Source organism: Spea bombifrons, chromosome 4 (assembly GCF_027358695.1).
Source record: "Spea bombifrons isolate aSpeBom1 chromosome 4, aSpeBom1.2.pri, whole genome shotgun sequence".
Classification (NCBI taxonomy): domain Eukaryota; kingdom Metazoa; phylum Chordata; class Amphibia; order Anura; family Pelobatidae; genus Spea; species Spea bombifrons.
In genome coordinates, this window is record NC_071090.1 from 71,994,088 (window position 1) to 72,047,643 (window position 53,556).

Sequence of the window (53,556 nt, forward strand, 5' to 3'; positions counted from 1 at the left end):
TCTGAGAATGAAAGAAATGCCTGGCGTGTCCCACTCGTGTACATAGCTTATTTTTTTAAATTATCACGAAGACAGTGTGTTCTACCACACGTCATCCAAATATATGCATGTTGATTGGTAGCCGTTTCCATGCCCTAAACACGTTACGCAGCACGTTACGAGAACTCACTTTGACATATGACTGGGGAATGGTATCAAAGTCAGACTCCATCCGTCCACACCACACCAACCTTTATAATGAAATGCCCCTCCGTGGTTACTCACCTCCGATTCTTTCCTACGGAAGCGTTCCCGCCAACCAGATCTAACGACGCGGTCTCCAACCAATCCCAGCTATCCATGCGTTTCAACGGTCACCTATCGCACACGTTCTTGCGTTCCAAAGTTTACCAACCGCGTATCGCTATACATTCTGTCTCCCTCCAATCACGCCTAAGTAGGCGTCGGCATGTACGTGTGATTGGGTTTGGTGTGAGCCGCAGTAGTGTATGGGGCGTGGTTTCGCTGTGCTTCTATTGGCAGGATGAGTCAGAGGGGATTCTGGTTCCATGGAGGCAGTGAGCCGGTGGGTCAGTTCTGTCAGTCCAAAGGGACGTACAGGGACCGGCAGTACATGAGACAACCTGAACCGAGGGAGTGCACTGTGATTAATGCCGTTCCTTATATAGACTGTCACTAGATCCATCCGTCCTTAAATCAGTAGCCTCCCCGATCCGGCCTTCAGCTCCCCGCAAACAGCATGACTACCAAAGAGCAGCAGACAGCGTCCCATCAGAGCTCGGTCCCCCTTTCCCCTGGAGGCCGACGCCTAGAGGCAACCCGCCAGCTGCATATGAGAGCGTACACTTTATGCAGAGAATACCTGAGGGGAGTATGGAGAGACATCGAACCAGACCAAATGAGAGTGTCTGTGGTCAGGTAAACTGAGACACGTCACGTGAATTGCTCGCCCGATCTGTGCACACAGTTGCCAAACTGTGGCTTTTTCAATGATGCAAAGTGTATTCTATAGCTTCCAGGGAAAGGTCGATTTACCGTAGACCATTTCTGAGACTCTGCCATTTATTTGTGGTTACTAGACTGCTCAATGCGGATGGAAACCTCCGTTTAACTGTTAGCACCGTGTCTACGGGATATGGGCTACATTGATTGACCTCTTAAACATTAAACTACAGGTGCCACAAATCAGAAATTTACATAGGAGAGGACATGATGTATGTAATAAGGGATAACAACTATACATTGGGTGAAAAAAAAAGCAACTCTTTTGTATTTGTATATATAATGAATTTTATAATTAATTTTTGAAGATGATCTAATTGAACTAATAACCAGCATACCAATCTATTATTCAGTATTCCTTTGGTGCTGATACAATGTGACATTATAGGAAATAAAGAGTAACAGTTACTCTTCTTTAGTCTGCAGAGGTTCTGTTTTCTATGCGTATTAAGGTTCTGATTTATTTTATGAATCTTGTCTACATTTTTGTTTAGTAACGTAAACAATACATTACTCTCAACCTGAATGCAACTAAGGACATTGGCTGTAAGCCTCCCTGCATAGAAAAAGGATATGGAATGGGATGTATACTGTCTGCCTCCCCCCACTGGGGATTTTCAGTTCTTGTTGCTTCTGAGCCTTAATACAGTAAGACATTTAGTGAATACTTTACTATTTGTCTTCTTACTCTCAGCGAAAGTACTGAGTGCAACCATTATTGTGTATTTGTTTTTTGTTTTTTGTTTTTTTAAATTTTGTATTAATATAGATAGGGGAGAGAACAATGCAAGAAATCCATGCACACTCATTAAATACTATTTTAAAACGCGTATAAGGCATGAATATTGGAAATTCGTCACATTATATGGCCATATATTGCTTTTCCTGCTGCTAAGCCAATGTACCCCAAGTTTGGTGAGTCCTGTCTAAATTGTTATGGCTGGACAAAAAATCAGCGGGAGTGGGATTAAAAAAGCAGTCCTGTGCAGGGCTCTACTCCTGAAGCTCATTCCACCTGCTTCCTATCCAATATGTCGGCCAGCAGGATGGGGTCCCCCTTCATCTGAAGAGATGCCAGCAAAAAGTCAAGTCTTCATTAGTGCGTCCCAATGGCAATCATCTATACATTGTAGTTTTGGTTTTTTTCTTCTTCCAGATGTAAACAATCACAACATTATATGTATATATAATATATGTGTGTGTGCAAAACCAAATCGTGAGGTAATGCGGGGATTTCTTTTTTGCAATATAACAGTGGCGTATTGGTTGTTAAACTATAACCTTTAGGGAATTACATTTAATTAAAAAAAAAGTTAAGTGTCCCTAACATTACAAAGTTAATGGGGTAAGAGGTATATCTGTCGTTGGCTGATGCTAATAAAAAAAACAAAAAAACAAAAAAAAAAAACTGAAGGACTCAATATTGGCTAATAGATGGTGAGGAAAAATACAGTGTTTGATCAACAATTAACAGTCTCTTGGCATGCATCCCACATTAAAAGCTGGTTTTCTCTTGCGTCATTCATTCTCACTCGCTACTCTAAATGCCACCCTCATCTAAGTTATTTCCTATATTTACACAAGCTGAGTTTTTGTTTTCCTGTGAATTGTGTAGTTTCACCAAAGTTTGGGTGGGCTTCACCAAACTGCCTTTTGTTTAAACCATATGATAACTACTGAATAAAGGCCTTTTATGAGAACAGAGTAGATGTTTTTTTTTTAGATCTGACTATTAATCACACAAACTGCTGGGTAAGGACTTTGACCTTGACTTCACCGTTGTGCTCAATGACTGTTAACGCTTTAGAAGATAAAGAATAGTTAGATGTTCATATTTATTGACCAATGTTTTGTTTCTTTCCTCACTGCATACACTGGGACTTTATCTGTCTAATGTGTCACGTGGGGATTTTCCAAGGACCTAGCGTGATAATATGATGCCAGATTAACTAAACAAAGTTTGTTATTGTTTTCATGAATATAATATATGCAGTTGATGTGTTTATCCTATGTGTAAAAGAGATCTCCTCACAGTGTGGTTAAATGGCCTCCATCATGCAACTGTAGGGTTTTGTGAGCTGTGGGTAGGTGTAATATTTCAACTTATTTCACAATGTGATGAAGAGCCATCCTCTAATTGCCTTTAATTAGACATAGTTACAATAAGTGACACTTAAAGGAACAGTCATGCTGTTTTTATGAAATCTCTTCTCTTGACCTGTTCTTTAAAGTCCTTGCTCTATTGAGTATGTTGATTTAGTTGATTCCTGGAAAAATGACAGGACATGGCTGCCTTACTATATATATATATATATATATATATATATATTATATATATATATATTATATATATATATATATATATATATATATATATATATATATACCAGGGCTTGACAAATTTGTTTTGAATCTATTAGCCAGCTAAAAAAGCTAACAAACGACAACGACAAAAATTAATGATGTCTCCAAGGAATCCCCCCCCTTAAATATAGGTCACTTTCCTCGAACCCCTATATATATATAATATAATATAATACAGGGCCAGTTTGGCCTTCCTTACCTGAAAAACCTGCTGGGGCTGGCCCTTCATAACATACAATTACTGATTACAGATGGCACCATAGCACAATTAGAATATGTATACTCTACAAAATGAACCATGATACTTAACACCAGCACTGTCACGTAGTAGTAGTAGTATGAACGTTCCTATAAGCTTCTAATTTGAAAAGCGTGCAAAAGGCGTCCACTAAATATTGTATAACATTGTGGTCATTCCCTTTTAAAGGAGCAGTAATTTGGAGACAGAAACCTTCAGAGCTGTACGGCAGGGAGGTACTCTCTAACACGTGCGTTGATTCACTGCTTTGGTAATAAAGTGTGTGTCTATAATCTGCTTTTTTGAATTCAATTTTAATCAAGCTCTCAGTGGTGGTTTCAGTACATCCTGGTGGAAGTACAAGCCCTCTATAGTTAATGGCACTCGTCCTTATTGGTGTTATGCATCTGGGAATCAGAAGTCTTGTTTTTGCACTGGTGCACTCTGCTTTTATCTAAGGATGTGACCGTTTAAGTACAATGTATGATGAGTGATACATCTTCTCTCTTTTAGTGGTGGCCTGAGCAACCTTCTGTATAAGTGCAGTCTTGTAGACTCCGTGAGAACACAATCCACTGAGCCTCGGCAGGTTCTGCTACGGCTGTATGGAGCTATTCTGCAGGTAAAGTAGACTATCCCATGGGTTATATATATATAACCATTGTTAGATTTCTGAGAATGTATCCACCACTGCAATCTTATTATGTTGTCTTGCAGGGTGTGGATTCTCTGGTACAGGAAAGTGTCATGTTTGCAATTCTTGCCGAGCGCTCCCTTGGACCACGATTATATGGTGTATTTCCGCAAGGACGGCTTGAAGAATATATCCCTGTAAGATGCGTTTAGCAGTGATTTGTACACATGTTTATAGATTGACTTTTGTTTCCTGAATTATATGCTCTGATTTAATTGGGCTACATTGCAACAATGGGGTAGTATGTATAAATGGGGAAGTATGTCTTTTTTTTTTTTTTTTTTTTTTTTCTTCATAGTGAATTTGGCACAGTTAGATTGCACCATTAGGTTTAAATTTATTTGTTGATGAATATCTCACTTCAGAGTAGACGGTTGGTGACATCTGAGCTTGCTGACCCTGAAGTGTCCAGTGAGATTGCACAGAAAATGGCCAGATTCCATGGGATGGAGATGCCGTTCAACAAAATGCCGGTGTGGCTGTTCAGTACCATGGACAAGTGAGTAGAAGAAGGCATAGTATAACAGAGCTTCTAGTACATGTTATGGATGAGAAGCAAAAAAAAAACTGTAGAAGACGCTCTCATATTAATATAAACACAATTAATGGAGAGTGCATGCCAAAATTCATATCCATCATCCTCCTGATCCCCTTTGCTCTGTCCTGTGTTAACTCTGTACATGGCTAGCCTTTTTCTCTCAACGTCTTGCAGGTATATGTCTGAGATTTCCACTCTTTCATTTACGGAAGATTCTCTGATGGAAAAATTTAACCAGCTAAAGAGTCTCCATTTAGAGGAAGAGATGCAAAGTCTGAGGTAAGAATTGTTTGGGTTCGAGTTACTTGCCCCCCTGGCCTTATTTATCCAGTATTTTTATATCTGACTTTCTGAAGCGACTAGTCTATGAATACACTTTATGGCTCGGCTACCTGGAGCCCTCCCTTGTGGGATGTGGGCAGGAAGTCCCGCTGATGTTGATGGGTGGTCCAGCGGACATCACGGGACACATGGCTGTTTAATGGGGAAATGGGCAGGGTTTGTCACAAACCTGCTCCCGCAACCCGGAGTTTTTCGGTAGTGATCTGGTATGCGCATGACTGATAATTTCTCTAGTTCTCTGTGTGGTGACTATAGCTCTGAACGTACACATTTTTGTTTTTATAGCAAATAACTGCAAATGTGACCATTTTGTTTAGGAAGCAGGTGCGTCTTTGGTTTTGTAGATGTTACATCTGTCAATTTGTCCTATCTTTTTATAGATTGCTTTTGGAATCCACAGCATCTCCTGTTGTCTTCTGTCACAATGATGTTCAGGAGGGTAAGAGACACTCAACATGCCCTGATATTCTCCTTTGCAAGATTAGTTAGGCCATATTGTTGGGCAGTTTTACATTGGGCCACCTAAACACTTGCATAACTGGTGCTTTAGTTCATACTACACCAACATTCTTACGGCATCAAGTTTTTTTTTGTTTTTTTTTTTGTTTTTTTTAATGATATTTGTAATCTATGTAATATCACATAATACTAAATAAACTAATACTAAAAGTTAGAACACTTACAGTATTTAAAACGACTAGACTGTCCTATGAATCAAATGTTTACAGTTCACCAATACTTTGTTGGGATCCCTAGGTCATCACGAGCTTGTGGCCAGTTTTATGATTGTGTGTGCCCCATTCCAAGGCCTTAACTGACATTATTTTTTCCCCATCAGGTAATATCCTGCTTCTTTCATCTCACAGTTCACCTTCAGAAAGACTCATGCTCATCGACTTTGAGTACAGCAGCTACAATTACAGGTCAGTCCATTGTCTAAAGTGAACTGTCTGTTTACCTGCTCTCAGATGCTCTGATGTACTGCTTTTTAGTGAAAGCGATTGCGCCATCAACGTCATGCTTGGCATTATATGAGCAAGACCTTCTGTGCTTCTGAAATGCATTTTGTTGCGTTGATTTGTATGGATATTAAATGCTTTTAGTCTGTCATACGCTTCCCATGTGATGTTACACATGTGAGTGCTAATGGATGGTGCAGTTAGTGCCTCTGTTCATGTTCATATCCTTAGTCTTAGACTGAGCAGCTAGTTTGAGTTAATGCCCGTGTTATATGTAGGTTGGTAAAAGGTGCTCTTGATAAGAAGCCAATCATAATTAGTACACTTGTAGTTTATTATCCGCAAATTGTTAATGTCGTTTCTGTACATCTGCTAACATGAGCTCTATGTTGGTAGAGGTGCAAGGTATGAATGTCTAAAGGAAACACAGAGGTTAACACAGAGATTCTAAAAGGGCTTGGCAAGTACTTTCATATAATAAGAGGCAAGCAAAGATTATTTGACAAATCAATTGTTTAATAAAAAGATTGTTTTAATGATTTTGAAAAAAAGAATTAGTGACTGTTGTGTTTTCTTTAACATAACAGAAATCATACTTATAACTACAATCAACTGCAGATCAATATTGCTTGAATACTCAGTCTCAATAGAAGTGACCAAAAAACAAAAGGAACAGCAAATAGCTTCAAGCAATTATTTGTGAGACTAAATTAGTAGTAGTGCCTCTCGCCTCTATTACTTAGCTACCCAAAGACTCAAAGTAAGGGGATAGTGGTATGCTGTCATGTTGGGGAGGGTGCAGTAAATGGACGTTAATGTCCCCAAAGGGCAGCATGATATGGCCAATTTATATAAGCAACTCATGATTTCATTTTTAATGGTACTGTATCTTGGGACAAAAAAAGATTAGATGCTGTTGAGGCCCCTGCTTGTGAGAGTTTTAATGCTGAGTTACATTTCAGGGCTGAAGGTCACTTACTATCGCTGACGTTAATACCACTGATAGTGACTGAAGAAAAACACAATTGCATTACTGTTTTTATGTTGTTCACATTGTGTGTTCAATAGTCACGTGGTCCTGAGTTCTCAGTTTTTCCTCCAAGCTGCATATTTAAATAATTCTTTCTGAGGCTAATTTAATCTGCTGTTAAAACATGAATCCTCCAAAAACTGCTTTAGGGGATGAATCAGGGTGGTGCATGGATTATCTGTAGAAAGTCTATCCATCACATACCAGAGTGTCACAGTCACTTGGTGTTACCAGATAAAGTGTTCACCAACCAGGGATGAGGCTGATGCTCGTATCTTGGATAGAGGTGACGTTCTATTCTCATACATATAAAGAGGGCTAGACAGGACTTGCTTATTAGGTCATAGTGGGGGAAACAACAACAACAACAGCAACAACAATTTCTTTAATAGTATCAGATTACAATTGTGATTTCACAAAGATATGTGCTGTTTTCTTTTTGCATAATAGATTTTTAGGCTGCCTTTAGTAAACAATAGAATGTCTCGGTCTTGATTACCCATCCTGAACCTCTTACTGAAGAAAGGATTTTATCATATAGGCAAGACTTATAATTGCCATAAATAATCGGCCCCGTGTGGTATTTGAGCAAGGAAGTGATTCAAAATATCACTTGACAACTATAGCAATCATGTCTTCAGATAAAGGAAGTTTTATTGAAGCTACATTAGCTAATGTGTTCTGCCAGCAACAGGAGGCTCAGTTCTTTAACCCCAAATAGTATTCAGCACAGGATTATCTTTTATCTCAAATTACATGTCATGATGGGATATGGGATCCGAGGTGGTTTGTTTCAATGGAGGGGAAATGTTAGAATAGAAGGTCATAATATAAAATTAAAGCTATAGAGGCTTAGATGCAATGTAAGGAAGTTTCTTTACTGAGAGGGTGGTAGGTAAATGGAGCAGTTCCCAGCAGAAGTGATAGCAGGTAATACAGTGAGAGAATATAAACATGAATGTGGTAGGCTTACGGCTGTCTCAAATCTAAGATAAGACCAAGGACTTTAGGTCTGAGTCTTTGCATCAGGAAAAACACGCAGACTAGATGAGCTGAATTGTTCTTATCTGCCGTCAAATGATTAAACAATAAAATCCAGGGCAAATTGTATGAGCTTGGGTCATTGCAGATAACTCAAATAGCATATGTTTATTTCTAGTACTGTTATTTGTAAAATGTCCCCTATTTTCTGGTTCAATTATTTGTTTGTATAGGTATACTATGGTAACTCTTAATTTATTTTTATCACTTGTTCTAATAAAATTATTGGGACTTATTTATAAAGCACAAATGCTCTGCAAATGTTTGAACATTCTGTAACAAACTAAGCGCACATACATCAGGTGAAAGATTCTGGAGCCTTGGTTTAATAAAAGCTAGTACTGTACTGCTGAGGCTCTGTCCAAGCCAATGTTGAACAACAAAACCATCCTTAGTAATTTACTGCTTGGTTTATAACCTGGAGTTATAGGTAGGGCTGCTGTTGACCAACTTGTTGATTACCCTTGGCCTAAAAAGAGTGATTTATTAGCTTTGAGCACTGCCCTAGGCCTGACCCAGTGCAGTGCCTTCAGCCGCTCTGTCCCTCATGCTGGAATATATCATCTCCATGTACCCTGTGTCATAAACGTGCACAGCGCCTTTTACTGAATGCTTAGCACTGGTCCTACTGTGTAGATCGGCATTGTCTCTTGTAACTGGTCCGTTGAGCAGTGAAACATGGTGGCTTATTTGCCCAGGAGAGCATCTTCCACCTGGCTTTGCAGAAAATGCTCCCCTGTCGACCTAGGCCAGAACACCTTCGTGCCTAAGTGCTGTATTGCTTGACATTGCTGTATTGCTGATGTATGTATTTCTACTCTTAGCATGTCCCTGATATTGTCAGTGTTTTGTTTCTTGTCGCCAGAGGGTTTGATATCGGAAATCACTTCTGCGAATGGGTATATAATTATCATCACAATGAATGGCCTTTCTTTAAATCACAGCTGGATGACTATCCAACGAAAGAGCAACAGGTGAGCAAATAAACTGTTAATTTCCCGACTTGACGAATGTACGCTCATCAAACTAATAGGCCTATATCGGCAATGGAAATGGGCTTTCGGAAGGGATTGCAACATAGGAGCCTCATCTCATACCAAGAACGGTGCTGAAGTAGCCTGCCCTATAAGAAGATATATACTACGGAGGGTCACCGTGTTTTTTGGGGGTTTTTTTGCTCACTTGCACCATTACAGAGGAGACCTCTTCATTAGCAAGCCTCCCCTGCTTGAAGAATACAACAGACATACATTTCAGCCGCTCATAGGCCTTGTCAGTGTGGTACGGCTGGAATCCGTCCTAGATGCAGTGAGTCAGGAACCCACGCCTAGGCATACCCTGAATTAATTACAGTTAGACTGGAAAAACAACATGGAATCCTCCTCTTTTTGTAATCACCATCTTGTAATGGTCCAAGTGAGCAAAAAATGGTGATGCCGCTCCCGAGTAGGTATCGTCCTACAGGGCAGGCTATTTTCAGCATTGTCCGTTCCCATGTTGGTTTTCTCTCTGAAGGAATTATCCATGCTTTTTGAAATATCTGTTCTGGGGCATATCTCTCTCCTGGCTGTTATTAACAGCAAGTCCTTAGGGTGACTGCTTCTTTGTAGGCCACTGGAGAAAAATCACAGGAATTACATGCTTACTATTTAATGAAAAGGATGAGAAGATGACTCGGTGAATGGAGATACATTTATAAAATCAAACATACATGAAAGGAAGCATATTAATGTATCCCTTCTCTATCAAGTGATAGCTGGGCATCTGATTACTGTACCCAAAATGTGGTTCTTATGTAGGAGCAACGTGTGATTCTGTCCTGTCTCTTAATCAGTGTTTGTCTTAACAGCTGCCTTTTTTACGTTCCTACCTGGCTGAGATGTTTCCTGAGCTCAATGAGGATGAACGTCGTGCTCAGGAAGAAGCAATGGTTATTGAGGTGAACAGGTAATATGAAAATCCTGTGCGATTTATCCTTTATCAATACTTTTGAAGAGTGTAATCACTAAAAGATAATATTTGAGATAAGAATCCCAGCTGTTGGTGGCACCATTTTGTACTCCTAAAGGGGAAATTGATTTACAACTACTGCTTACCAACAGTGTTCCACTTTGAGCCCAATTATTGGTAGTTGGAACAAAATAGGTAATCTGTCTTAGTGGTATGTTACACGGTTAATCACATATATAACGGTATCACAATTGCCTTAGGAAACTGGTTGAATATCACTTCATTTAACACACTGCCATTTTCCCTACCTTGTTTTATGTTTTAATAAACCACCCCAATGTAAGAAACATTACTTTATTAAGCTTGATTAAACTTTTGACCCAGCACTGTAGATCTTTTTTTCCTTTAACAAACTGTGTAGCTCTGATAGGTTGGTATCAGATATGTGTTGTGTACCAAACGGTTTCTTATTTTTTACTTACCATGCTTCTACCATTTGTTGTTTGTTTTTTTTATTATTTATATGTAGGTTTGCTTTGGCCTCACACTTCTTCTGGGGTCTATGGTCCATTTTACAAGCAAAAATCTCCACTATTCAATTTGGGTATCTGGTAAGTATTGAGTGTGGGACTTCCTTTTGTTTTTACCTACTGCTACAGGCTTATTAGATCCTGTTATTTGAATTACATGTAAAAGAGATTTCTGTCGCCACCTAAAGGTGGTTGATAATCCGGCGGTGCACTGGAGATCAGGGTCTCATTCCACAGCCTGGGGTCTCCCCTGTCAGCAGGAGACAGCATTACTAGCTTCCTGCTGACTGATACCCAATGTAACTGCAGTTACACCAGAATAACTCTGCTGGCTTGGTCATAAAGTTAAATAAAATAAAAACTCCTGTGAGCCCAGCTGTCAGGGAAGGAACACAGAGTGATTTAGACATGAGAGGAAGGGTCTGGCAGACAAGGAGTCTCCCCATGAATTTGTCCTTTCCAAACTCAAACTTACCTCCATGTGTCCTCAGTCTTGGGGGGGTTATCGTAACAAGCCTTTTTTGATCACTCCCTCATTAGCATCCATGAGGTAGATGTGCCTCAGCGTCGCGTGACCCAATGCTACTAAACTGTTTTGGATGTTTAGATCAACAGGAGAGCGGCATATTTTAAAGGCATGATCTCATGTGACTTTTTTTCTTTAATAACTTAAGTATGTGCTATTATGTACTAAAATAAATTTGCCTGCTAGGATGTAATGTACTATGTATGCCAGCCAGGAGTCTGCTCAGCCAGGTAGACCCAGCATTGATCTACGCACATTGGGTTTTTGTTACAACATAAACACTGGTTACGCTTAACCATTACAGCAATCCCATCTCCTGGCATCAGTGAATGAAGACCATGCTGGCTGATAAAGGAACTGCAATATATATGTGTGTGTGTGTGTGTATAATATATATATATTCCTTAGGTAGTTGTTGTTAAAATTGTATGGACCGTTTTGCACATGAGATCAATGCTTCCTGTGGTAATGCTCTATTTGTTTGTTTATATTGTAGGAATACGCTATGTCTCGGTTTGAAGCATATTTCCAACAGAAGCCTCTTTGGTCCTGAAGTGCATGTGTAGAAAGTGTCTTGCCTCAAGCACATCACCCCACTTTCACTGATCACTGTATTCTGGCCGCCGCCATTAATTGTCCTGTCTTTCTCCTTGGATCGTGTACTTTTGTTTATCAAAGCAAATATTCCTTATACACTTTACCACCCGATGTCTTCTGTGCACACTATGTCCCCCTGGAAAACACCTTTTCTCAGTGCTGCTGTTAAAGTGGGTCAACAGAGGTAGCAGCCCTGGGCCCAGACTTATGTCCCCTCAGCCCTCTCAACAGCCACCAAAGTCACGAGGTCTGTATAGCCTCTTGGGCATCCCCCTCTTGACATTTTGTCCTCCTGCTATATGATGTCATATCTGGATGCCCAGCAGCAACCCTTTATATTTAAAGATATACTCTACTTGTTCACTGGTCAATAGCCAAGTGCTATTTTCTTACCTTTCTTACAACTATATTGTTGTTATAAAGAAACACTAGGCATTGTACTAAAGCTTCTGCTAATATACTGATTTAATAGCAGAACGTCTGTTTGAAACATTAACTTTGCTTTTGAATGTCCTTTCAAATGGTTTTAAGTCTCTCCATCTTGCATGGGATATGCAATGCTGCTATGTCTTTAGTCCAATGACTGAAGATATTAGTGTTACTAGTACACGCGATAATTTAATTCCTATTCATTTTTTTTAATAAAAAGTCAATTTAAAGCCATTGTGTTTTGTTTATTTCCTGCATTTTATCTCTTCAGTTTTATTGTACCGTTTGTAAAGCAAATCCCTTCCCCGTGTGGTGTTTATGGGCAATCATTGATATCCTAATGTATACGCCTCCTCTGGGTTATTTCTAACATGGTTTTTATTGCACTCCATCAGCCTTGGGTGTAGTTTGTGAGAAAAGCAACAATGACGCTAACCTTTTTTTCTGATATTATTCACGTGGCAGTTTGCTATTTAAATAGAGGGAAATGGAATGCTGAAATGTAGCAAAGTAATTATGGGGTTAAATGTTACATTTTGCTAAAATTTATTGAATCCAATATAATGTTTCAGTTGTTTTTAGCATTTTGCCTTAGAATTGTACTTGTTTGCCCCCTCATAAATAACGCTGCCAGTCTTATGTTGTCTAGCTTATTTTTGGAGTCTCTGCACATTTTTTATTATTATTAATATTATTATCATCAGGTTGTAATTTTGCTTACAAAAAGGCATAGGAAGAAAGTGTCCATTCCGTATAATAGAAACTATTTCTGCAACAGAGAATATTTTTCTTGCAACATTCCCTCTGGAATTATTAGGTAAAATGTTCTTGTTTTTATTTTGTATACGTACATAGGCCAGTGTTTTGTGACATTGGGCCTGTGACTCTTCCGTCATTGGGAGCGTGTGCTCCCCTGCTGGCCATGTCCCTGTGCAACATCTCATTTCTGTGTGTTGGGTCTCATGTTACACTGGGAGTACTTGGCTTCACTCTACAAAATCAGACACACATCTGAAGGGCACAGAGGACAGAAAGCAGCAGCTGCGTGATTCGGAGTGTATGCAACTGTATGCGTGTGTATGAGCCTGTAGATCTGAAGAAGTTTAACAAAACTAACAGGTGGGTTTGCACTGTACCGGCTTCTGTGTTTAGTTCTGTATACATGTAGAACTTCGATTACTTTTATTATAACTATGATTGGGCGGAAGTTTGTGTATGTATTTATAATGCTGTATGAGCAATATCATCATACTACTTGTAAAGTGTTCAACAATGTGGTGCTGTAGACGGCTTGATTATATTGTATGTGTCTGATGAAAATTAAGAAGGGAAAAACACTCCAACTTGGTGTGTTTATCTTAAAGCTCAGTCTCACCTTGTGTATCCTATGTTTACATCTTCTGGTTCCTGAAATATTTATCTTATATCTAAGTGGCTTAGTGTATTTATTGTAGTGATATTACTTAGATTATTTTACATTTCAATTACAAAATTTTCCAGAAATCTATTAGAGTCCTCTACATTATTTACAATACAGGATTTCGGGCCCAGTTGCTCTAACACTTTTTTTTTTGCTTGTGCAGTTGTATGAAAAAACCCACTCTAGGCTGAGGTTGCCCAACACCAAGGATTAAAGGGACACTGTCCAGAGCCCAACTTTAGCCTCTCTAGTAGGGATCTTTGCTGAATCCAGCTGCAGTAGAGAGTAGCACTAAGTGTGTCTTTTAAGCATGTGCATGAGGATGTGTGCAGACACAGAGTGGAATTCACCAGTTTTTTTATATTAAACTTGTATTAAGAGCTTGTTACAGAAAAGTAACTTAAAACACAACGCTCTGCTTATATCACATGCATTGACAAATGTTATACCTAAATTTACAATCACTGCTGAGTGGTCATGTAATATTGCTCAATTCTCCATTAGCTGCTAAGATTGGTAGGGGCATCCAGAAAAGAAAACTGCGCCAGTTAATCACATATGTTGCACCAAATGGCTTGTTGACATCTAATAAATCTGTCTTGCAAACGGCATTATTAGCATATGACACATAGTGGCCCCATTTTATTTCGGACACTTACATATGTCTTTAATAAGACAGACTTGGGTAACTGAGTAATGCCAGGCAGAGCCAAGCAAGAGCTGGGGACTCCACCCATCAGTACCAGTGTCCTGTAGGAGGATTCATGATGAGAACAGCTTCCCTCCCCACCGACAGAGCTGGGCCTGCAATAATTGTGGCCTGGGGGACAGGCAGGCACAAAAATGGGTCGCAGTGAGACATAAAGGCCCTGAGCCCGTGGGGGGCATTGTATGTATAGTGCTATAGAGAGGCCGTGAGCTATGCTAATTCTCAGGCAGCAGAATAACTGCACTGTCTCGTACCAGACATCCCCTTTACTCTACCTTACCATTCCCTGTATCTGTGCTTTCCTACCCCCCCCTCCCCTTTTTTTGCTCCCTACCTGAGCCCTCCAACCCTTACCAATTCTTATTCCTCTGATGGCCTGTACCGGAGCTTTCCCATCCACTCTCCTTATATAAACACCCTTGCACCCTGCTCTTTACCAGAATGATATCCACCGCTCATAACATGCATTGTTGGAAATGTCCGGTAATGTAAATGATACAGAACCTGTGGATGGCAACAGTGTTGTTTACAGTAACATGGATACCATGGCGATTTGGCAGTCTCCAATAGTGACTTTCCCTTCATTTTGAAACCAATGCAATTTCCAGTACATTTACATTTTGCAATTCGGGAACGTAAAAGCTAAGTTAGACTTGGTTGGAATATATTAAGTCTGGGACAATTGTATATCGGTTTTTCTAGAGATACAGCTGAAAATGCAGTCAAGATAAACATTCTTCATACATTCACACAGGGTTGCTTGTAACTGTTTATACCCTAAATGTTGTTTACAAAGAGATTTTTAATATGTAAGAATAATCCTGTCAGCGGTACTGTGGGCTTTATTATCTAGTTTCACATATCACTGACTGACACAGCTATAGTACTGGCCTGCAGCGTGTGGAATGTATAGGAATTACTTGTTACACGTCTAACACACAGCAGGATAGCATTGTGCCTGTGCTAGTAAGCAATATGTGTAAATGTCCTGGGATACATGGCTGATACTGTCACTCTTATCACACCTATATGAACGTGTAGGACATCCCATTCCAAAACCATGGGCGTTAATATGGAGCCCTCTATTGTGCTATAACTGCCTCCACTCTTCTGGGAAGGTTTTCCACAAGATTTTGGAGTGTGTCTGTGGGAATTTGTGGCCATTCAGCCAAAAGAGCATTTGTGAGGTTTGGCACTAAGAAAGAGCACACCCCCCCCCCACAAAGTTGGAAACAATTGTCTAAAATGTCTTTGTATGCTGTAACATTAATAATTCCATTCACTGGAACTAAGGGCCCTAGCCCAAACCTTGAAAAACAGCCCCAGACCATTTTACCTACTCTACTGTATGTTCTTATAGGTAGCGTTCCCCTACCAAACCCAAATTAGCCCTTCCAGATATGGAAACCCATTTCATGAAGCTCCTGATGCACAGTGCTTGTGCTGATGTTTCTTACAGAGTAAGGAACGGGCCAGCAATTTTTATGTATTACACTCTTCAGCACTCAGAAGTCCCCCTCTGCAAGTGTGCATGGTCTACTTCTTTGGGGCTAAGCTTCCACATCACAATTACACATACATCAAAGCAGACAGGTCTCTGACATGCGGAGTGGCAGTGCCACGTTTAACGTCACTTAGCTCTGCAGTACGACCCATTCTACTGCCAAAGTTTGTCTATGGAGATTGATTTTATCTACCTTTTAGCTGTGGGTCTGGCTGAAACACCTAAACCCAATCATTAGGAGGGGTGTCTGCATACTTTTGGTCATACAGTGAATTTGGGGGAGAATAGACAGAAGGATAAAAAATGTGTTATATATATGTTATATATACATACATATGCTATATGTTTTTCCTTTTTTTTTTAAATACACAAACACACAGTGGTTCCATTATGCCTAATAATATTATTAATTTGTGTTTAACAGACCTTGTCTATAGTGTTTTTAGATGGTTGCATATTCTTTGTTCGTATGTGCTCTAGCTTTGTTTTTATTTATGGAAAAATATTTTCTCCTTGAGCCTAAAATTCAGTGCTGTATACCAGAAACATAAATTAGCATTGACAAACTGTTTTTATTTCATTTTGCTTCAACGAACTTCCTTTATTTCCAGACCTGGAGGATGTTGTTGTCAGTCATGTAATATTTTATTTGCATTTCCCCGCTCAAACCAGAGATCTGATATTTTAATGGCAATGGTAATTAAGTCTCTTCCTCCTTTCATTAGACAGAGTGTCCAAATGGGTGGTTAACCCCTTAAAATGTTTATCACATGATGTAGCAGTGTGCGCATCCGACGGGTGCAGGGAGCTCCTCGCAGCCAAGGCAGTCCTCGGGAACCCCATTTTTTATGGCAATTCTAATTAAGTCTCTTCCTCCATATACTTTCATTAGTCATTTAAATCAAAACTATGTTTGGTTAGTATATTATGTAAGTTTCGCAGATTTCAAAAACTAGACCATAACCCATAAGACATTTTGGTGACTTATTTTTGCGCACTTGGAGATAACCTGTGCAAAAAATGCTAACCAATTTTTATATATATATATTTTAAAGAAAAAAAAATAATATTGGTGGCCAGATAGCTGCATGACAAAAGCAACCAGTGAAATAACCCAGATTGTCTACTTTCAAGAAATCTGGTTATCTATTTTTTATTCATGATTACAAACCCGTATACTAACTGTGAAAATAATGCAAGTGGATGCCTTTTAATATTTGCCACAAAGATATAGAAATTATTACATGTAAGGAATTTCCAAACTCAAGACACTTTTTTGGGCATGTGATATGTAATTCCCTAAGTAAAGTACAGGAGTTAGGAATATGTCATTGAATTATGGTGAGAAGTCAGAGTCCCTATCTAGTAGATTGGAGTAAGATAACATACACAGAAAGAACATACACATATGGGTATTATCCATCTACCTGAAAGAATATTAAACAAAAAGTGGAACAGTTTGAAAAAAAGAAAAAAAAAAATTAATAAGACGCTAGTAATAAAAATACAATAGGAGTTCCTCTTCAATTTCATTTTTATATACACATTGTAAGCATTGAAGCAGACCTTATCTAACTGATGTATCCGTTCGTCTCTGTTACAAATACACTTGGTACTGTGTAAGAAGCAATGTACGTTGTTGGTACTTTAGAAATAAGTAAGACCAGTATTGCACGATCTGAACATGTATCTTTAAACCACTCTCCTTCAGCTTACCCCTCTTGAATTCTCCTCCTTGTATGAATCTCACCTCTCGCATACTTGGATGTCTTCCAATGTTTCGTTATGGAAATAAACACACAAGCTAGATAGAAAGGGTGGGGGTGAATAAGACATAAGCAGGTTTTTAAAAGAGTGTTATATACTCACTAAAAGATGTAACATACAATTGTAAAAGCGGAACATATCATAAAAAGAAAAATATTTGTCCCATTATACCTTGTTAAATGGTATTAAAGGCCATCATGGAGACAACATGCAGGTGTTGGCTTGTGGATAACCAATTAAAAAATATGCTGTAAATAGATATATATTTTTTGCATATATAAATTTTTGGACAAGGCACCCCTCTATGGTTTGTCTTAGATGTACTAAGCCAGTTGGGAATCCTCCCTCGGATTATATAATTTCCTAACGGTTTCCCTAAGGATATGATCACCCCTTTTCTCTCTAATTCCCACTGTTCTTAAACAAGACATGGATGATGCATCTAATTCTGTTTTGCAGGTCCAAAGATGGCAGAGGCTCACCAAGCGGTAGCCTTTCAGTTCACTGTTACTCCTGATGGCATTGACCTGCAGCTGGGCCGCGATGTTCTTCGACATATTTACCTCTCTGGATTTGTGGCCTGTAGGAAACGTCTCATCAGACTTAAGGTGATAACAAGCAAACTATGAACGATGAATGGCAAATTTAAAAAGTCCAAGTGTACTATATGGCTGAAGTACAAGCACACGTACATTAAGAATCTGTTAGACACTGTAATCTTATCGCCCTACTATATGTATTTTGCCATGTTCCTCTTTTTTTTTTTTAAATACAGGGCTTCCCCAAAAAAGCCTTACTGCAAGTCTCTTTTGCCACTTCCTGTGAACACATGGGATGAAAGCTCTTTTAGAATACTGAAGACATTTGTATTTGTCACTTACACATCCTTTCTGAAATACATGCATATAAATGTGAAGAACATGCTGTAAAAAATAAAACCATAAAAAAACGCACTAAAGCAGAAATGATGCAGCCAAGGTGGGAAGCACAGTTACCAAGGCAGCAGAACAATATAAGAGAGCGGTTGTACATTACGCAGGATAGGGAATCTCAGCCTCATTTTCAGTTGGCTGCATACAGCGTTCTGCTTCGGTATGATGGTACGCAGATACAGACATCTACAATCCAGGGATAGAGTGCCAAATAAACATACCTCTCTTTATGAAAGCATTCCCTCAAATATAGTCAAGAGAAACTTTATGTATATAGATTGATAAATATTAAACACTGATACAGTCCTGCTTACTATTGTCTATATAATATATATATATATATATATATTTGGTTATGTAAACAAAACCTCTGCAAGTCAATGGAACTTTGTTATTTTAGCTCTGGTTATACCTTTCCTTTTAACGAAATCTAACATCTACGTGCCAAGATCAAGCAAGAGACACCATGAACTACTGCTCCTAGGTCTTCCTTATGTAATTGAAAGGGTGTGAGTGTTCAGAAGTCAGGCTGTGTGTTATAAGCTCTTGAGAAACAAAGAAGTACTTTATGGAAAAGAGAAATTAAGCACCAGATATTCATTATTTCATCCAAGCCTATCTCGATAAAGACCGTAAGGTCGAAACGTTGCCCTTATTGTTGAATGAAACGCACCTCGCTTAACTACTGGAGTGGCGAGCGACTTTATTTGTGATATCTTGGCTTGATGTGACCTAACCTAATCCATTGTTGGTATAGGAAAAAGCATCGCAACAAATGGCAGGAGAATGATTTGTGTATCTGAGTCTCTAATCTGTTAATGGATATATTTGGTTAGGTCAATATAATTAACACTTAATAGTACAAAATATTAATATGACTGCTCTAGCTAGCTGTCTTCTTCCTGACGCACTGTTCTCAAATTATGTCTAGAGTTTTAGGATTTCTTATGTTAACATTAAATAATTAACAGATATTATGCTGGAGAATTTGATAATGTGGACATTATGTGATGACCTTGAGAAAATTATTTCTCTTATTCTTTCATCCACAGAGCTCAGTGCTGAGTGGGGTGTACCCCGCTAGTCCATCCACATGGTTTGGCGTTGTTGCCGTTACACTTGGGTCACTATATGGAAAGGTGGATCTGTCTCTGGGGCTCATTAACAAGATCAACGACTTTTTGCCAGGAAAGTAAGTAGACTGGCACTCTTTTAATAAGGTTTTCTTGTTGTAAGTGCTAGGACATAGGAGCACCTATGGGCATTACAGTGGAATATAGGAATATCATAGAAATGATACGTTTCTACCAAGTGGACTCAATATTGTGAGAGATTTAAAGTTTTGCTACTATGTAATCTCTGCGACATGACAAGGCAGTTACACTGTATGGCTGTTTATAATATGTACTAGTTAGTAGGCTTGTGCGTTTTCATTGTTGAAACCAAATACCGAATAAACTAATATGGCAGTGGCTAAACATCCCAGTAGAGTCGCTAATACAGACCTTTAACTCCTGAAACCTCCCCAGGCCAAGTTGCTTTGAGCTCTACCTTGTCCTGCACTTTGCCACAGAGACTGAAATCCCCGTTCCTTCCAAGCCAAGTTGCTTGGAGCAGTTGTCTGAGACAATCGTTCTAAGCAACTTGGCCTCGGAGGAACAGGGATTTTAGTGCCCCTGACAAAGTGCAGGGCAAAGTACTGGTTGGAGCAGCTTTGCCTGGGAAGACCAATGGCTTGGGCGTCATGAGTTAAAGGTCCGTAAGAGGGACTCTATTGGTCGCCACCAGGGGGCTCGTCTGGCATCAACCAATGAAGAGCAGCTGCCCTTCATTGATTGATGGCAGAGGATCCCCCTGCCGGCAACCAGAGTCGCTCTTACGGACTTTTAAAATCCTGGCACCAAAGCTGCCGCATATTATTATTGGGTTAACCCTGTATTAACCCCAGCTAGAAAAATAAAATAGGAAAAAAAAAACAAATAAGAAGAACGTACACGAATATTCGGCCAAAAAGAACATGAGAACAGGCGAATATTCGTGGAATACGAAGATTTATTTTCACGAAGAAGAACACGAAGACTTGGCCAGCACCACAGTCTGCTAGTTAGTATTGTTATCGAGTGACATATGTCAAGGTGATATATGGGTTAGTGTAGTGCACATCTTATTGCGCATATATGAATGCGGTTGTGCCTTAATAGTTTGATCACTATCCTGAATATTCCAGGCCTCTTCAGGGTGTAGGCTGCTGGCTGCTTTGAAACTGTAGTAATTGAATGCATTTACTATTTATTTTGACACACAACAGAGACACACCTGTAATAATCCAGTTTTTCCATAAATATTATTCTTAGAATCCATTACTGTTTCTCAATCGTCTTCTCAGTATTAGAGTAAAGACACACAATAGAAATTAATTCATTATGTAAATAACATAGTTACCGACAGGGCCCAATTTGCTGGGTTAAAATTTTCTAAGTGTGTTTATGTCCCAAATATAAAAAATGCCTCAACATTGCACATGTGAATAAAGAGGCAGAGATGGTTTGTAAACCTTAGCATAACGCCACGTGTGCTCAGTTGAAATATATATGTTCATGTACAGTATATGTATGCATGCGAATGTCTATCTATATATTATACTGCAAAATACACACACCCATTTATGGCATGCATGTTGAAAACTACATTTGTAGAAATACTTCAGATAGAGGTAATGTTATTTTAACTTATAATATAAAATAATTTACAGTATAATATGCACCTCCCAAAGTGTCCTAAAAAAAGAAGGAAAAATGTGCCATGTTACAATGGATATTATTTTTGAACAGAAGTTTCTTGTTTTAAATATATGGAAGACTATACACGGCTCATTTTAGCTCTGCGTGGCATAGTAATTATTATTATTATTTATTGTTTTATATAGGGCCATCAAATTCCTTAGCACTGTACAATGGGTAGACAGGACATAACAAGTAGCATGTAACATAACAATTTGACTTACAGAGACAACAGGTGAGGAGGGCCCTGATCACATGAGTTTACAATCTAGAGGGATTCGGGTGTATTACACAATAGGTAAAAGGTAAAAGTGCCATTGTTAGGGATAGACCAGCCTTGCTAGTAAAAGTATTGCAGGAGAGGGAGCAGGAAGCTAAAGGAATATAGGAGTATGGGAGGACGTTAGTGTGCTATGTTGTAAGCATCCTTAAAGAAGTGGGTCTTGAGGGATTTTTTGAAGGAATAAAGGCAGGGGGAGAGACGGATAGGCAGGGGGAGAGCATTCCAGAGGATAGGGGCAGCCCTGGAGAAATCTTGTAAGCGGGCATGAGAGCTAGAAATCAGAGGAGAGGATAGAAGGAGAACATTGGATGAGCGGAGAGACCGGTGAGGAGTGTATTAAGAGATGAGTGAGGAGATGTAGGGAGGGGAACCGCTTTGAAAGTAAGAGTGAGGATTTTGAAATGAATCCTGAAGCGCAGAGACTGACAGAGGGGAGAGACGTTAGTGAAGCTATGGGAGAGGAAGATAAGTCTGGCAGCAGCATTCATGGTGGATTGTAGAGGGGTGAGACGGTTAAGAGGGAGACCAGCTGTCACGACCACTGATACCAAGGCGCACACCTTCTTCTGCCCAGTAGCCCACCACCAAAGGAGACCCTTAGTGACAGCAAGCGGATATATTAAGGGCCGAGTTGGAATGCAAGGTGCAGGAACCACGACAACAGAACCAGGAATGAACTCAGCAGTGCAGGGGTTAATACAAACAGGTTAGTCTGGATAGCCGGGTCGGTACACAAAAGCAGGTAGTAATACAAGCCAGGTCGGTAACAGAGCGGGTAGTCAGACGAGCCAAAACTGGAAACCAGAAGATACAGGCAAAGGTACAAAATCGCTAGGCAAAGAATCGTCAGGCAGGCAAAGGGTCAAAAACTAGCAACTTCAGAGAACTCTCAGGCAACAAATACCACAACAGGGTACTAGACAGAGCATTTCTGGGGTTTTTAAATCCGGTGCTCTACTCCCAGGCTGCATCACAGCAGCTCTAGACGGCCTCCCAGAACCCCGCCTCCGGCCCAGTCCAACCGCGCCCCCTTCACAGCAGCCAGGAGGAACGCCACTGGACCGGGAGCAGGAGAGTACAGAATACTGGGGTTCACTGCTCCCAGATCCTGCCTTCATACTTTGACGCCGGCGGTCGGACATCCCACTGCACGCATCAAAGGGGTTAACAGTCGCCCCGGTAACCGCCGCGCGCGAGCAGCTCTCTGCACGTGCACACCCGGTACCGAGGGAGTGACACCAGCTAAGACAGAATTACAATAATCAAGGTGGGAGATAATAAGGGCATGGACAAGAGCCTTAGTGGCATGCTGTGTTAGGAAGGGATGGATGCAGGCAATGTTTTTAAGTTGGAGACGGCAGTTTTTAGAGACAGACTGAATATGGGGTGTGAACGAAAGGTCAGAGTCAATGGTGACACCAAGACAGCGGGCGTGAGGAGACGGGGAGAGGATAGCACCATTAACATTGAGGGAAATGTTCTCTATTGGTATATGTCACTCATTTACTTTCTCCCCAGTTGTGATTATAAACCTCTTCTCCAGGTCTGCCCTGGCTCCAATATCACGCACTGTGGTTAGTGCCGTTATCTTCTCTTCTGGGATTTGGATCTCTGGGATTCTTATCTACCGTCAAACTCTGCGTATATTGCTCTCTTATCATGGATGGATGTTTGAGCCACGTGGAAAAACAAGCTTGAAAACCAAAGCATGGGCAGTAGGTTCAATTATCATTAAGCATTGCTGGTCTTTCACATTTTAGACTGCGCTTATATTGATGCTAACAGCTGTATTAGATTGCGGTCCCTAACCAAGTATGAACGCTGCTCTTGGATGTGCCACATATCAATATATTGTGTAATAGTCAATTCACTAATAGCATATACAATAGACAACATGTTATCAATATTTTAATAAAACAAAACAAGCAAATGAATGCCTGCTCTTCATCTGACATTGTGAATGGGTTAACATTAACTATATATGAGAACAGGGGGCAAATGTTATCTATAATGGTATTTATAAGAGCCGAAGAGTATTGGGTCAACAATGCACTCCAAGTTTATCCTATACTAGGTCTGTTGTGTCAGCTCAAGAAGAAGATTTATTTGATCAAATTTCAACACACTTCTTTCGCAAAGTCTGTGGAAATCAGTTTCCATACATTCTGACATAGACTTATCCATCCCAGGGTTGTATGAAGATAATGTCCAAGAGGCAACCAATGCTTTATAGCTTCCAGATGTCTCTTCCGAAGCTGCCAGTGCCGCCCTTGGAGGATACAATAGAAAGGGTAAGAAAGCTGCTGGCAGATTTATTGTTATGTACCATGTACAACATGTGGCCATGTGTGATGAGAACGACATATAGTATATGTAGTTTTGGGAAGTACAGGGGCCAAAGAAAGTGTGTGGTGAAGAACCTGCCAGTTTTATATAAATGTATCTTCCATTATCTTATAAGATTCCTAGCTGTAATGTGTTATTTCCACTTTGCTATATTTGACTCATATGATTTATGCTTTTCTTTCCTATCTGATAATATTTTCCATGATGCCCAGTAATTTGTTTTAATCATTGTTTCTAGTACCTGCAGTCAGTTCAACATTTACTAGATGAGGAGAAGTTCAGTAAAATGAAACAATTGTCAGAGGAATTCAAGGCAGATCTAGGACACAAATTACAAAAGTATCTGCACCTAAAGTCGTGGTGGTCGTCCAACTACGTGAGTAGTTTGTAAAGCAGCGTTGCTGGTATTGTATGACTGACATTCACTGGAGCAGCAAGTAACATGTATACAAGGTATATACATAAAATAAGCACTAGATCTTGCTACATTAATTAAAGTAAAATTTCCTGCTATATAAAAAGAGTACTTTTATTTATGTGCCTATGGTATTTTGCTATGTTAGGGGACTTGGTCTTTGTTGGAAGTTGTGCCCAATCATGATGGGTTTTTTTTTTTATATATCTTCCATAAATTTTCCAGGTTCCCATCTTGATTTAATGTGAACTTGTATCTAAAGGACCACCCCAGCTCCAATTTAATGTAAAATGCATATTGGAGTCCATTTTGGAATATTTTGCTCTTCATTGCAGTGATCCACTACCCCATTGGGCAGTGTAGCAACTCCACTAAAACAGCTGTTGCTTCCTGGATACGGTGCCTGAAGCCGTCATTTAAATCAAGAAAAACAAGCATAATCTCAAACAGGTGTAAAATGCATCACCTGTTACAGATAAAGGTAGTAAGAGGGACCATCTGTGGTAGTAAAACTTCAACTTTTCCTCGATGACACAGGACAAAAATAATTGTTAGGACTTCATCATATTGTATGTTTACTCTGAGTGCCCAACAAAATGAATGGAAGGATGGCATTGCATACAGAATTAATCAGGAACTTGAGTTTCTTGTGGCCCTCTTCATATAACTTATCCATCCTACAGGTCAGTGACTGGTGGGAGGAATACGTTTACCTGAGGAGCCGAAGCCCGATCATGGTGAACAGCAACTATTATGCTATGGTAAGAACCACTGCTGCGTCCATACTGCTGCTCTCAGGTGCTTGGACCTGTACTGGTATTTTTTGGTCCTACAACTCCTTCTGTCCTTATCCAGTAATCATATGTAGTCTACCGACTGTATCCGTGATTTGTCTGAAAAAGGATGTGAAGAATACTGTGGGAAGTACACAAGCAGAAAGGAACAGCTAGCAGCCAAAACTCATTCTGTGGGTTGAATTGGGCCGAGTACCCTTTACCTCGGATCACAAAGGCAGCATTTTATCACAGCTAGAATCATTTTCTGTTTCTTAGGCAACAACCTGCTTTTGTGTTACATGACGATGAAACAATCCCTGAGATGCAGTGAACCATTGTATTTTTATCTAGTGTTGCCCGACCACGCTTTATGTATATTATGTTTCATGCCATACTACATATATTTTCTGCCTTAATGTCCCATAAGTACATCCTACCACGCCTGAGCATTCTCTATACAAACTGATGGGACATTTTTGTTTTCCACTCATTGTTCTTTGTTATAAAACAACTACATTTACAGATAATTGTATTCTCTATTATGTGTTTTAATTCTACTGTTTGCATTTTGTCTCTTAGGATTTCCTAACAGTGCTTCCAACATCAAAACAAGCTGCAAGGGCAGGTAATGCCATCCATGCCATGATGCTCTACCGCCGTAAGCTGGAGAGAGGTCTTATTCCCCCGGTGAGTCATTCAGTTATTCTAGATGACTTTGATAAACCCAAGAAATGTGAAGAGAGCCGCCATTACTGTTTTGTGCTTTGGGGATAGCGGTAGGATTGACAACATGCAATAGACAAGGCCAGGTTAAATAACTGGAGCACATAACAAAAAAGGCCTCTTATTTTCTCATGGTAAATTATTTTTGCCACCTCAACACAAATAAAACATAATGACTGTAAAGTAAACCATAAAAGAGTTTATTGCAAATTCCTCTATATTCCTTCATGATGTCACATTATGTCCCATCTAATTGGAGGCCTGGCCATTGCACATGTACAAACCGTGTTTCACTGTACATGTGCAGCCAATTAAGTGCCAGTCTGCAGTGAAACATTGGCAAAAATATAATGTGGTGCACAACATATCACATGTACCACACAACACAAGGGTGCGATCAGCTATTGCACTTGAACTGCAACACAATCCTAAGTAACATGGAGGGAGTTGAAAGGAAAATCTGTGAAGAAAGGGAAGGAGGAGCCTGAACAGCCAATCAGAGCTTTCTCTGTGACCTAAAGCCCTCCCACTCCTGACTGGGTGCAGATGGGAGAGAGGAGCCGGCTCTGTGCTTGTTTATGCCTACTGTAGAGCGCCTCCTCTCTGCTATTGCCTCACAGTGCCGGACACAGGTAGCTCAGGCTATTGCAAATCAAGTATGCCACTCTGGGGCCCTGGAGCAATAGCAATTGTTCCATGTCCTCCTTGTTTAATCCAGCCCTGGCAACAGAAGTACAATGCTTTGCCTCAGCTAAACTGTTCTGGGGATAGCCGCATAGAGAATTCCGTGAAACACGAGGTTTAACTTCTACCAATGTCATTGATATAATAATACATTTCTGAATATTATTGTAATGGCTGAGCGACATATTGTCGTATATGCATTGATTAAGAAATCAAAGTACTAATGAGCTTTCCTATCCACAGGCTATGGCTCTTGGTATTGTCCCTATGTGCTCCTATCAAATGGAGAGGATGTTCAATACTACAAGAATTCCAGGATCAGAGACTGGTAATCGGCTATTGTAAAATATATATGATTATGGATAATTTAACAGCTAGGATAGCTGACTAAAATCTTACTCTACTCTCAAGATGTGTATACAGCCAGACTGGTGTTCCCAGTGCATATCTATCATCACATGGTTGATACTATACATTAGGCAAAATTTACTAAAGTGTGAGTTGAGGAGAAGTCTCTAACGCTCTCTAATAGGGAGTTGCCTGGAGAGTTTATAAGAGATTGTTTTTTTTATGTCTGTGACTTCACTATACATTATGAAGGTCCAACTTCAGTGAGCATCTGCTGCTAGCTTAGCTAGCCCGCCCGGTATAGTATATAGCTAAATCTCCTTAGTGAATAAACCCCAAAACATGATTTAATACAGGTATATCCATTCAAAAAACACAAAGCATATTATGCATACTGACTTGCACAATGTATTCACAGATCGTCTCCAGCACCTTGTTGAGAGTCGTCATGTGTGTGTGTACCACAAAGGACGTTATTACAGACTGTGTCTGTATGAAGAAGGCAACCTGCTCAGCCCACGTGAGCTCCAAGTTCAGATTCAGCGCATACTTGATGACCCCAGCCCACCTCAACCTGGGGAGGAAAAACTGGCAGCACTAACTGCAGGGGACAGGTGAGAAGAAACAGAAAAGAAAAGGAGGACATTTGGGTAAAATTGCAGAAGGTGCAGGCCCCCCTCTCCTGAAATTGATGTTATTGATAGTATCCTATCTCTTATCATGTAAGGAAAACATGAATAGCCCGCTGTTCTGCATAAACTAACATGCAGCATTTACGAAGCCTTCTCTCCTTTCAAGGTGCTTACACTATTTTGATTGTTTGTCATGGGACAATTCTTTTCTTGTTCACCATGCAGGGTTCCTTGGGCAAAGGCTCGCACTAATTTCTTCTCTCATGGAGTGAATCGTGCCTCTTTGAGTTGTGTGGAACGTGGCATCTTCTTTGTTAGTTTGGACACAGAACCAGGTGGATTTCAAGAAAGTGACAAGTCCTCACTTAGTGTGTATGCCAAGTCCCTGTTACATGGAAACTGTTACAACAGGTAATGTGGAAATGTCTTGTGATACATTTTATTAATAGCACTAACTGCAAGGGAATCTTTCCAACTGTCTTGTATTTATGATTACCATCAACGCATACAGTGAAGTGGGAATTTATTGGCTAACACTGTTCATTAGGTAGCTACTGCGGTGTATAATATATTATCTGAGATAATGAATGTTTGTTTTTGTTATATTCACAGGTGGTTTGATAAATCCTTCACTCTGGTTGTATACAGTAATGGGAAGCTGGGGCTGAACGCTGAGCATTCCTGGGCTGATGCACCTGTCGTTGGACATCTGTGGGAGGTACAATGACAAACAATTACAGTGAAATGCACAGGTCCTGTACGCATGGTTGCATACATGTTAGTGTCACAGACATGGGAACAAAATGGTTTTAGTATGGAATATTGTTTTTTATTTTTTAAAAAGGGGAAGAGGAATTCTGGTGTATTAGGTTGCATTAAACTCTTCACTGATGAAACAATGGCTTCACTGAGGTCTCATGTATATTGAGATCATGCATACCACTGAGCTGTGACTCTTGAAGACCTGTCCACTCATATGCATGTTCACATAACGCCCATGATGAGTTTCATATGTACTCAGAAAATATGAATGTTCTTGACCTTTGATTGAAGAATTTCATGTATCCAAGAAAACCTAAACAAATTGAATAATAATAAATATAAACATGTGTTATTGTAACTGTCCTAAAAGCAAAAAACAATCCTAGATGGAAGTAAAATCTGAGCAAAAAAAGATGAAAAGATCTATAGAAACCATAGAATTCAAAGGGAGTGTACTTTCTTTTTCACATGACTGTATATGAAACCATATGATTCTGTAGAGTTAACCATTTTATTTAGAAACTTATCATAGAGGAACAAGATTATAGTATCACAGAACTACACTAGTCTACATTTAAAACTTTTTTTCTGGGGCTAATATGTAAAAATAATAATATGATTGCACTGCATTTTCAACCTTTACTAGTCCCCTCTGTGTGTGGTTTCCTTGCACAGGGCCATGCACATGCTTGGGCAACATCATTTAGTCACAATTATGAGGATCAGTTTCTAAAGTGTTTTTGCTCAGGCAGGGAGTTCCCATGTATCAGATCCTTCAAAGCAATTTTATCTGGGTTGTTTTGACTTTGTACCTCATTCTAGATCTTTACACAGAACAGTCAAATAATAGTTACCTATGTATCAGAAGGCAGATTTTCAGGTTCCTAATGATTTTAGTGATAGGAATGGTGGTTGCTTGCAAACAGTGGTGTAACTACAGGGGTCACAACTGTGAAGGGGCCTGTCTCTCTAGGGCACCCAGATGTCTATGTATACATGTATGTGAGCATGGATGTTTATGTATCCGTGTATGTGAGCATGGATGTCTATGTATACATGTATGTGAGCATGGATGTCTATGTATAAATGTAGGTAAACATGAATGCATATGTAAAAGCATTTGTATGTATGAGCATGAAGTGTTTGTGTATTAGCATAGATGTGTAAGTGTAAGTGTGTGTGAGAATGTATGTGTAATTGGTGTATTATGGCGTAGCATGAGTGTGTAAGTGTTTGTGATAGCAAATGGATGTGTATGTGTTGTGTTTGTGTGTGGAAATGTATATATATAAGTGTGAGGGATAAATTATGGAGGAGTCCAGTATGCAGGAAAGTTCAGAGAACACCGCTTAGAAGATCATGCCCTTAAACTGAAGTAAGCCGAGGTCAGGGGTACCAGAGAAGCAGCAATCCATTCAAGAGGCCAAGGTCAGGGTATCCAGAAATATGTCGGAGTCCGTAAAACAAGCCAGGGTCGGGGTAGCCAGAAATATATCAAAAGTTGGCTCAGGCAGAGTGTTTGGTGGTTAGGATGTCACTCGTAAGCTGCTTGGGGGCAAAGCTGTTGGATATGTTGCTTGGGGAAGTTGGAGTGCCCCGGGTCAATTTTCACACCATGACTCTGGTTTCTAGTTATGCCCCTGCTTGAAAAAAAGCATTTAATTACATATAACATGTCTGATACAGTGCCTCTAATCACAACAGATCAAATAATAATTATGATATGTTTATACATTAGTCTTCAAATAATAATAAGCCTTAAAATCAGAGTGCTAAGCAGAACATATTGTCAGACACTCCAATCAAAATAGATTATCACCTCTTTCGCTCACAAAGATAAGTAGCTATTTTTTTACCAATATTGAAATAGTGTAGTGGGACACCGGATGTCAATGTCTAAATGACAAAATGTTGTTTTTGTATTACTCTTAGAACTGGATTTGTTGGCTGTGGTAATGCACACAGCAAAAGTAACAACTGCCCACAACCCAAAAGCCTCTAGAGGTATAGTAGGGGGATACCACTATTCTTCTTTGCATTTTTCTTGTAATTTGGTGTCACTGATCCAGTTAAATGTGAAACTGATCACGTGAAATGCATCACTATTATTTTATGGTTGCAGTTTTGTTTAATATTGTATATTATATATCTTGAATTGCTATACACAAATATATACTGGTTTACAGTATGAACATTGTCATTTTATGCTTTCTTACGTAATAGTAGCCATTGTTATTGTAACTGTCTGTAGAGGTAAACTCAAGTATTTTACTAATACTGACCCTGTTTGATTTGGGGCTCACTCATATTCTTGTCTGTTTTAGTGCTTCCTCCCTACATAAGATGCTGTAACTGTTTTGTATTTGTTCAATACTTGGTCCTCCTTTGTTTTACTGCCTAGTCTTGTCTTATCATTCTTATTATCATTATCATTTCCTTTCCTAGTTTGTTTTGGCCACCGATTGTTTTGAACTGGGTTACACAGAAGATGGAGACTGCCATGGTAATCCTGGCTTAGACCTACCGCCACCATACAGACTTCACTGGGATATTCCGCCGAGGGTGGGTAATTCACTCAGAAAGACATTAGTCTCAAGCAAACCAGGCACCTTCAGAAAGCACAGTGAAATCAATATAAAAATAAGTTGGGGACTCATTACGCTACATGGAAACCAAGAAGTATGGTTACTCTCTTGCAAGCATAGGTTTATATCAGAACATGAGGTGCAATAAAACAGAGTATCTGTAAAACAAATCATATCAATATGGGGAGATGATTTTGGTTAAAGCTTATATAAACACTTCCTTGTGTAAATTATCTTGGTTAATAAAGGCATACATATAGAAATGTTTTTTAATCATAGGAGATTAATCAGGTGTCAGGAGATGTTCTCCTGTGTGCCAAATAGCTGAGGGGAAGCACCGTGAAATTTTAAAGGACCCTCTCTGTTTTCTGTAGCAATCATACATTAAACATTGTTGGGTAATATTATTCAAAATAGTGTTTTAAAGGTATACCACATACATATGTATTTTGTACTGGTGATTGAAGGATGTTATGCTACCATATGTGCAAGGGTTACTGGCAGATTATTGTAATGATATTGAGAATGGGTGAAAAATTTATTTTTTTTGTGTGTCACATAACGCTAATTAGTCAGGATCAATATCAGGTACTTCTCCAGGAGGTTATGGAAGAATTACTAATTTAAATGTCCTGTCTCCCAGTGTCGGGAAGTCATCGATGAGTCTTACATGACGGCAAAGACATTAGCCGACGATGTGGATTTTCACTGCCTTCGTTTCACAGACTTTGGGAAAGGCCTCATCAAGAAATGCCGTACCAGTCCTGATGCCTTCCTCCAAATAGCTCTACAGCTGGCACATTACAGGGTAATTTAAGTGCTAAAAGATTATAATACTAACCTTGGGGCTTTCTCCGAGTTTATCTTATGTGTTCGCTAAATATATTTTTGCATTGGCACAGTCATTGTCCAGTATTTCAACCCTCACTTATTAAACGCTTTTTATGTTACATCACAATATTATCAATCACACATTGTTCTACATTGTGCTCTTACTCTAATACAGGATAAGGGTCACTTCTGTCTCACCTATGAAGCATCCATGACTCGCTTGTTCCGTGAGGGTCGTACAGAAACTGTGAGAGCCTGTACCAGACAGTCTTCTGACTTCGTAAGAGCTATGGAGGATCCCACCCAAAGTGTGAGTGCCAGACATATGGACATGATGTCCCTATGCATGATATTTGTTTAATGTGATCCCAGTCACTTGCAATGCTGGATAATCTGATTTTTTTTATTGAATCCAATATTTAATTGTGTAGGATGCCATTCGCCTAGCTCTTTATCGTGCCGCTGCTGATAATCACCAGCTTATGTATCGTTTGGCGATGACAGGGAAGGGGATTGATCGCCACCTCTTCTGCTTATACCTTGTGTCTAAATATTTGGGCAAAGACTCCCCGTTCCTCCAACAGGTGAGACATAGTGTTCATTTTTACTTTGTGTGCCTGTAACATCACAATGATAAACTGTCCTTTTCATATAATAACTCATAGGTTTATGAAATAAGTCATCAATACTAATACCATGCCCTAATAAAAGTTACTAGATGGTTCCATGTATAAAATAACAGGGTCATATTTAATTTTGTCAGAATATTTTTTTCAAAGGAAAGTGGATTGTTCAGCTATAGAGCGGTTGAATGATGAGTAGAAGCAGTAAAAACTCACATATGCTGATAAAATCTACCTGTGCTTTTCTGTACAGTGTTTACGTACATTATACGTGTCAGTTGTGTGAATTGTGTATAAAGCACATTACATGTACATACATAGTGTATATGCTGTTCATAACAGGTCTGCTTTCCTGTGTACTGCAGGTACTTTCTGAACCCTGGCGTCTTTCCACATCACAGACCCCACAGCAACAGCTGAAATTATTTGATTTGGAGAAGTTTCCAGATCACATTTCTGCAGGTGGTGGGTTCGGACCAGTAAGTGAAGCATTTTTACTTGGCTTTAATTTTAGAGAAAACATTTAGGTATTGTAATGCTTAGGGTAATTGTGTGCACTAGCCAAGCGATAACCCTCTTAATTAAAATCATTTTTCATTGGTTTCCTAAAACAAGGTCTCCCTACAGCTTAATCTGTATGTAGTGAATTCTCAAACTGTTCTTTCTCATTCCCTGATGTTTTCTTTTGTCTACCATACTATTCTTCCCGACCAAGGAGGTAATTAATCACTGATTTTTTTTCTTCTCAAAGGTTGCTGATGATGGTTACGGAGTCTCTTACATTTTTGCTGGTGAAAATCTTATCACATTGCATATTTCTAGCAAGTTCTCCAGCCCAGAGACAGTAAGTTAACATAGCTGTTTCTAAGGGGCACATAGACTTCATGTGCCAGGGGGCTGTAGAAGAGTTTTTAATATTTGGGTGATATCATCTAATATTTGGGTGCAGTTGTAATTAGTATTGTATTTCACGATTTTGCTGTAGTAAAAGAATGCAAAAAAAACGCATTCTGTTTTTTTGCATTCTTATACACTGGACTAATACGGCTACCCCAAACTGCTGTAGTAAAATAAAGCTCCTTTAGGACTTTGATATTTATCCATTAATATGCAAGCTGCATGACTAGACCCAAAACACTAGCGTAGCTACTGGCGTCGCAGCGAATGGGGCCTGTGCCTCTAGGGTGACTGGTGCGACTGGTGTGAACATCTGTGTGTGTGTGAGTATGGATGTCTAATTGTGTGTGTGAACGAGCATGGATGTCTTACTGTGTGTGTGAGAGCATGAATGTGTAATTGTGTGTGTGAGCATGAGCATGCATGCATGCTTAATTGTATCTGTGTATGTTGGAAGAGGGGGGAAGAGGCAAAGAAAGCACAGACAAATTGTGTGGGGGCAATGATGGGACAGCTTTTTTTTGCACCAGGGCCCTGTGGTTTTTAGTTACGCCCCTTACCCAAAATGTCATCTGCTTCACAGTATGAAATTCACTAAAATGTACTGTGGACCAGCTAGGAAGCTAAACTCATCATGTACTCTGAAAAGCATGTCTAAAAAGTTCAATATTTTAAGAATTCTAAACTTTGTCATCTTGGTGCTGGACAGTAGCCTACCCCGAGCCTTTCTTGAAATTATTTTCTGAGCTTCTCAGAAAAAGAGAAATATACTGCAGTGTTCAGGCCTCCTTAACTGCAGTTAAGTTTCAGGCATTAGTGGCAATTGGCAAAAAAGCAATCAAATAAAACAAGTACAGTAGTACAGAAACCATTACATTTTGTAATTCAGTTCTATGTATGTATGGCATGTAAAAGATATAAAATGACATTTTGAGAAAAAAGAAATAGATTGGATGTACTGTAATGTTAAAGTATGATAATAGCTTAGATGATATTTCCAGAAGGAAATTCGGAGAGAGTTCAGAGGAGAGCTATCAAAATGGTGAATGGTTTGCAGGATAAAATATCAAGAAAGAACTGGTTGGGCAGACTGCATGGGTTGCCATCACTTTCTATTAATAAGGGTTCTCAATATGTATAGCTTGTAGGAAAGAACAGAAAGGTGAGATATAAACATTTAAATACTTAAACGGATTTGTCAAAGTACAGAAATGGAGGAGAAATGTTAGAACAGGAGGACATATTTTAAAACAAGAGGTTCAGAGGTTTACATGCAATGTAAGGGGGTTTTACTTTACCAAGAGGGTGGTAGATAAATAGAACAGCCTCCCATACAAAGTGGAAGGGGCTGTTTACAGTGAAGAAATTTAAACATACAAGGGATAGGCATAAATCTGTCCTGAACTTGAGATAAGACTGATTAATATCAGAGTATTTACATCCCCCAAAAAAGGGCAGACCAGGTGGGCCGAATAGATCTTATCTGTTGTTAAATTCTACATTTCCGTATTGATTTGGGGGATATTTGAGTATTTCTGTTAAGTTATCCAGATAGATACTGCTAACTCAAGTATCTAATTGTGTCTTATCTGTTAACAGAATTCTCACCGTTTTGGGCAGCGCATCTGTCAATCCATGCGGGATTTGGCTCAGCTTCTCACTTCCCCTGTCCGGGACTGATGTTCTAACCCAGTCACTGCTGGGTGATCACATGATTCATTACATGACTGGTTACCTTTCACTCACTTCAAACTTTATCTAATAGTGGTACACGTTGTAATCATAAACATTTATTGTCTAGTGTGTGCCATACTGGTATTAGTGGGATATGACTGAAAATGACACAATAACAAATCAGAAAACTGGTTTTGGAGATGAATTCATTTATTATTATTATATATAGACTTTCTCATTATGTACACCACAATCCATCACTAACATAGCACACATAGCAATATGCCTTGGACTTAGGGTTTGAATTTGCACACAAAGTGGTTTTGCATGCGACACGGAGCATCATTCCACTTATTGAATTCTAAGGAGAGAAGAGAAATAAGAATGCATTTATCTCTGGTTTTAGTCCCCTGGGTGTGTTATACTGATTATTAAATTACTGCACTACATACAACATGTTAGTAAAGGTATCTTATGATCAGTTGATGTTTAGTCCACCTCTGCCATACTTACTGGATCCTATAGTCAGCTCTCCACAGTACTCCTCATTATTCAGATTATTGGGTTCTCCATTCTCCCATGTCCTGTAGTTGTACATTGAGCCATCATTCCACTTCCAACGACGGTTCTAAGGATACAAACTCAATTACTCAATTCTTACTAGTAAACTAGTAAGGATACGTGTTCTCCAAATTAATAAATGCATCATGATTTGTCATCTCCAGGAATGCAGACTTCAGCCAACTAGGTTCTATGAGCCTCTGAATGAGATTCTGTATCTATGAATCCACATTTGCTCATGTTGGAGGATGCAAAAAGCTTACTTTTCGTATAGCACCCAAAAGTACATTGTATTAATTTTCTTGGTTTGTATGGGGGCCCCTGCATTAACACCCTCCATGACATTGCACTACACAGCATTCTGTGATGTTTTTTTGTGGGTTTTGTGGAGTTCAGAATCCCCAATGTGCCATACCCTAAGAATAGATCTGTTCTGTGATAGCTCCCTAGAGTAGATAGAATCTGATAGAGGAGGTAAAGCTGGAGAGATTTTTAAGGACAATATATGTAGTTTCAAATGTCATTTAGCTAGCCATTTCATGTAAACTAAGACTGTCTAAGTGTCTACAGCTTCTAGCAAATAGATGGGAAAACACTGACTGAAAATGTAAAGAGTGTTCTGGTTGCTAGCTAGAACAGTAACAATCCAGTTACCTGTCTTTTGTTAATGCAGCAAGCCATTGACTTGACATAGATGGGTTTCATATGCTTACTTCAGTCTCCACACTTTTGGGTCTATTTTAATTTTAAAAAATATTAGCTTACCTGCTCAGGGTCATGGAGTCCAATCCAAACATCTACAGACGGTGTATAAGCAGAAACGTGACTTCCAATTATTGATGCCTCTGCTTCATCCAATATGGAGGCCAAATGTGCACCATGCCCGTAACTGACACATTCAAACTACAGGAGAAAAGTAGAATTCCTAGTGTTACTTAAGGAATACAAACACAGGTTCCATGAGCGAAATGTGACATATGTACCAAGCTAAGTTACTGTAAGAGAAGTGCTACTGTATTAGTAAGTGAACTCACATTTCAGACTATCCCTGGTCCTATTCTTTTAAAACTAAATACAACACAGTACTCATACTCTTTTCTGTGTGGGATCAGCAACCTTGCAGCATCATTTCAATAGTATGTAGTTCTTTTAGTCTTCAGAAATCACCCTAGAACCATGTTACAACTCTGTACTTTGGCTGACAGTAGGGTACTAATGCAGCATACACCCATTGATCATCGGCAATGAAAGAGCGTTTGCTAGAAATGCTATGACAATGCCTTTGGTGGATATCACAGCTGGAAAAAGATAGATCTAAGTAAGTTAAGAAAAATAAAATAAGTAATAGATAATTGTCAGTGCTGGGCTCAGTTTTTCATTAAATAAACTCTTCTATTTCATGGCTCTTATGGGTAGAAATTGGATATAAGACAATATAATCTGATGGGGGAGTACCTGCTGTAAAGCAATACAATTGTATCGCCTAAACACTGCACATTATCCTGAATTATGTGATATGATTTGAGAAGGGATTCCTAAATATGGTTGTTTATTCAATCAAAGCAAGAATGTTAAGGATTATTAAAGCCATTAAAGGTTGTCTAATGGATTATTAAAGCCATATAACCCCTAACTAGCTCCCCTATAAACAGAATACTGAGTACATCTTAATAGTTCCATATAGAAAATTCTATGGCACTGTACAGGATAGACACAACAATAATGGCAAGATGTGATATTCACTGCAATGTCTAAACATTGCACGCTCCTTGCTGTCAAATCACAATCTTAACCAATCTCTATCACCAAACAATTACTAATTCTGCATATCCTTTGTGGGGTTTGGTTTGGATTCTGTGAGTAATGATCTTACTAGATCCATGACCACTTGCCCTGTGATAACACATTCTGCGCATTCCCTTTGTAACATGTACACACACACACATACACCAAATTGCTCCCCCTAATCTCACATAGTCACACAACATGTCTCTCTCTTCTCCCCGTGCCTGCATGTAGAACATTTGTAGAAGATTACATACATTTTTCATCCCTCTATATTTATTCTCTTTTCTGTCATGCCTTCCCATTCTCTTACCTCAGCCTCAGACCAGGTCAGTCGGAATCGGAAATATCCATAGCAGTGGGACTTATAATAAAACCAACCAAAGGGGCAGGAGGAGCGGGGAGCAGCTGAAAACAAGAAATACTATTTACAGTAATACCTAGTAATGGAGTAAGAAAATTAAGAACTGAGTCCTCAAATATGTTCCCCTCATTATAAATTAGCGTTTCAAAAATATATAGAGAATACATGAGTTTCTAGATTTCACCCTATATCAAATTAAATAACACCTTCTGTACATGTTATACATTCATAAGAACACATTGTAAACCTGCTCACTCTACCTATATGATGTATTTATAAACATCCATGTTTGGCTCCTTTTAATTACAATATCAAACAAGCGTGGAGGTACTTGCATATAAATTTGTTCAAAATACACATAAATGACAGTGCTTCATCATCTGGCCCAATATTATTGGCTAATGCTATAAATATATATAAGAAGGTCAGAGCACTCCTAATTGTTTTCTTGCACATTTTATTTATTGTGTACCAAAATTATTATTTATTATTTTATATGGTGCCAATATATTCGTAAGCATGTAAAGCTGAGGCAAATTATCATCCAATTTGAGAATCTATAACCCCTTTCCCCTACATTCGAGTTCTTGAAGTCAACAAGATTCAAAATATGGGGTAAAAATGGAAAAATGTTTGGCAAACAATTAACTGAGCTCTTTCGATCAAGGTGAAGCTGACTTTTCCCAATTGTTAAGTATCTAGTTTGGAAACAGAAGTTTGGGATTTCTTCAATAACCGTATGTTATCTTAGTAGTGTACAGCCACCTGACATACTCACCTTCTGACAGTGACACCCCAAGGACCACACAGCCCAGTAAGACTATACACCACGAGGAGGACATCCTGAGAACACAAAGGGGTATTAGAGTGTCTTATAATCACTTTAGTTGGATCAGTTTTTAGAAATAATGCCATTTTTCCCACTCTCCCCTTTTCTATGGTATGATGCTATGTTCTTGGCACATCAAGGCTCTTAGCAATGCACTTAGTTATGGTTGATTTGGGTGCTCTATAATGTTTTGCGTATTTTAATGAATCAGAGGGATGCCTGTACCACTAGGTAAATGGTGGTTACTGAGAGGTTGATACACTAGAAAAGCCTAAATATGTGTGTGTGTCTTGTCAAATAATTGCTACCATGTGATAATACATATCCCACTTAAGCTATTTACTTAAGCTGCCTTAAAAAGTGCTTTTTAAAAACGTTAGCATATATTTGGATTTCATATTAAGACGTATACATGATAAATAATTCGCTCTCTGGAAATAATATACATTAGTCACAAAATAGCACGCTTAGTTCATTACCTGCCTAAATGCCAGTGTCTTTTCTTAATCTTCCATCCAGCGAGATACAGAATGCTATCAACCAACTTTTCTTACAAAATAATATTCCACCAACCCATCCCCTTTGTAATATGCGCAGACAAAGCACGAATGTTCAGAACATCCCACCCTAATGGCTTGTATTTTAAAAATTATCCTGTAGAATGTTGTTTGATTTACTGCCATATTCCCAAAGAACCCTTTTCCTCTGTAGGATACTAGTTATATAATCGAGTATACCATATACAGAGCTGTTACAGAATGCAGGTAAATTTGATTTACCTGCTTAAGAATGCTGTCCGATCTGGTACCTGATGATGCTGGAAAGTGACTATGGGCATCCCCTTTATCTACATATATATAATAGATCTGAGAGGGAGTGGTCCCTCGGTGACAGATGGAGAGCAGAAAACAGGGACAGGAACTGGTAATAAGGATCTCTTTATGTCCCATGATTAAAGGGTTTAACTACCCCCCACACCCAGATAAGTAACTGACAAAGGCAAAATGAGCATTGTCCTAATCCCCACATATACATGCTTTATCCTAAATACAAATACAGAGCAGCTTGACAAACAATTGCCATGCAGAGAAGGGAAATGGTCATCTTTGAGAATGTCGCCATACATAGTTAGCTTTTCAGTTTTTGCATTTGTCATTGTCTTAGAACTAGGCTACGTCTTATTATATCTCATTTCCAATTAAGTAATAAATCAGTAGGGACAGGGATATATTTTTTTTTTGAGGGGGATTTGGTCTTCTGTCTGTTCTATAATGAGGATATGCTTATAGAGGAATAATAATCAAGAGACAAAATATCCTTGCCTCATATTCATAGGCCAGAGTTACTACCAGAACCAAATGCCTAGGTGTGAAATCTTGCATTAATGAACGCAGATTCTACAAGAACATCCATTTAGGGGGCAATTGATAAATATACGGATATGGTTCAGTGTGTTGATCAGTTGGATAGCAAAAAGAAAGCAGGAATGGTATGATACAATAATCATACACCTTTACCTGCCAAAACAATGATTTCCTGTTTTTTCTTATATTTAAGTCAAGAGTTTATGGTATCATCTAATATTTCAGCAATTCAATTATCATAATGAGCTCCACAACAGCTATCTGTTATCAGAATTCTCTTTAACTACTGAATACATTTGAACATTTGCCAACACAGCATATTGATGTAGTTTTATGTTGTAATAATGCATAAAAAAAATACTGCATTCCAATTACATTGTACCCACCAGAGATGAGACTACTATAGTGTAGCAGACTCCTTGCAGATTTAAGAAATACATTAAAGACACTCCTGCGCAACAATGTGTGGGGAAAAATGCTATAAATTTAGAATGCTCTCAAAAATAGACATGTTAATAATTTATTTTTATCATTTAACAAAGTGTAAAGTGATTGAGCAAAAGAAAAATATAAATCAAATGAATATTTGGTGTGGCCACCCTTATGTTTGGGGCCAATCGGACGCCTCCCTGATGGTATTGCATAACTGAAAAGTATCTGCCTGTACTTCTCAGCATTGTGGGGACAATTAATTTTGACTATGTCCCCAACTCTATTTTCAGACCTAAACTTGTAAGGAACCTCCAGCATGCTTCACTGTTGCCTGCAAACACACATTCTTCTACCACTTTTTAGGCCTTCTGTGAATAATCTGCCTTCTACTACAGCAAAAAATCCACATTTTGACTCATCAGTCATCTGCTGCTGTTTTTCTGCTCCCCAGTTCCTATGTTTTCATGAATAGGTGAATCACTTGGCCTTGTTTCCATGTCAGAGGTATAGCTTTTTGGCCACAAGTCTTCCATGAAGACCACTTCTGACCAGACTCCTGGTCTGAATAGTATTCTGATCACATGATCGCATGATCACATGATCACATGCACTCACACCTTATTTATTATAATATTTGCTAAACTATTGTATTCCCCCCGCCCCATAATACTAGCACACCCACGTGGATCTATATTTTTGAAGCCGACATCGAGAGAGGGGTTTCTAGTAGACTTGGGCTTCGGCCAACACTTCGTGTTAGTCTTCGTAGGAATATTCCACGAATATTCGCCCGTTCCTGTGTTCGGTTCGGGTGAATATTCATGTACGTTCTTTGTGTTTGTTTTTTGCTGTTTTTTGTAGAAGGGGTTAATACGGGGTTAACGTGGAACGCACTACGCAGCAGCTTTGGCGCCAGGATTTTAAATGTCCGCACGAGCAACTCTATTGGTCACCCGCAGGGGCCTCCTCTGCCATCAACCAATGAAGTGCACCTGTACTTCATTGGTTAATGGCAGACGAGCCCCCTGCTGGCGACCAATAGAGTTGCTCGTACAGACTTTTAAAATCCTGATGCCGCAACTTGGCCAGGAGAGACCACTGGTCTCCCCGCTCCAAGAGTTAAAGATCCATACGAACGACCAATAGAATCGCTTGTACGGACCTTTACCTCCTGGAGCCAAGTTCCACTGTCAGGAGTTAAAGGGCCATGCGAGTGAGTCTATTGGTCGCCTGCAGGGCCCCGAATAAACGCACCCTTCGTGTTTGTTTTCATGTTTGCTCGAATATGAATGCACAAATCTAGTTTCTAGGGTTGTCGCTGTAATATAAGGGAATTATTCCATATGTTTTTTGGATTCCTTTGATTTTTGGGTTTATATTATGAAAATTCACTTTCACCAGCACATGATAAATTAATCAGTTGGCACTTGAGTTATAAATACATTGTTTTCACCTTATTTACTGATACTCTTGCTTTATATATATATATATATACGTTCTCCAGACAGTAGACAGATGTATCACAGTTAATATAGCGTGGTTGGTTACATCACCAGAGCAAAAGTCCCGCAATGGTGGCTTGAACAGTGGATGCAGGGTGCAAAATAGTGGCGTTTCCATCCACAAAACACAGCAATGAAGAAAGAAATGTGAGCAATTAATGCATTTCCATACTCCAACTGATGAATCCACAGAGGTCCAATTAATATAAAAATATGAAGTTTATTGAAAAAAGAATGTCATTAACAGAGCTTACATGAAAGGGATGTATAGTGATAGACAAAGCCTCTTGGGTAAGCAAAACACTGAATGAAAGAGAAATATAATATATAGGGAATCTACTTTAGATAACTCAATTGCCTTTGTAACTGATTTTATCTTGGAATTTGAGAAAATTAGAAATATTATCAAAAATAATCTGCCCCTTCTAAAAACAGATAAAAATAAGGGATGTATTCATAAGAAACTTTTTATATGTAACTATATATGATAACCTGTGAGAGATTTTGTATGAAGATGAGAGAGCGTATAAGGGAACATATTTCTAACATCAGATGTGATGATAGAAAACCCCCCATTAATCTCAATTTTCAGCAATTTAGTGGAAGTGACCTAAATTATTTTTCTTGTTTGGGAATAGAAAGATGCAAATTGGGCCCTAGAGGTGGTAATATTAATGCTAAATTGGCAAAAAGGTTGGTATATTGGATCTTTAATCCCACTGGGATTAATAGGGAGTGGGAATTTAACTGTTTCATAAATTAGATCATGAAGTAATATTTTCATATACAATCTTTTGATGTCATCAATTCGCTCTCCCGTTTTCCTATGAAAATTGTTACCTCCTCTGTATTTTTGTTAATGTACTTCACTAAATTATATTTGTTTGCCTTCCACGTATAAATTGTATACCTATGTACATACGCATGGGTGTGCTTTTTATATCTTTTGGAGCTAAACAGGCTTGGGCCTGGTTAGCACTACTTTTCATTTTTTACCATTTATTGCTACATTTGTTGCTACATCATGGTTCAGCATATAACCTTTTCTCCTTGATTTTAAATAGGTGTATAGTCCATCTTAATCCACACTTAATCGATCCGATTTATCTATGATTAAGCCTCACGGCGAAACATGTGAGACTTCTCTCCATTGGCTTTGTTATTATAATTTTTTTCAATATATTTCATACTTTTATATTAATTGCACTTTTGTGGAGTATGGAGATGCATTAGACGTATCACGGCCCCTGTCTGTCTTGCAGTTTCTGCCTGGGGAACCTTCTTGATGCAGTATAACTACCTTGCGTCTTATTGCTTTGTTCAGTCTTCATGAACCTCACCCAGTTTTATTCCTCCTTCCTCCTATTTCAATTAATGATTGTGTTTCAAGCTACATATTAAAGTTTTGATCATTAGCACCTGTTTGGTATGATCGTTTACTCATACACCTTACTATATGCCTACAAAGTCACTGGCTTTGTGTAAGTGTACCTAGAAGGATTGATGCAATTTTAAAGGCAAAGAGTGGTCACATCAAATATTCATTTGATTTAGATTTGTCTTCTGTTCACTCACTTTGCATTTTGTTACATGATAAAAACAAACAATTAATGTGTCTATTTTTAAAAACATTCTTACTTTTCAGCATTTTTTTCCACACCTACCTAAAACCTTTGCGCAGTACTGCAGATGTTATGTGCCTCAAATTTAGGTGCAAGCTTTACCTAAAATTTACTACAAGCATCACTACTGCATACATAGAGAGTGAACTGCACATCACATCACATCATTGTCAATTAAATGTTTACATTTGCATTATGCTAGTGACATACTCATATGAACAGATGGTCTTGAATCATCGTCTTGATCATGAATGATCTATTTTTTATTTTTGAATCATAAAGCCACCCATCCGTTTTATAACGGTTGTAAAAATACCACATTAATGCTGTATTGGAGTCTGGACTAAGAGCTTAATCAGTCAATTTGGATGCTGGTGAAGATAAATATTTTTGCATCTAATACAATCTGTGCGTTAGTATCCCACGCACATGTAACAAAAGACTATAATGAACACATTTTATTTTAAATGTAAGTTCAGTACCTGAGTCGTCCAAATGGGTATACACAGGAGTACAACAAGTGTTTACACAAGGTTTTATACTGACAGGTGTGTGTGAGCCTGAGAAAACAAGAGCTGAGAAGGGTGAGGGTTGGCCTACCGCCAGAGATGCCTTCAGTTGGAGGTAACTGGGAGGGAGCAGGGCAAAGAGGACAATGAGTATGTGCTGAGTGGTTGGGTAGTGGGAATGGTCACAAACTGCTCGACTGGAAGAAAGTCTGGAGAAACTGTAAGCATGGATGTGTACTTGTGTGTGTGAGCAACAATTTGTACTTGTGTGTGTGTGAGCATGGATGTGCACTTGTGTGTGTGAGCATGGATGTGCACTTGTGTGTGTGAGCATGGATGTGCACTTGTGTGTGTGAGCATGGATGTGTACTTGTGTGTGTGAGCATGGATGTCTAAGTAGGGTGAGATGGGGTGTGTGTTAGTGAGTATGAGTAAGTGTGTGTAATTTGTCTGTTTATATATGTTGTATGTTGGAAGGAGGGGCAAAGGGGCTATGATGGCACAGACTAGCCATTGAAGTTGTGAGCTGAATAGAATTTGTTCATGTCTCCTGTGTATGTTAAAGTTTAAATGGACACAGGTATAGCTGTTGGATGTAACAAAGCCCTTGGGCAGATTCTTATTCACAAAAATGTATTAAATACAGTAACCGCAAGTATAAACAACTAAATCAATAATTAAGATTATAATTAATCCTGTATTTCAGGAAGGATGGCAAAATGCCGTAGACTTGAGGAATAAGGACACGAGTCGGAAATGTATAAACCATGTAGTATTTTCCACATTAACTGTTTTCTAATTATTGTAATTGTTATTATATACTGGACTGAGGCTGAAAAGTGGCCCTAGCACTTTAAAGCCAGTGGCTGTTAAGTGGCATCTGCAGCGGCTAGCTCATTACGTGTGGCCGCACACTATGCATTTTCGTGGTTTATCAGATGGCCAGTCACGGCCTGATTATCACACACTTAAACATTAATGCACATACAAGCTGATGTAATACAGACATGCATATTGTGTGTGAAACTGATTCGTTAGCATTACATTTGACAAAGTTGAATTGATGAATAGAGGTATATAGTTGTGGGCCTTGTGGCTATATGACAGGGGCCAGGTTACGGATGGAATTTACAGACATAGTTCCGGAGAGCTCCGCACCCAACATCGTTCCATTTCTTATACTCTGAAAGACAGCACAGAGAACAAGATGAGATTGTGAAATTGAGACTAATAAGAGTTATAAGCACAGTAGCGTATATATCCATTATCATATACAATATTTCTGAAGGGCTGGGATTGCTTTGCGAAGTATTAGATGTGAGAGTAATGAAAGTGTGCCGTGCACCACATTTCCGCTATCCATCTTTATTAAATGCAATTATTCTATATTTGAATAGATATGTGTTCTACCATGGAAACACACTAAGACTGCAGTCAGCTGCTTGCCTGCCAAACACTGTCATGAACAGTGACACGGATGTGCTTGTAAAGTATAAGATGAGATATACTTCTCCAAGCTAGAGTGTCTGTGCTAGATATATATATTTGGATATATTGTGAGTGATAAATTCTGGGTGGCAGTGCTTATGATCAATACTAGATATGTGCATGAGGACAAAGATCAATGTGACTTTTTTTGTTGTTTTTTGGCTTATTCATTTTTGGAAAACAAATTTAGTTTCATTGAATTTTGGTTCAGATGAAATTTGGAGGTCCCTCCTTATTTTGGAAGCATAATTTTTTTTAAATTATCATTCGTACAACTCTAAGGAATACTGATGTTTCCAGCCCCATTGAAGAACCAGCATTATGATCTACTTACTGGAACCACTAACAAGTACAGCACAGAACTCTTTCCCTTTTGCATTGTCTGGCACACCCGCTTTCCAGGCTGCATAACTGTACATGGATCCATCAGTCCACTTCCAGCGTCCATTCTGCAAAAAGAAGAGCAAATACTTTAGATATTAACCAATGTAACTGGTAGCACAGAAAACATGTATATATATATATATATGTATATATATATATATATATATATATATATATATATATAGTTGAAAGCCAAAAAAGAGCCATCTCATCAACAATTACTTATTTTAACTTTTTTAACTTACAAAGCACTGGTATAGGCAGGTAAACACAAAAATATAAGCATTGTTCTCTGGTGTGACATCAGTAACAGTGTCTCATTATTGCATGTGTGGGACCATATCATGGAATACTATATGTCTTTAGATAGATGACTAGCTATGAAGAATGGAGTGCAGATGGCTGCCACCAGGGCCGGCCTTAGGGGTGTGCGACCTGTGCGACCGCACAGGGCGCCATGGTAGCAGGGGCGCCTACCCGGGACTTAACTTAAAACATCGTTTTTTTTTTTTTGTTTTGTTTTTTAAGCTTTATTTAACATCATCAAAAAAAAAAAAAACACGATGCTTTAATCTAAGTCCCGGGCAGGGGTGCCGAGTGGTTGCTCGTGAAGTTCTCAGCAACCACTCGGCGCCCCTTACCCTTACTCTCATGTTGATGCCGTCACCGCGGCAGAGCGAGAAGACGGATGCCTCCCGCTCTCACCGCAGGACTCCGGCAACAAGGTAAGTGTGGGGGCGGGGGCGGTGTAGTTTGAAGGGGCAGAGGGGGGGTAGTTTGAAGGGGCAGAGGGGGGGGTAGTTTGAAGGGGCAAAGGGGAGGGGTAGTTTGAAGGGGCAGAGAGGGGGGTAGTTTGAAGGGGCAGAGAGGGGGGTAGTGAGGGGGGGCGCCAGAGGAGTAGTCCGCACAGGGCGCCACAACGCCTAAGGCCGGCTCTGGCTGTCACTATTAGTTTGTACTCTAATGAGAGTTGACACGTGTTACTGCTTTCATGAGATTATGATAAGCCATAAACATATGTGATATATAGATCCTCTGGACAAGCAAAGGAGATTGACATTTGACTAGTTGCCTGGGCAGAGCCTTGCCTCAGGAGGAGTGGGTCTTGTTGGTTTTTTCATCTCTCATTGGAGTCCAGGAGAAAATACATTCTCCAAAGTAAACCAGACAAATCCATGGGATCCAAATGGGATACACTCAGTCTACATTTTATTAAAGCATTTAATGCTGTCAAATGGCATATATTCAGAAGAAGGTAAGATATGTCTTTTTGCAGATGATACAAAGGTCTGCAATAAGGTATACATTCATCGCGGCAGTAATACAATAAAGTGACTGAGTTGTATAGCGAGAGGCATTAGTAGCAGGCAGGCCCGGACTGGCCATCGGGCACACCGGGCATTTGCCCGGTGGGCCGGGCCACGGCAGGGCCGCATTGACTAAGGGGCTGATGGAGCTGCAGCTCCAGGCCCCTACCCTACCTACGGCCGCATTAATGCGGTCCGCCACTCTAAGGGGCCGGGAAGTCCCCACCAAGGCCGGCCTTACGGGTCTGCGGCCGCACAGGGTTTAAATGAAAACATCGGGGGGTTTTTTTAACTTTATTTAACATCCTCCATGTTAAATAAAGTTTTTTTAACTTTATTTAACATGGAGGATGTTAAATAAAGTTGAAAAAAAACCCCCGATGTTTTAATTTAAACCCTGTGCGGCCGCAGACCCCTAAGGCCGGCCCTGGTGGGGACTTCCCGGCCCCTTAGAGCAGGGCCGGCGCTTGGGGTGTGCGACCGCACAGGGCGCCACACAGCAGGGGGCGGTCCGCACCGGGTGCCGCTCATCAGGGGGTGCCAACTTGCGGCACCCGGCACCCCTCCAGAGACGGACAGTAATGTCCGCCGCTGGAGGAGCAGGCTCGCAAGTGAGCGGTATCGGAGGTCTTTAACAGACCTCCGGTTCCCTTGAGTGATTTTAAGCCGGGTTCAACCCGGCTTAAAATCACTCAAGGGAGCCGGAGGTCTGTTAAAGACCTCCGAGACCGCTCCCTTGTGATCCGCCCGGCAACAGCTGCTGTGCGCCGGGGTTTGTTGTCAGATCCCGGCGCACAACACTGAAGCCACGCCCACCGCTGTCCGTGCCCTCTGAACCGGAAGAAGACAGAGAAGAACTGAAGAAGAGGAGGAAAAGGAGCTGAAAAGAGGAAAGGTAGGAAAACATTCAGTGAGAGTGGATTGGTATATGTGTGTGGATTGGTATATGTGTGTGAATTGGTGTATATATATGTGTGGATTGGTGTATATATATATGTGTGGATTGGTGTATATATATATGTGTGGATTGGTGTATATATATGTGTGGATTGGTGTATATATATGTGTGGATTGGTGTATATATATGTGTGGATTGGTGTATATATGTGTGGATTGGTGTATATATGTGTGGATTGGTGTATATATGTGTGGATTGGTATATATATATGTGTGGATTGGTATATATATATATGTGTGGATTGGTATATATATATATGTGTGGATTGGTATATATACGTGTGGATTGATATATATACGTGTGGATTGGTATACGTGTGGGGATTTGTATACGTGTGGATTGGTATGCGTGTGGATTGGTATGCGTGTGGATTGGTATTGGTATATGTGTGGATTGGTATATATGTGTGGATTGGTAAGTGTGTGAGAGTGATGGGTGTTATGCTGTACCATTTCCAATGTCTTTTTCATGATCTTATTATGCTCTAAAAGTACATCATAACTCCCATCACTCTATACTGTTCCATACAGTGGCAGAGCTGGGAGGCAGAGGCCTTGCACCCCCACCGCAGGACTCCTGAAAGGTAAGTGAACTTCAAAGAGGGAGAGGGTAGATAGTTAGGAGGGGGTAGATAGGGAGAAGGGAGTGAGAAGGGGTAGATAGGGGAGAAGGGAATGAGAAAGGGTAGATGGGGCAGAAGGGAGCGAGAAGGGGAAAATAGGGCAATCATACTCCTATCATGCCAAGTCTGCGAGTACATCCTGGAATGATAAGAATGTGATTGCTGTTAACAATCATATATATATATATATATATATATATATATATATATACATATATATATATACATATAATATTGTTTTTTAATTGTTTTGTCCTATTTTGGTGTGTTACTTACTTTAAATAAAAGTGTTAGATTTTTTTATGGTGTGGGGAGGTCATATTCGGTTTCGGACAGGCTCTGCGTTAATGCGCCCATATAGGCCCAGTCAGTCCGGTCCTGACTGGGCCTATTTTAAGGTGGGGGCCTGGAGCTGCAGCTCCATCAGCCCCTAAGTCAATCCTGCCCTGCCACAGGCACGGTCGCAGTTGCTGCTTGCTCCGGCAACAAGGTAAGTAGGGTGAGGGAGGGGGGTGCAGTGAGAAGGGGGAGAGGGGATAGATAGAGACGGTACATATTGAGAAGTGGGGAAGGGGGTTACATAGTGAAAAGGGGGAACATAGTGAAAAGGGGCAGATAAGATGAAGAGAGGGGGTAGTGTGAATGTGTATGAGAATGAATGAATAAATGTGTGGATGAATTGTGTGAATGCGTATGACAATTAATGAATTCATGTGAGGATGAATTGCTTGAATGATTTGTGAGACTGCATTAATGAATGTGTTAATGATTTGTGTGAATGATTAAATGCAAAGATGGTACATGAAGGGTGGGCTTTAACAATAAATAAATAAATATGGGCTGCTCAGGCTTAAATGCCCGGGCCTATTTTTTGTCCCAGTCCGGGCCTGGTAGCAGGAATAAGGAGGTGGTCTGCCACTAGTTCTCTAGTCAGACTTCACCTAGAGTACTGTGTACAGTTCTGGAGATCTCATCTCCAGAAAGATATTGACATTTTGAAGAGAGTTTAGACTAAAATGGTGAATAGTTTACACGATAAAAATGATCAGGAAAGGCTAAAAGATCTCAATATGTATACTTTGGAGGAAAGTAGAGAGAGGAGACCACATGGGTTGAATGGTTCTTATCTGCTGCCAAATTATATGTTTCTATGTGATAGAACCATTTCAGTTCATAAAGGGATTTAACAAAGTACAAGAGGGAAATGTTAGAACAAGTTCATAATTTAAAACTAGAAGTCACAGGCTTAGATGTAATGTAAGGAAGTTTTACTTTAATAAAAGAGCAGTAAATACATGAAACAGCCTCCTAGCAGAAGTTGTACAGGTTAACACAGTGACAGAATTTAACAAAATAAAAAGAAGCAATGTCAGGACATCAGGTGTCTATTTGCCACTTTAGTTGTCCATAGCAAGTATCCATTTCACTTACCTTCTCAGGATCATGTAGGCCTATCCACACTCCTTCTGTATCCTGATTGGCTGACACATGGCTTGCAATGATTGCACCTTCGGCATCGTCCATAATAGAGGCCAGGTGTGCTCCATGTCCATAGCTTCCACACTCATACTGCAAAGGGGCAGAGATGTGTGCATATGTAATTACAGAGTCAGTATCAAGGGAAGGCTAGTAAGATGGTAGAAGGGCAATAACCCAATGGGCTGGTTTGATTTTGCACCAGAACCTGAATTGTTTTTGAGTGTTTTATAGCCATTCTACAAATAGCCACCAATATGCTTAGAATGAGGACTAATTGCATTCCTGTAATGACCTTTCTGTGCTCATAGAACATGTTCTCTGCCATATGCTTATTGGGCTTTCTGGCCACATGAGGCGAATGCTACCAGCCCTACACTGCATGGCACAGATCAGTTAATGCAGAGGTAAGTAGTTATTAGTTTTAGAAAGGATAATAAAAGAATACTGTACATAGATACTGCAATTTTTTTAAACTAATAGCAATAAAAATCCAATGGTGCTTTAACACCAACCAGAACATTTTCAGTTTCCAGTGCCATCCAGGGAGGCTCCATGTAGGATATAATCTATGTTTAAAACTCTGCTGTTAATACTTTCACATGAACAGCTTTCTTTCTGACTGTACTACAGGTTAGCATACAAAAACACAACCACACAGGTTTGAATAAATGTTCCGTTACTTCATCAGAAATACTAATGGAGGTTTGAAATGCATGTGCAAGCATTATTTAATTTCTGCAAATGTAGCTTATTTAACATATGGGTCCACCCCCCAATAACAACACACACCAAGAACATCTATTGCAACCCACACACCTGAATCAGCCTTGATATCATACAGTCAAGTCAGCTACAATATTGCCGATTATCACCTTGGGGCGTTTCAATGAATGACTCATACGTTCTCTGATAGAACCCACAATGCTGTGTAACAAGAATAGGAAGCCTAAAAACTCAAGCTGTTGACTACAACTCCCTAGACTCCCAGCAACTGATTTACATATATATACTCATTGATGGCCATGCATAGATGTACGGGCAAAATAACCAGATAGCTGTTTTTATATCATATCCAACACTGTCATACTAACAATCAATATATAAATCTTCAGAAAATTCCAAACACAATTTGGACAGCCCTGTCCAATGAGTGAGGTGCACACTATTTTCAGACCACAAATTTTCTTACCCATGATAATAAGCATTAGCTATAATGTGTAATTCTTATAATTAGTGACTCACCTCTGCATCAGCCCAAGATGCTGGGCTTTTACTCACGGCATAACAATGTGATCTGTAGAAGAACCAGCCAGGAGGGCACGAGGATCGGACAGAGGCACCTGGAACAATGGGAGAAATGTGTAACTAAACACTGGGATTGTGGGACCATAAAATACAGGGCACAAATATCAGAACATTACATTTTCTTTCGTATCTTATGGTTCCATTGGAATGAAATGTAAAAAATCTAAGTAAACAAACATGAGCAGTCAATTATGAAAAAATAATCAAAACAGAAACATAAAATTAAATATTTTTTTCACATATAAACCTAAGGATCCCTACTGAATATCACCTTGGTTTTCCCTCACTAAATTATTGCACAGTTCTGTGTTCTCCAGCAAGCTTATACTTTGATGTTGTAATAGGTATGGGGGTTAGTAAGTAGTAGTATATTGTGGCCCAAAGTATAATCTCCTATCCCCCCAACTCCCTCACGTAGTTTACCATAGACATTGGTCGTCTGACATGTTTCTTGCTTAGCATTTAGGTACCACTAATTAAATCACTGCTTTGGAAATCAGTAAAGGTATGTTTCGTTTCGTCCCCATTAGAAGAAAAACAAACCATTACTCACCCTTAGTTAACCCCACTGTCAGGATAAGACATCCTGTTATACTCACGATGACCACAGAGGAACATGTCATTGTGTATCTCTCTTTTACTTGAAGGTTGGGTACTTGCTCTTGAGAACAAAAATCTCCAGTAAGCTTTCTGTTCTTGCTTTTATACTGTCCTTTCACTTGTGAAAGTCTTTATAATATACAGTAAGTATGGGTGGACGGACAATCTGGGAGTGGTCTTCAGGGTGAGTCAGACCTGGGGTAGCTCTGGACATTTCTCTGGGTGGTGGGTCAAGTTGATAGATGGACATGTCTTGAGTTATAGCACACTGGCTCCAATCATTCCTTCCACACCCTGATAACGGTTCAACATATGACATCTGTTGTACAATACTAGTGATAAGACTATTAATGTTTCTAAACACGCATATGTTTCCTGCATATAAAGACTAGAAAACAAAACAGTATGGTTGCAATACGGGATTATGTCTACACATTCACAAGGTACTATAGTAGGTATGTGTCTGTTCATAATGATGCTTAGTTGTGATCATACGATTCCTAGAAGATTATTTTTACAGGGCCTTTAGAATGCTACCCAAAACCCAAGTACAAACAGAGAATATTTGTGTTTTCCTCAAATCACATTATGGACAGCACTGAAATGATAACGGTTTAAGAGGAAATATTTTATATATATTGTATATCTCAAAAGGAACTCTGTCGAACCCTATACAAGCAAACAATTATCACCACATTGAAAAAAGTCTATTGTAGTAATGAACTATTGATATGGTTGTATCACCATAACAAATAATGGAATGGTCCTGTTATTTGGTCATTCCATTGGATCTTATAACGTTAAAACTACTTTTAAAAACTTGCTAACAGAATTTCTTTTCGTAAGTCATCCATTATGTTTTCATGCAAAGGAATACCTTGTAGGTTACATTAAACTGTGTTGAACCATATATCTTCTATTACTGCAGGCACTTTAGCACTAATGGCTGCACAGCGCCCATTATTCTCATCTGTTTTTTAAGAGCACAATTATGAATTATGAACATCTATTCTCCCACACATCATAAAGACTGTTAGTGACAAATACATGTATTTGCCATTATGTGCCACAGGCTGGAAATTCAGAAAATGGATGTATGTTTTCTACATGAATCTGCTGCAGTTCACTTAACAGCCGAAGTGGCAAAGTGACACAATTTTTTGAATGTGGGAAATTCAATTCAAGTCTCAGACTGTAACAAAAAAACAACAAAATCCAAACTTTATGCAAAAATGGTCCTAAAATGAAGATGTAGAGTATATGTGGCTCCCAAGCTATCTCTAGCTCCAAGCTTGTTATGATGTGTTTGACATAGCTGAGTTGGCTCTGATAAGATGAAAGAGATCAATGTCATTGGTAATGTCTCAATCCGTGGTTCTGTATCTGTTACAACTTCACATTGTACCCATGTGTGGAGCTTTCATTGAGGGAAAGTGGGTGTCATATAGAATTAAAAGTAGACCCTAAAGAATCTTCCTAAAAGTGACTAAAAAAGTTATTTTTAGAATATTGTG

The 53,556-nt window shown here is 39.4% G+C and overlaps 4 protein-coding genes across 4 annotated transcripts; 2 read left to right on the forward strand and 2 right to left on the reverse strand.

Moving 5' to 3' along the window:
- The first annotated feature begins 657 nt into the window (after positions 1 to 657).
- Positions 658 to 12,470, forward strand: CHKB (choline kinase beta). Its single transcript, XM_053464955.1, has 11 exons — positions 658 to 918; positions 4,118 to 4,226; positions 4,322 to 4,435; positions 4,664 to 4,797; positions 5,011 to 5,115; positions 5,559 to 5,617; positions 6,017 to 6,101; positions 9,074 to 9,182; positions 10,058 to 10,155; positions 10,688 to 10,769; positions 11,711 to 12,470. The coding sequence occupies exons 1-11, from the start codon at positions 740 to 742 to the stop codon at positions 11,765 to 11,767; spliced, it is 1,131 nt and encodes a 376-aa protein (XP_053320930.1). The 5' UTR covers positions 658 to 739; the 3' UTR covers positions 11,768 to 12,470.
- A 747-nt stretch (positions 12,471 to 13,217) lies between these two features.
- Positions 13,218 to 35,296, forward strand: CPT1B (carnitine palmitoyltransferase 1B). Its single transcript, XM_053462269.1, has 19 exons — positions 13,218 to 13,359; positions 18,100 to 18,248; positions 19,625 to 19,764; positions 23,179 to 23,350; positions 23,825 to 23,926; positions 24,220 to 24,357; positions 25,080 to 25,157; positions 25,752 to 25,859; positions 26,823 to 26,907; positions 27,346 to 27,541; positions 27,785 to 27,970; positions 28,172 to 28,277; positions 30,767 to 30,883; positions 31,550 to 31,714; positions 31,913 to 32,047; positions 32,169 to 32,321; positions 32,726 to 32,839; positions 33,112 to 33,204; positions 34,857 to 35,296. The coding sequence occupies exons 2-19, from the start codon at positions 18,108 to 18,110 to the stop codon at positions 34,935 to 34,937; spliced, it is 2,310 nt and encodes a 769-aa protein (XP_053318244.1). The 5' UTR covers positions 13,218 to 13,359; positions 18,100 to 18,107; the 3' UTR covers positions 34,938 to 35,296.
- Positions 35,124 to 39,297, reverse strand: LOC128490415 (regenerating islet-derived protein 4-like). The gene is made up of 6 exons (XM_053462273.1): positions 39,250 to 39,297; positions 38,420 to 38,484; positions 37,591 to 37,685; positions 36,258 to 36,395; positions 35,445 to 35,559; positions 35,124 to 35,292 (listed from the first exon to the last, which is right to left on the reverse strand). The coding sequence occupies exons 2-6, from the start codon at positions 38,481 to 38,483 to the stop codon at positions 35,225 to 35,227; spliced, it is 480 nt and encodes a 159-aa protein (XP_053318248.1). The 5' UTR covers position 38,484; positions 39,250 to 39,297; the 3' UTR covers positions 35,124 to 35,224.
- Positions 39,298 to 44,909: 5,612 nt separating this feature from the next.
- Positions 44,910 to 52,148, reverse strand: LOC128490413 (regenerating islet-derived protein 4-like). The gene is made up of 5 exons (XM_053462272.1): positions 51,996 to 52,148; positions 51,380 to 51,477; positions 50,090 to 50,227; positions 45,722 to 45,836; positions 44,910 to 45,082 (listed from the first exon to the last, which is right to left on the reverse strand). Exons 1-5 carry the CDS (start codon positions 52,063 to 52,065, stop codon positions 45,015 to 45,017), a joined length of 489 nt encoding a protein of 162 aa, XP_053318247.1. The 5' UTR covers positions 52,066 to 52,148; the 3' UTR covers positions 44,910 to 45,014.
- Between the last annotated feature and the right edge of the window lie 1,408 nt (positions 52,149 to 53,556).

Bases quoted from the DNA above. Each gene is read 5' to 3' on its own strand.
- LOC128490415 (XM_053462273.1), bottom strand. From the start codon at position 38,483: ATGTCCTCCTCGTGGTGTATAGTCTTACTGGGCTGTGTGGTCCTTGGG. The intron at 36,396-37,590 runs GTAAGAGAATGG...TTTCTCCTGTAG, and splicing joins TGACCTGGTCTGAGGCTGAG to TTTGAATGTGTCAGTTACGG. The intron at 35,293-35,444 runs GTAAGTATGGCA...TTCTCTCCTTAG, and splicing joins AGAGCTGACTATAGGATCCA to AATTCAATAAGTGGAATGAT.
- CHKB (XM_053464955.1), top strand. From the start codon at position 740: ATGACTACCAAAGAGCAGCAGACAGCGTCCCATCAGAGCTCGGTCCCC. The intron at 919-4,117 runs GTAAACTGAGAC...TCTCTCTTTTAG, and splicing joins ATGAGAGTGTCTGTGGTCAG to TGGTGGCCTGAGCAACCTTC. The intron at 10,156-10,687 runs GTAATATGAAAA...ATTTATATGTAG, and splicing joins ATGGTTATTGAGGTGAACAG to GTTTGCTTTGGCCTCACACT.
- CPT1B (XM_053462269.1), top strand. From the start codon at position 18,108: ATGGCAGAGGCTCACCAAGCGGTAGCCTTTCAGTTCACTGTTACTCCT. The intron at 26,908-27,345 runs GTAATCGGCTAT...ATGTATTCACAG, and splicing joins AATTCCAGGATCAGAGACTG to ATCGTCTCCAGCACCTTGTT. The intron at 32,048-32,168 runs GTGAGTGCCAGA...TTAATTGTGTAG, and splicing joins TGGAGGATCCCACCCAAAGT to GATGCCATTCGCCTAGCTCT.
- LOC128490413 (XM_053462272.1), bottom strand. From the start codon at position 52,065: ATGACATGTTCCTCTGTGGTCATCGTGAGTATAACAGGATGTCTTATC. The intron at 51,478-51,995 runs GTGAGTAATGGT...CCATTGTTCCAG, and splicing joins GACAGTGGGGTTAACTAAGG to GTGCCTCTGTCCGATCCTCG. The intron at 45,083-45,721 runs GTAAGTAGATCA...GCTGTCTTTCAG, and splicing joins TGTACTTGTTAGTGGTTCCA to AGTATAAGAAATGGAACGAT.